The sequence below is a fragment of the Erigeron canadensis genome, chromosome 6, assembly GCF_010389155.1.
Source record: "Erigeron canadensis isolate Cc75 chromosome 6, C_canadensis_v1, whole genome shotgun sequence".
Taxonomy (NCBI): domain Eukaryota; kingdom Viridiplantae; phylum Streptophyta; class Magnoliopsida; order Asterales; family Asteraceae; genus Erigeron; species Erigeron canadensis.
The window spans coordinates 17577334-17649422 of NC_057766.1; the positions used below are offsets into that span (position 1 = coordinate 17577334).

A 72089-nucleotide genomic window follows, 5' to 3' on the forward strand; every position below is an offset into this window, starting at 1 on the left:
TTCATAACATGATCGTGAATGAAGTGATACCTGATATCAATATGCTTTGTCTTTGAGTGCATCACTGGGTTGTGAGATATAGAAATTGCACTGGTGTTGTCACAAAAGATTGGGGTTCTTGTGAATTTCATACCATAATCAAGTAACTGGTTTTTGATCCAGAGAATCTGGGCACAGCAACTGGCCGCAGAAATGTATTCTGCCTCAGCAGTAGACATTGAGACCGAAGTCTGCTTCTTACTGGTCCAACTCACCAGTTTTCCCCCTAGGAAGTGACATCCACCAATTGTGGATTTTCTATCAATCTTACAACCTGCATGATCTGAATCTGAATAACCCATTAGATCTAACCCTGAGCCTTTGGGATACCAAAGACCAAGGCTAGGGCACCCTTCAAGGTACCTGAAAATGCGTTTAACAGCATGCAAATGTGATTCTTTTGGATTTGCCTGAAATCTGGCACATAGACATGTTGCAAACATTATATCAGGTCGACTGGCAGTTAAGTACATCAGTGAACCAACCATTCCACGATATTCCTTGGTTAATAAAAATGGGTCAGAGTCCAAATTTAATGGAGCTGAAATAGGTGTGGTTTTTGATGGGATAGAATCATATTTGTATTTTCTTAACAAATCTCTAACATATTTTTCTTGGTTAATAAAAATACCGTCCATGGTTTGTTTGATTTATAAACCTAAGAGAAATGTTAATTCACCCATTAGACTCATCTCATATTCTTGAGACATAATTTTCGAAAACCTTTTACACATTCCATCATCAGTTGACCCGAATATAATGTCATCAACATAAATTTGTACCAGCAAGATATTACCTTTTTCTTTCAAGATAAACAAGGTATTATCTATTGCACCTCTTTGAAAACCATTTTTGAGAAGATGTTTAGTTAGAGTATCATACCAGGCTCTTGGGGCTTGTCGAAGACCATACAAAGCTTTGTTCAGTCTATATACCCAATGAGGATGCTTTTCATTTATGAAACCTGGAGTCTGCATAACATACACTTCTTCTTCCAACGTGCCATTCAGAAACGCACTTTTTACATCCATCTGGAAGACCTTGAATTGCAAGTGAGCAGCATAAGCCAAGAACATTCTAATGGCTTCAAGTCTTGCAACTGGAGCAAAAGTTTCATCGAAATCAACACCTTCTGCCTGACAATATCCCTTGGCAACCAATCTTGCTTTGTTCCTTACAACGTTGCCATCTTCATCCATCTTGTTTCGGTAGACCCACCTCGTTCCAATGGGTTCTCTCTTTAACCCTGGAAGACAAGGAACAAGCTCCCAAACATTGTTCCTCTCGAACTGGTTGAGTTCTTCTTGCATAGCTTCAACCCAGCTTGGATCTGCCATAGCCTCGTCACCAGATTCCTTTTAACTGGAGCTTTAGCCTTCTTGGCTCCAGTTTTGACCTCAACAGGGTTGGTCTTAGTGGATTCAGATTTGACAGTGTCAGAGGAATCATAAGGAGTTTCAACTCTAACAGATTCTGGCAATTGGTGAATTGTGGGTAAAACAGCTGCCATCTGAAGATCACCAGATTTCCAGGCAGTTTTTTGAGCATCAATGGTTTTTGAAAAAGCGTCATAATTTTTACCAGATGCTTGTACCCAAGAATTGATAACCATGTGTTCCTTTTCAAGATCAAATTTTAGTTTTTGGTTATCTCTTTCCAATGCCTCATTTTTCAAATCTGACACTTTGCAAATCATTTATTTGACCTTTCATGTTGTTAAATTCAACCAAAACTGTTTCCAAGTATCTTTCACAGTCAGTTCTCATGGTTTCAACAAATAACAAGTCATCATTCAATGATTCAGCAATATCCAGTTTCAATTCTGAATCTAACTCGACACCATAATCCCTTACCTTCTTTAAAATGATGTCAACCCATCTTCCAGAAACAACATCATTTTTCACCACTGGTTGTTGATTCTCCAATGCCATGAAACACACATCTCTAATCTCTTCTTCATCATCAGATGAGTCATCAGAGAGTTCCCAATTCCGTTTAGTTTGAGCCATCATGCACTTGTTCTTTTCTTTCTCTTTTTCTTGTTCAAGTGACATGAGAGCAATCTGGGCCTTAAGTTTCTTGTATTTGGCCTTATAATCATCAGTTTTAACAAAATTTGGGACAATAGGACCAGTTCGGTTGTTCATCTGACTAGATCTGCATTCCTTCATGAAATGACCTTTCTTACCACATTTGTAGCAGGTAAGATTAGCCTTATCCATAGAAATTGAACTGGAAGCATTATTGGACCCATTAAATCGATTAGATTTATGCTTGAACCTATTAAAGGTTTTAGCAATCATGGCTACCAGATCATCATCGTCAGTTTCCTCACAACCATCACTAAGATTTGTGGTTAGGCCAGAGTTCAGTAAGTTGTTTAACATTTCCTTCATAGAATGTGACTGGACATTCTTAGTAGACATTAAAGCAGCACAAGGTTGCCCAATAAAGTTGGCAGCCTTGGAACTCTGAGCATGGTTTAAAGCATCTTGCTCAGCCAGTAATCTTGCAGCATCATTATCTTCAATGAATCTGAAGGCTCCATAAAGGGAAGCAAGAGTATGGCTATGCAAGGTCTTTCCTTGTCTTAAGACAAGAACCATGTGTGCCCATTTGGATGGCAAAACATCACAGAATTTTTCAAGAAGAATATCCTTATCCTTCTCCACTCCCAAGCCTCTAAGTTGATTAATTAGGCCAGTAAATCTGGTATAAGTACCAGTTAAACTTTCATTGGGAAGAGCAAAGAAGGATTCATACTTCTTGTTAAGAGCAACCTTTCTGGTGACAATGGTGTCATTTCCTCCTTCAAACTGGAGAACTAATTCATCCCACATAGATTTTGCACTAGGAAATAGCACAAGGGTTGGAATTAGTTCCTCAGGAATAACAGCAAGGATCATGTTTTTCAGTCTGGTATCAAGATTAACCAGTCTGTGATCCTCATCTGACCAATGTTCCTCAGATTTTTCCCTGGTGCCTCTTCTCCCAGTAGGGTCGAGAAGAGGGCTAACACCACTGGACATGGGTATATATGGTCCATCCTTAAGGATTTTCAACATATACCTCTCTATCCCACCAAAATGCAAGAGCATTCTAGCCTTCCACGTACCAAAAGTCTCACCATTCCCATCGAATTTGGGAACAGGAGTGTTGGAGTAATGTACATGAACATGGTTAGCTCCAGGAATAGGAGGAGGAGGAGGAGGAGGGTTAGTATTTAAAGGAGTTGTAACATTAGGATTAGATTCATTTGGACCAGAACCATTCTCACTTTCAGCAGCCATCGAAGAAGACCTAGGTTATAGAATTGAAACAATTCAACCTGCCTGCTCTGATACCACTTAAAAGTCCCAACTATTACTAGATGGATGCTGAAGACACCTCTATGTCGATAGTGAGTGAACTTTGCAACACAATTAATTAATCTGGATATGACCAGTTTAGAATGATTGTGTACCAGGTTAACTGGAGTAAATGTATTAAGGTGACAGAATGTATAAGTCAATGCAATGCAATAATATAAATGACAAGTATATAAATTGGTCAGACAATATGTAATTTTCAAGTGTATTTTATTTATTGATTGTTTAAATAAAATACAAGGTTGTTGCGGAACCAAGATAATACAAGAATGTAAATATCCTAACAACCCATGATTGATCTAAACTTGGAAATTCTCCTAAACAATCGAAACACTTAAAGTTGTGAAATGTTCCTTTTTGCAATTGAGAGAATATTGCACAAGTTCACCAATATTGCAGAATGTATGTAATTGCAAAGTTGTGAAAATGCTTGTGCAAGGACCTCTATTTATAGTCGAAGATTGAGCATAGGGATCTCAACTTTGACGTACAAATATGGTTGACATCACACAAAAGTATTGTTAAATAATCCTTTGTGTGTGCTAAGTAAAGTAAGACAAAAGGTTACTTTATTCAATCACTCTACATCTTTGCACTTTTATCCAAAGACAATATTGTTGTCCGGTTAAAAGGATGTAGTGTAAAAGGTCCTCCTCATAATCAGTGTAAAGCTTTGTAAGAGCATTTACACTGGAGGATTCTCTAGTTGATTGATCTAGTAGATTGTCAACTGGGTTTCGCTGCCATTGCCAATCTCTGTCTTCCATTTGTTGTCTTTGACTTCAACTGGAAGGTCTTCAGATTCTAGTCTTCAGATCTCAACTGGAGGAAGTCATCAGTTGCTAAAACTGTACAATGCAACTGGACTTTTAATATTTCGGACAATTCTGCATGCTCTCCAGATGTCGCTGGAGAGCTCCAGTTTATAGCTTAAACTGGACCTAACATGAACCAACATAATTAGTTTAGAATTTTTTTTTCCTTGGTTTGTATCTTAGGTGGTGAAGGAGGCCGATAACAAAGTTCCATGGCACAGACTTCATTGTAGCAATAGCTCTATCATAGTCACCATAAAAAATAGCCTGAAGATGAGGAACTTGTACATTAACACATTTTACAGCTCTCTTAGAACCAATACACCATGACTCGGTTATATGCTTTATTTTCAAAAACTTTTCTTCATTAAAATGTTTTTGCAAAAGGACCTTATCACCAAGTATATTTAACCGTGATAATTTTTCATCATCAGTCAGATTGGAAAAAGAAATTACCCCAGGTTAAGCAGTCTGACTTGTAGATGCCTGATGAGCTGACTCAGATTGCTGTTACATCTTAGATAGATCTTCAAAAAACTTTTGAACAGCCTACTTGGTCATAAAACACTTGGCATCTTCATACAACTCATCATCAGATGAAGTTGCACTTTCAGCCCAATCTTTGGCTACTAGACTCTTTTCTTCTTTCTCAACTTTCTTACTCAACTCAGCCACTTGTGCTTTCAAGGCTTTGTATTTGGTCTTGAGCTTTGAGTATTTCTCACTTCTTCCTCCTTTGGTTGGTACAGCTTGCGAAAACTCTTTGGATCTACAATCACCAGCCATGTGTCCTGACTTGCCACATTTATAACAAGTGACTTTGGACATGTCAAATGGCTTCTTGGTCATATCAACTTGCCCAGATTTTCTTTTTCCTTTAAACTTTCCAAAGGATCTCCTTCTGATCCTTTTAGCCAACATAGCCACTTCATTAGGTATATCTTCATCATTAGATTCATCACATTCAGGTTCAGAACAAACAGAGTTAGTGTTAGAAATCACAGGAACAGACTCATTGGCACAAGGTATGATCTCATTAGATATTGAGCTAGGGTGTTCAGTCATAGATGCAACAAGTGCAGTAGCAGGCTGACCATAAGAATCACCCATAGCTATCAATATTTCAGCTTCTGAACATTCTTGGTTATGAAGTAAACCAAAGAGCCCAGGGAGATCAAGATCTTGGTACACAGAACTTAGTTTTTTAGAAGAGATATAATTGTTCCACTTTGGTGGTAATGAATCAAGAAATTTGCTTTTCAAAACTTCATTTTTCTTAGTTATCCCAACAACATGTAGATCATTAACCAAAGCATTAAAACAGGTATGAGTGTCAGTCAAGGATTCATTTCTTAAAGAGAAAAATCTCTCATACCTCATGGTTAGAGTAGTAATGGTGGATTCCATGGAGGTAGAGCAACCCTCAAACATGACAGTCAAAGTACCCCACATTTTCTTAGCAGTAGAACACATTTTATTTGAATGGTAAATGTCTTTAGGCACAGCTTGGACAATGAAGTTACGCGCCTTCACATCCAAGTTTGCAAGTCTCCTATCCTCATCCCCCCCAATCTGCCTTATCCTTAACAATGGTTTTAATTGTGGCAGGTATGGGTGGCTGACCATCTCTGACCACAACATCTATAACAAGGGTCTGTGTAGGAATGTAAGGACCTACTATCAGGATGTCAGGCATATTGTTATTGATGGATTCAAGGAACAAATACGACCTTTCCACCACTGACATCATCTTTATCAAACATAGGTGGTCGGGTAGAAGAACCATTATCAACATAGGATGACATTATGCTTTACTATAAAGGAAAATAAGCAAGGATCAAGTCAAGTTAGTACTTAAACCCTGCTCTGATACCACTTATTGTGTCCTAGAAGTGTATCAATATACCAAAGTATAAAGAATACAGACTGTTGTAGGGGGGGCGGGTGAATACAACTTTTCCTTAATTTTTAACAGATTTTTATCAAAATGGTTTTAACGACTCAAATATTAATATAAGCAATGTAGACAATATGAATCAATAAAATAGTAAAGCAGTAAATAAACATTCTTGAACACAGATTGTAGTTTTGAAATGTAATCCTTTATTAAGATAGTTTACAAATATCTAAACAACCCTTTGAAATGACAAACAACAATCCGAAAGTTCTCGCTTAAGAGAAGCAGCCCAAGCTAACTTCTCACAGACTAAGCTGTGTGTAAGAGCAGAAAAATTTTGTGTGAAGAATGATTTAAAGGAATGTCACACATATGCCTCCAAGGATTAGAGCTTTTATAGGCGAAAGCATCAATAACTCTTGGTGTCCAATTTAGCCACGTATTCTTCTATTGTTGGACGATCAAGGAATAATCAATCGTGCCTTTATCGTATTTGTGCCCCCCCACGTACAGCTGCACATTCTTCATCGTCCAATAAGAGTATGGACACGCATATGTAAATCCAACCACCAACCTGGATTCAGGAACCTTCCTAGTCACGTCATATGCCCTTATCAATAAATCCAGGTTGTAATCTTCACCTGATTGTCAGACACAGATTGCTCATTTGTTAAGAGCAAATCTGTCTAAGTATTTCCAAGCTGACTGCTAATCCCAAGCTGACTTCCACTATCAACTTGATCTTCTATCTTCAATCCTCCTCTTAGACTTGGACTAAATGCTATAACAATTTGATGCAGCTTGAACAACACTTGCTTCCATAAGATAAACAATTACAAAGTATGAAGCATGATCTGGGTCAGTAATAGATCGCAAGCTGTGTCAGCTTAGTTTGACCCAGATCAGATTACCAGAACCAAAAGATTTGTAAGTGTTTATATATCAAATTTGTCATCACCAAATTTACATCGAACATTGGGACTCAACAATAAGATTTGGAAATTATGATGAAATTAAAAGATATATTACCTTTAACTCATAATCAGAAGGATAATCAAAAGAATGATTAAAGATAACCTAAAACTGAAGTCAACAAATTTTCAGCCCACTGCCCTATAACTCGATTTCAAGACCTCTTGATACTAATTTAACGGTTGAAAACATTTGCATATATGTCAGGAAGCTACAGTCAATAAACCAAGATGATCTGACGGTTCAATCTCCGGGGATCAGATGTTTTCTGGGTTGTGGTATGTAAAAACGAGGTTTCTTGATCTTTTCGTTTCGAACTCATCTCAAACCCTCACGACCTGAAACTTTTGGATCACTTCAAGGCATCATTTAAAACTTAATTAACACCATGAAACCATTAATTGATCCTTGGATACTGTAGGGATAATTGAAGGATCAAAACCTAAGAGAAATCACCACCAAATTGCTTCTGAATCAGGTAGGAACAAAAGAGAGGCTAGGATTTTGTGTTTGAAATTTTGTAAGGGACTTGATCTGATTATTTGGCCTTATGGACATGATTTTGGTCCCATATATACTAGAACAACTTTCAAAAGTTAATATCTGCCCTTGTACTTCCTTATAAGTCGCTTCGTAACCTAATTGCCCGTTTAATGCATACGGGAACACTTAACGACTCTTAATTTCTTTCGGAAACCCTTTATGACTTACCAAGCACTCAAATTAATTTCATAATTTTACTTTAATTACTTTCTGTTTGATCAAAGAACCGCACGGTCCTCCGATCGAAATAAGGTGAGGGTTTTGACCAATTCGTTGGCGATTCCCTATTGGTGTAAAGCTTTGTGAAGCTTAACGCCACAAGATCGGGTGTGTTTGTGTCGGCGATGGACGACTCCGTAGAGAGTACGACCACCTTTGGTGTTCGGGTGAATGGCTTAGTATCTCGTAGAAAGAACTTATGCCTATTCGTGAGGGGATACCTCTATTTATAGGACTAACGTATCTTGGGGGATAAGTTAGGGTTTTAGGGGGATACCCTAATTATTTGGGTACAAGATATGGTAGACATGTTTATGGGATTTATATGCCATATAATATATATATTATAATAATAAAAGATAAGGAAACTTACCTTTTCTTTAGGAGGAAGAAAATAAGAGATTTCCTCTATATTTGGCGGAGCTCCATTCTGACGGATGAGCTCCGTTCCTGACGGAGGTGAGCTCCGTTCCTGACGGAGGTGAGCTCCGTTTTCCTGAGGTGACATCCGTTCTGACAGAGGTGAGCTCCGTAATTCTGGTAGATTTACCTCCGGAGATAGAGCTCCGGAGGGGTATATCATTACTTTCATTTAACATACTTTAATCATATTAAATACATAAGCATTTAATCACATAATCCCGTTTAGGGCACATAACTTCACGAAACCTAACGTTAACTAATATAATAGTCAAATAGTCAAACTTGAAAAGTTTGTGATGTTACAAAAAACAGAAAAACTAGTAGAATCCCAAAACCTGGAGGAAACACAAAAACTAGATATAATAATGGAAGAATCTGGTTAAAATAGTCCTTCTAATGAAAGATTCTTTTCTACCCATGGTGCTAATCTATATAACAATATTATCTAGATTCTTTTCTACCCATGGTTGTTTCTTCTTCCCCATCAACAAACCAGGGTCTTCGTTATATGTATTGTAATTGTGGGGAAAAGATGTATATCCTCACTTCTTGGACAACGAAAAATCCTGCAAAATATTTGGTCAATGCCCAAAAGTAGCGTTTTTTTTAATTTCCACTATCTTAATGATGAATTTGGTAAGATGAGATTTATTTGTTGATAACAAATTGCAAGTGAGAGGTGGTACTTGTACAAGTCTTAGGTATCTCGATGAAGAACTTCCTAGTGAATAAAACAAAGAGTAGTTGTTAACCTTCCTTCACAAGAAAAATATATTGAAGGGAAAACACCTACTGGACATTTTAAAGGAAAAACAATGACTCACATCCAGTGTGTTCCCAGAATAAGGGTGATGATAAGCTTGTGTCTTACCTCAATAAGGGCATAATTCCAACACTCACTGTAACCATTTTCCATAGCCTCACATCTAGTGTGTTCCCAGAATAAGGCTCTGGACCATGATTTTGGATATCTTTCCATTAAGTACTTGTAAGCAGTAGGGTTTGCTAACCAGATACCCTTTATTCCATTCATTCCTAAATTCTAGTCAAGTGTAAACCATTTTGAAGTTATCATATATGTGTCTCTGACACACTGTTTATGCTCAACCCTTAGCATTATATCTTTCAAGGCCTCAATTAGACCCTTAACAGATAACAAGTTTAGTTAATGGAGTAATATAAATGCATGAATATAGTATAAAAAGATAATGTGAAACTAACCTTGTGTTGGTCAGACATCAAAGCGAGTTGGTCACCATCAAGACAATCAAGACCATGACTTAGTAAGCATAAGAGCCAGGTCCATTTTATTGGGTACACCTAATTAGTCCCATTCCTCCCCACTGCACTTAGCATCTCCCCATTACATGAACCTTTAGAAAAAAAACAATCATCCAAAGCCACCATTTTTCTACAATTCACTTGCATCCTTCTTTCAACCCCTTTAAGCATACATAAAACCTTTGAAAGTAGCACTTCCCATCAGGATTGTTGCTCACACCTAGTTGGACTTTTGATCCTGGGTATGATTTCAGAAGTGCTTCGCCATATGATCTCAGAAGTGCTTCGCCATATGGTCTCAAAAATGCATAGTATTCTTCAAGTGTTTTTACATATTCTGTTAATGCCCGAGTCTTGGAATTTTTGACATGTTGGTGTGAGACTGCACACTTGTACTTCTTCATCACTAACTCTTGAAGTGTAAACAACTTGATATCTGGTTGAGACCTTATTTTTTCAGAAAAGTGTCTTCAAATCCACTTATAATTAATCAAAGACCCATATTTGAAGTTTCTCGCACAAGTATGTGTATCTACCAAAGTCTTAATCTGGAATGTCTTTTTTGTACCCATCCACCTAGCATAACACCTAAATGAACAACTTTTTGGAGTTATTTGGAAGTTGTAACCTCTTGTTCTTTCTTTGTTTTCCTTTATCTGGATCTTTCAGCTTTCTACCAGGCCTTGTACCACATCTAGCTATAATGCTTTCCTCGCAAGATTTTCCAAACCAAATTGAGTATCCATTTGACAAAACATAATAAATAAAGGCATTCCTTTAACTGATCATGTCTTTCAAATAGCTGCCCAACCTAACGTCTTATCATTCTTCAATAAGTTGGAGTGTTTTTCCTATTACCCTTTGTTATGTATGCCTAGTACAACGAGGACGTTGTACAATTTAAGTGTGGGGGGATAGAATAGGAAAAACCCTTGGTCTAAATTGTTTGATTTCAACAAGTTGTCTACTACTTATTTCATGCAACATTAAGTTTTTAAGTGTCTGAAAACTACTTTGAGAATATAAGCTTTGTAAGTAGACAAAAGATGACGATAATTAAGTAATATTAGCTTGGTAGGATGAACGTTTAGTTAGAATTGTAAGCTTAACTATAGATTTGTGGCTGTTCATGCTTCCAGCTGGATTAGAGCTTAGACTGGATCTGTAAGCGATTATGTTTGCCATAGCACACTTAACCGGACTTTAATATACCTAGCAATTTAGAGCTTTCTAGTCATTAGCATAGGTGTATTAATTGGACTTAATATACGTGCTTGTATAGGAACTAGTTTAGATGTATGGTTCACCTTAATTCTTACACTATTTAATGTGAACTAGTTGCATGCGGAGTAGGATTATGAGTCATCTGGGATCTCTAATAATGTCTATTGCATGAATAATGTAGTAAATCTAAAGAAAGGCAATCAGTAGATTAAATAAAAGTTTAAAGAACTAATAACGAGTAATATCTTTATAAATACACCAAGTTATGTCGCTCTGCGCATGGGGAACCACTGACCTGTCATTGCTGTCTTGATGTGAACTTTTAGTTGAGTTATGTCGCTCTGCGCGTGAGGAATCACCGACCTGTCACCGCTGTCTCAACTATTAAAAATGATAATATTGTATGACTCCCTTTGTATTTAGCAAGCAAACATGACTGTAGTGTAGGAGTATATCAAAGTAGTGACTCACAAGTAGACAAACTTTGAAATATAAATGCCTTGCTAGTACCTAGTAGTTCTGATTGCTATACAAACTTGAATTAAGTGCTTAACTAGTCAGCAGAAGGTAGTAAGATTGAGCTGTAAGACATGTGGAAGTATAGAACTGTTTTAGAGGTATTAACACAAATAAAAAGTTAGCTTTTAGTTTTGATTGACTGATTATCTAGCCTCTAGCTATAGTTTATTGATTTTGTCTAAAGTTTTCTCAAATCATTTTGCATGACTACGCTTTCAAATGAATTCAATATAGTAGATTACTTTAACACTTAAGGTGCCCACTCATCAATTGTTTTATTTTTCTCTGACTATTTGCTTGAGGACCAACAAAAGCTTAAGTGTGGGGGTATGTGATGAGCGTCCATTTTGTGATAAAAACCCCTAAGGAAAGTCTTCATTTCTGTGCTTAAATGAGTTATTATTCCAGAACTATTGGTACTTAATGAATGATGTGTTTATGCAGGTTCATGGAAGATGCGAGAGAGGGTAAATGACATCAAATGACTTAAGAAGGAAGACTATGAAGTTACAAGACACAATGAAGTGATTCGGGAGCCAAACGAAGACGCAAGAACAAGAACAGCAGCCAACAGTGCCGCTGGCTTCCACGCCAGCGCTGCTGGCCAACCACGAGCGCTGCTCCCTAGTCACCAGTGCCACTGGCCCAGAAAAGCCCAGGACCAGCGCCGCTGGTCAGCCCACCAGCGCCGTAGGTTGGCCCAGATCAGAAACCGGTTTTTCACACTATTTAAGTCGAACTAACCCTCAAAACCCTAAGAGAGGGTCGATTCAGCAGCCCTAGCCGCCCAGCAATACCCCTAGATCGACTTTGTAAATTCTAAGGAGGTTTTGGAGCTTCTAACACCTTCCGATCTTCATTCTTGGTCTAGATCTTTTATCTTTATCTACTTTATACTATCGAACAATGTCTTTCATCTTTTCAGACTTTGTTATTCCTTTAATAATGCTAGGCTAGTAGGCTGAATACTTGTTTGGATCGATGTGATCATATAGATGCTTATTGTTTTACTGTGTTTTTTTAGATTATGTTGGAATGTGTTTTACTGTTTATCGTAGATCCATGTTTATTAGTAATTCATGTTGCTATTGGTTTTATATCTGAACATATTAGTTTAATTCTGATGGTTGTCTATGATCATACACTAGGACTAATACGCTAGGACAGAAAACGACTAGTCGGTTTATAACTAGAAGTAAAAAGTGATTCACTTGTAACCGAGGGATCCATAACCATAGTAACAATGTCAGACGCGATCCTTTGACTTGTAACCGAGCACTGTGGTCACTGGAGGGAATTATATCTTTTCATGACTTAAGAGCCGGGTAACTAAAAGATGAATTAGTAACACTAACTTTAGGTCATTAATGCTTAAAACAATGAATCTAGCGAGAATTTGTTTTAAAGGGCAGTGTAAGTCTAGCGACAGCACTACTAATTAGGCAAAGTGAATCTAACGAGAATCTGAACCGTGATAAAGTTTCCAACAGACTAGCAAACCAGTAGGATAATATTTGGTCGCACCATGGGATCGGAGATGCCAAACAAGTATTTTAGTTTAATTACTATTATTTACTTTTTCCAAATATTTTTAGATTAGCCTCTCGCTGAAAAGCGGTTGTGGCTAGATTTTTATTTTACTGTTAAAAGTAGTATTTTATTAGGAGTTAGTGACAAACCCCCAAACAAACTAGAATTACACATACTACTAGATTAGGTAACGCAACGCGTCCCTGCGAACAATCCTGTAACTTACCACTTGGCTATACTACACTGACCAGGTTCTCTGCTCGTTAAGTTTGTTTAGGATAGATAGTTACTTGTACAACATAAATTTAAAAGACAACAAAATAAACAAGCTTCACATTTCTTTTTGGCGCCGTTGTCAGGGACGCGACACATTCTTAGTTTAGTAGTGTAATTCGACCCTGCTTTGTGTTTCGGCACGAAGTAGTTACTTTGCAGTATTTCATTTTAGGTCAAATTAGGTTAAGTAGTAAATTAGGTTAAAATTTGGGTTAGCTTAATTAGATTGCATTTTCATTTTTCTTTATAATCAAAAATCCAAAAATATTTTCATTTTCATTTCTAGTTTAAGTAGTTTAATTTAGCTTTTCATTTTTACCTTTATATTGGTGCGTTGATCTTGTTCTTGAGTTTTGCAGGATATTTAGGTAGTTGATGCGTTTGAGATCCGGAACAGTTTTGAGACGCGTTTCGACAAGCCTAAGTAGACTCAGACGTAGGAGAAGGCTCAACAGATCCAACTCAATCCCCGTAGGAAATTTAGAGTACCTTTTCAATTTAGAAGACCAGTAGGAACAACCGAAACCATGTCTCAAACCAACTCCCCTAGAGGTGTAGTTGACGATTTCGACCAACCGATGATGGAAAGGACGAGGGTCGTGGCACCAACGCCAGGATAGGCCATAGTCTTACCCAACTTAGGAGATTCGCTTTCAGTCAAAGGACACCACCTTAAGTTAATTCAGGATAACCAGTTTGACGGTCGAGCCAATTTGGACCCCCATAAGCATGTAAGCAAGTTCACCATTTTGTGCAAAATGTTCAAATACGGAGGAGATGTCACCGATGACAACGTGCAACTTAGCTTATTCCCATCGTCTCTCACCGGAAAGGCACGTGCTTGGTTCGATGAGCTCGATAAAGGTACCATCACTACATGGAATCAACTTCGCGAGGAGTTTGTTTCGCGATTCTTTCCCCCGAGTTTAGCTAGGAAAATGTTTCGAGACATCAAGGCTTTTAAGCAAGACGAAGGAGAATCACTAGTGATTGCATGGAAAAGGCTGAGGGAAATGATCAGAAACTGTCATAGGAATGGACTTAGTAAGGATGAAATCATGGAAATCTTCTTTTATGGTTTGACAAAGAGTTCCCAAAAGGATTTAGACCTAGCCGGCGGTGGTAACTTTTTGTACAAGACTACTAATGTCGCATACAAAATGATGGAGGATATGGTGCAAGCTAGCTTAGCTCGAGATATGGACGATAAGGATCGAGAAAGGAAGCCGAGAAGGACCGTGGCTAGCATCGAGAGTAGCTTCGACAATGATGTAATTCACGAACTTAAAGCTTTATCTAACCGTTTTTCTACTTTTGAAGATAGGTTGGACATTATGGACTGATGTGTCGTTTGTGTATAATTAAAAGCAGTCAAGTTTTAAATTTATAAGTCAAGGAAATACCAAACTTAACACACACTCACGGACAATGGATCCGTTCGTTTGTAATATAGCAAATAGGTAAGACCAGGTTCGTTCGCAGAGACTATATTTAAGAACTAGCAAGATTAAGTAATGCAGATGCAGATTCGTTGTAACAATCACAACATAGATTTGATTATTGTTTTATGTTTTAGGAAGTATGTTTGTAATCATTTGAATAAGAACTTGTGTTGGTATTTAATGATTACGTTTGAACTTCAATATTATATCTGTTTGTGTTTTATATCGTGTTTGTGTGTTATATATTGTTTTGCAGGTACAAAAACATAGAATCAAGGTTTATAAGTGTTGTAGAACACTTAAACGATGATTGGATGTTATGTACGAGCCAAACGAAGCCAAACAAATCACCAAGGGGTTGTAACAACACGATTTTATCACTCGAATTCACATCAACAATGGTGTTTGGTTAGTGTGCGTGTTCTTGGTGTTTGTGTGTGTGTTGAGAGAGAATTGGGATCAAGAGTGTGTTATTCAGGTGTAATGGTATGGAATGTATGTCAAGAGTTATGCTAATGTTATGTCTAGTTATGATTTCTAAGGAATTGAGGGCTATTTATAGTCTATACAAATCAACTATGCTAATTATCACAATTAGCCCCTCAACCTTATAAATCATCAACACATGTCTTAACAACAAGTAAGTCCATAACTTAAATTACAATGTATCACTATTTTTGGATTTCTTACAGGGGTCGAACCTCGTGCTGACGTCATCAGCATGTAGGACTGACCTCGTGCTGATGTCAGCATGAGGGAGATCGATTGGATGCTTATTTCGGGGCTAATCTTCAATTAAAACCTAAGCCCACACGAACCAAAACACTTCTAGTATAAATACAAGACCTAATCTACGGAATTAGGAGAATCCAAAAATCACATATTAATCAGTTACTTGTTCCTTCGTGTGACCTCCTACACGAACCACAAGTGCTGTGCATCTTCTTAGGTTGATTAATTACTCATTAATCAGCAAAAGGAAATAGCAATCTAGTTATCTCAAGAGGATTCCGCACTCTTGACATAACAAATCACGTCTTATTACGATCCACGCAACAATAGGGACCCTACATATAACACTAAGATTGGTTGGGGGTTTTGTGACCGAGTTGTAACATTGCCTAAACTAATAAAAATAAAAGACAGAGAATCCGGTATTACTAGGGCAGGTTGTGTCAGAAGACACAACGAAAAGATTTTGATTTAAAAACAATTTAATTAAAAGATCAACTACTTCGAATCAGATCCATGACATATTTCAGGTTGCACTACTTCAATACAATAGTTGGGATCTAAATAAGTCACTAGACTTGGTCACGTGAGTACCACCCTATCCGCTAACAAATCCGTGTGTCCTGCCCAAATCCCCTAACAGATTAGCTACAGGTGTGAGTACCACCCTATTCATCTATAGTTGTCTAACCAATTAGTTTGTTTAACTATATAAATAACAATTATGTCTACCGAATTACTAATCCGTTAATACGTTTAATCTTATTATTATTGAACTATTCTTTACCAGTCCATGACATAAAGCCGACTATCTAAACCTTAGACAATCAAGATCATGAAGACACACAAATAATACCATTACAAGCATGCATACATGACCAACAATTCAATAATATAGAACAAAGATTAAATATACTAAGAACAAATAATGCAACTGTCACATAATCATATCACTCCATCCTAGTAGATGATTAAATATCTAGTTACACATAGTAAAAGAACAATCAAAGTCAATAATATATGAAGACATAATGTACCGACAATGAAAGAGAGACTTAGATTGATGATGCTGCAGTACAGAATCGATGTATGATCTCCTGTGTGATATGTAGATCTGATGAAAATACCCTAGAACAGCCCCCAAAGACGTTTGGAATAGTAGACTGTCAAACGATGCCCAAAGGGGATTGTCAAACGAGTCCATGTTAGGGTTAAGGATTTAGAATTTTAGACTGAGTTTGTGGTGCTTGATATGGATAGTGAAGCAGTGACCCCTATACTTTTAGGCAAACCATTTTTGTGTTCGGCAGATGCCAATATCTATGTTCTAAAACGAGAAATAACTCTGTCTAATGGTCATATTAAAGTCAAATTGTCGGTGTTAGATTCTAAGGATGCTGATTATTGTGAAATGTGCTGCAACATTGAAATGGAGTGTAAAAAGGAACCCTTAAATGCCTATCGATGCCTTAAAAGTTTAAAAAGTCTCTTGTTCGGTGGAGGTTTAGATATGAAAAATAGGTATGAAAGAGGCTTAAGTAATTTGCATAGGGAAGTTGAAAGTAGTAATCTTGAAAAAGTTTTAGAGAAGGTAGAGAAAAGCATAAAGGAAGGTTATGGGATAATAGCTGAGGTAAATAGGATCCTAGACAACATAGGATGGAATGACATTAAAGAACAATCTTTAGCTTAATATAACCCATATCTCTCGACCGATGCCCTAGGAGACCCAACTGTCTTTAAAATTCGAATGGGAATACGGGGAAATTTAGGGTGTAGAGACTTTATCGATGTTGGAGCAGCCATGAACATACTTCCATTAGATTATCACAACAGATATGCTAGTAGTGAATTAGGAGAAGTTGAATGGAAGGATAAAATGATATATCTCTTTAGGAATTTAAGGATTAGAGTTCGTGGATTTGTGAAAAAGATGGTAATCAGCATAGGTGATATGCCTCATTTTATACTATTTTCCCACGTCGTATTTGGTCATTTATAAGTGATTAAGAGTCATTTTTATGTACATTGGGTGCGTTTATGGTATCCGTTATTGTTTTTAGGATATTAAGAGGCATTATGACATATTACTAAAGAAAACGACATTTGGAGACCGAAAGTGTGCTTACGAATGAGCTAGTGGAAGATTTGAGGAAGAAACGAACTCATTCAAGTTTTGGCAGATGGTCATGGCATGACCACATATGGTCATGTCGCATTTGAACCTCAAAAGAGTCTAAAGGGTCAGGTCGGCAGAAAAATCATGGCATGACCACATATGGTCATGTCGCATCTGGAAGTCAGAAGCTACTCAAACATTTGTATTCAAAGATGGTCATGGCATGACCATCTATGGTCATGTCGCATCAGGCTGTGCGACCAGAAAAAGGATTTTCCACCAAGTATAAATACCCTAGAAAACACAACCCTAAGACCTCTCTCGACTTTACAGAGGTTTTTAGGGATTTTGGATGCCATTTTCATCAGATCAAACACCTCTCAAGATCATAAAAACATCCGGATTTATTTCTTCAATTCTTTAACGATTCTAGCATTCTTTGGATTTATTTCTTCAATCGGTACATTATGTTTTCATTGTTTCTTGATTGTTTTAATTTCTTCATCATGATTGGCTAATCACTTTACCATCCATCTTGATGGAGTGAGACAATATGTAAGGATTGCACAATTTTTATTAATTCAATGTTGATTTAATTTAACGTTATATCGAGATCTTAGCGTATTTATTCCTTATCATTTATATTGAATTGGTTGGTGATTTATATGTATCTTTAATGGTAATTATTGTTCGCATATATTTTATTTCAATTGTTTGGGTACAAACGTGTTGAATCATTGACGGGTACGGTAGATAACCATTTTACGATAATAGGAGTAAATGTGTTAACGGTTGGGTACATTCAGTAGATGTAAGTGTTATCTTAATAACCAAAACCATTGTTGAATTAACAAAGTTATAAAAGGCGTCTCGGGATACCGGTCTTAATAATGGAACTAGTTTAAACAAGAGAGTCAAATGAAGTTGTTAACTTGACGGGTACGGGGTTGGCGATCAATTTGAGTCTCGGTTATTTAATTAACTAAATTGGATTTGAACTTCATTAAATCTGCAATCTTAACATGTTGTCAAGCGAAATCAAGATGGATGATCTTTAAATTATTGTTTGAATCAAATCCTCTCTCTTGCGATTAATCCTACGGGATTACTAACCAATTTTACTAACAATTGCAACGTGGCAATTCGGCCACAAAACCCCCTCTTTTTTGAATCAGTTTATTTACAAAATTGCTTTAAAAAGTCCTTGTGAACGATCTCGGATTTACCGGTTACTATACTGCATACGAACGGGTACACTGCCCGTAAGTGTGTTGTAGTCGGTTACCAATGATTCATGTTTTATAAATTTTATAACTAGATTTCACACATCAAGTTTTTGGCGCCGCTACCGGGGACTTAAGTTTAAGTAGTTGTTAAATTTAGTGGTTCGATCCTTTCTTGCATTCATTTGTGAGGAAGTTAATTGCTTTATTAGATAGATTTTATTTTTGTTTTTAATTTATTTCTTTTTGTCCGAGGTGCGGTTAACATTTTGTCTTGTGGTGATTGTGCAGGTCCCTTAGTAGTTTCTGAACACAAGAGCTTTTGGAAAACCTTTGATCTGTCCTCAGTCTAATTCAGGAAGAGCCAGACATCGCTTAGTGTCACTCAGCAACACGGAAACCTCTACGTCTAACAGGATAGAGCCAAAACTTGCAGAGCAAGTCCAAGAGGACATTGATTTGGATCAACATTATTCGAAGAAAGATTCACCGACAAGGATCCATTTCAGCACTGATTTCTTAGAATCAAGTGGTGTTTTAAAATCAGGTGATAGTTCAGAAGAGGAAGATAATAAGGACATGACTTCTATACCTGGTTCAGCAGTAATTCTTTGGGTAAATCAACCGGTTCAAGCAAGAAGAATGGGTGATCAAGAACAACCAGTCAACCCCAACAACCATCTTTACAGGGATCGAAGGAGAAACATACCGGCCAACCGTGGCAATGCTATTCGTTCTCCAGCCACCGGGGTGAATTTTAATCTTAAAGGAAATCATCTGAAGAGTGTTGAGGAAGAGAAGTTCGATGGAGTGACAAACAATGATCCTTATGGCCATTTGGAAAGGTTTGAAAAGATTTGTAGGTTTTACAATTATGGCGAAGGACAGAATGATATCGTGAAACTTGAGCTCTTTCCACTTACTCTTTGTGGAGAGGCAAAAGCTTGGCTCAAGGAACAACCGGATGATTTGTACTCCACGTGGGCTCAACTTCGAGAAGGATTCATTGATGAGTTCTATTCTGTGAGAACTCAAAGACAACTGGAAAATAAAATCAGGGCATTCCTTCAAGATGCAGGTGAAGATGTAGTTGATTCTTGGAAGCGTTACAAGGAAATGCTAAGAAACTGTCCAGGGCACAATTTGAACACTGAAGCAATAGTTGAGATATTCTATGATGGTTTACTCAGGAAAACAGAAAGGGATCTTGTAGGTGCATTCGGAGATAGTTTGAACAATGTGACTCCAAGTGAAGGTTATAAAATCCTGGATGACATGGCTAAGGAGTTCTCTGCCAGTGAAGAAACTCGAAGTAGGAGACCCGCGAGTAAAACTGTGGCTAAGGTGGAGAGTGGTGAAGAGTCAAGGTTAGTTGTTGAAGTTAAGGCACTCTCGAAGCAAATGAATGAGAGGTTTGATAGCCAAGACGTAAGGTTCAAGAGCATTTAAAGAGATGTGATGGTCATAGCGGATGGGTCACTATTGTGAAGATATGCATTACTCGGAAGATTGCCCGGACAAGCCGGCTCAGCAAGTTAGTTATGTTCAAAATCAACAACCGGGATCTTACAGTCAGAACACCGGTTATCAGAACTGGCAATCAGGTACTTCTTATCCCTCATCTTCTTTTAACACTAACGATTCTGGGTTTGGTGGCAACAGGTTCAGCAGGTTTAGCAATTAGCAAAACGTGAATGTTGAATTGAGAGACATAATAAAGGACTTGATAAGTGCTCAGAAAGCAACTAATGAGAAAGTGGAAGAACAATGCAAGAAGATGAGTTCTGCTTGGGATTCTATGACTACTCGACCGGACGGTTTGCCTCATAAGCTGGAACAAGTTACAAAGAGCACTCAAGCTACGTTCCAGGATATAGAAGTTAAGCTCGAAAGGCTAGGAAATTCGAATAGGCAGCCCGGTACTCTACCGAGCAATACTCAACCGAATCCTAAACCTCAACAAAATAATCAAGGATCGGAATCGAAGTACAACCCACCCAATGCTCGAAATGAGCATGTCTATGCCGTCACAACTCGATCAGGTAATACATATAATTCTGCAAATCCTTTGCCTAATGAATCTACGCCGCTTGTGCAAGTACATGAAGAAGAGGAGAAGGTTGCAGAAGAAGTAGAGATGGAGTCGAACTCAGCCATGCAGACACCGGTCATTCCATCAAAACAGGCTGACAAACCTGAAGTAAAGCCATATCAGCCCAAATTCCCATTTCCTTAGAGATTGGTGAAACATAAACTAAAGCAGATAAATTTGTGAGTCACCTCAGTAAATTGCATATTAACATTCCATTTTTAGATGCAATTGTGCAGATTCCAGGTTATGCAAAGTGTTTGAGGCAAATCTTGATGAATAAGAAAAATCTGGCGGGGGTGACAACTACAGTGCTTGAGGATGTTTATTCAGCAACAGTGACAGGTAAGTTGCCCGAGAAACGCGGGGATCCAGGTAGTTTACCATACCTTGTAAGATTGGTAATTTATCTGTAAAAAGAGCCTTAAACGATCCAGGAGCAAGTATTAATCTAATGCCTACATCGATTTATTCTAAACTGGATTTAGGAGAACCGAAACTAATTGAAGTCTGCTGTCTCTCATGGGAATGTTAAGTTGTCTGAAGAGTTGTGCTCGAATTTATCAACAAGTGAGAAAGAGGAGCTAATGATGGTTGTTGATATTTCTGGTCAAGCAAATGATTGGAATTCTGAAAAGGTGAAAGGTAATTGTTTTTCACTGTTTAAGGGTAGACCGCCCAACACTTTAAGTGTGGGGGCGTTAGAGACACTACCATGGTAAGTCTTTGGGGTAGGAGTCTAGCTAAAGACTCGTTAATAAATTAAACGCTTCTCGGGAGGCAACCCGTGTCTTATATTTTGTTATTTATATTTTACTTTTGCATTTTTCTTTTTGTGTGTGTTTGTTTGAATAAACTCTTGATGATGGTTGGGGTTATGCTATTTGATTAGTTTTCCTGTTATGCGTTAATCGTGTGTTCATGTTGATAGCAAGTGATAGTCATGTGCATATGCTGGCAGTTAGTTCTACGACATATTTTGTTGGCATCATTCAAGCATGGAACACCATCATACCCGACAAGTTTTTTATGTTTTTTATGTTCTTTATTTTCCTTTTTGTTTACTTTTCCCTATTTCCCGTAGTTTGTCTTAGTTTATTGGACATTAGGGGCATTGTCCAACTCAAGTGTGGGGGGGTGTTAAATAGGAAAAAGTCAGGTATTTTTAGAGGATTTTGAAACTTTTGCATGCTTGTCCTTGTAGTTAATTGTTTTTGTCACTTAATTATAGATATTAATAAGCAATGTATAACTACATCCTTGGTACAATTTTTAATATGTGGAATGTGATTTGACTGATTAATTAGGCAATCCATTCTGGATTAATATTTTGACTAGCACGCTCAAAGCACCTAAACACCAAAATTGTGAGATTATTGATCCATTGCTAGTTCTGATAGGTGTTTCGGTTTTGAATTATTAGCCTTGTAAATTTGTCTTTCTCTTAGACTTTTGGATTTATCCGGGAGTAAGGGTCTCTTTTAGAGCTCTGATGCAAGTTTGAGGTTGATTTTCCATTTCTGAGTTATTTCATTTGCTATGAGTGTGTCGGTGATTGCATTGATTCTAGAACTTGTCCTGGTTGATCGTTTCGTGTTTTTCTAGATGATGAAGAGGCAAATTAGGATTAAAACCCTTGTTCTTTGTATGTTCACCCCTTTATTCATAAAAATTTGTTATGTGCATGTTTTGTAATGTGCTTAGTAGATAACTACACTGGTTAGTGAACCACCTGTTAAAACCCTTATGTTGCACTCAATTTTAGTGCAAGAAACAAGCCTGTTCTTTGTTATTAAATCCACTTAAATATTCACATTTCCTAGCCAAACCGCTAGTCGAAGTCCTGGTGGGTCATTGGTTGCCTATGCTAATGGATGGTTTGGGTTTGGTTTTGTTATGTCGGATTGGGATATTCTCATCTAATTGGCAGTTAATGGCGAGCTATACTTTACTTGCAAGGAAGCATGTGATGCTCTTGGACAACTTGATGATGACAAGGAGTATATGGAGTGCATAGTTGAGGCAAACAAATGGGCTAGCTAAGTGCTGAATTTTGTAGAAAACTGTTTGTTTCCTTTGTATAAAACTTTATCATCAGCCATTAGGGGGATATCGTTCTGAATGTAGCATCAAGTGTCATAGCTGCTCTTTTGCTTAAAGGGGGTCGAACACCTCATTCACGTTTCAAGATTCTTATTAATCTAACTGAGGAATCATTTTGTTCTATAACTCCTGATAGCCCTACAACAGATTTGTTAATAAAAACACATCTCATTTTTATGGGATGAGGCACCAATTATGCATGGGCTTTGTTTTGAAGCATTTGATAGAACTTTGCGTGATATCATGTCAACGACCTTTTTATCTTGTGCAGACAATCCATTCGGTGGCAAGGTTATCGCCTTTGGAGGTGATTTTCGTTAAGTGCTTCCCGTTATTCCAAAGAGGCACCCGACAAGAAGTTGTAAACGTATCATTAAATTCATCTTATATATGAGTTTAAGATTCTACGCTTAACAGTGAACATGCGTTTACAGTTTGGATGCCCCCACCAAACATTGCATGAAGTCAAAATATATATTGCATGAAGTCAAAATATATATATATATATATTCTAACTTTATATGGTTTGGTTAGATTGTTTGACTATTGTTCTGTTTTATTTATTGTTTGATGAATCTTCGAATGACACACAAAGCTATTGATTATTCATTATAGTTTATATTAAAAGATATAAGTGGTTGGCAAAATAATTTTTTTTTCTTTCGTATTTTGCTACTCATGCCCGGGTAAATTGATTAGCTAGGAGCTTATAATTCTGAATAATGAATGATACCACAAAATTCCTGACTATATGTATGGATCGAAGATTTCAAAGAGAGAACTGTATAATTTTTAAATATGTACTATTAGATACAAATACATTACTATAATCAAATACTACATGACGATTTTCGTATTTATATAAATATAATCGGAAAAAAAGAACAAATTTTATTTACGATATTAATATAGTTAGAATTGAATAGTAGACTCTAAAATTATTTCAATTTTACACTAAGCTTTTTATTAATGAACTTTAACTCTAGGTTATTTTATGTATATGTTGACATGTTGTATATTAGAATAATAGTTAGATTTTGGATTTATTTCAATGTTTCACAAGGCCTTTAATTAATAAACTTTTAACACCAAGTTATTTTATGTATGTGTTGCAAGTTGGAAAAATAGTTAGCTTTTGGATTTATTTCAATGTTACACATGGCTTTTGATTAAAGAACTTTTTACATCAAGTTATTTTATGTATGTGCTGTCTGTTGGAAAAATAAAATTGCAGGTTAGGCCGTAAAACAAGAATCTTTTAAAGGTTATTGTGATTATGTCTTTAAAAAATATATATATTTAATATAACAAACTTTTAAAATATATCATTGAGTAGTTTTCAGTAAAGCTCTTATGGATCCCACCTTAACAAACTATCATTACGGACTGTATAAGTTTTGTTCTTGTTATACAGCGGATCAGGTTAAGGGTTTGGAGGTGTTTGATGGGTTGGACGGCGATTCCATATTGGTAAGAGTTTTTTTCCCTTGTACGCCGGTTTAGATGTGTCCAGATCTCTTAGGGTTTTTTCCCAGAGATCTAGTGTGTGTTTTAGGGTTTTTCTCGTAATGAGTATATTGATAATGATTTAGGGTTTTCCCCCTTTTATAGTAGTTTTTCGTGGAGAATAAGTCTCCTACGCGTTTCTTATCTTTGGCAATGATCTCCCTTAATTAAGAAAGTGATATGATCGTATCTTTTCATTTTTATCCTCTTTAACCCGGGTTATGTGATACCCTGGGTGACCTCTTAGCCTTTCTAGGGTGAGGCTTTATCCTGGGTGATGGTGGGTACACCATCAGTTCTAAATCTTCACTTAGGATTTATATTTTGTTGTGACTTTGAACATTTCTGAATCTTTGTTTAGGATATTTGTATTTATTTTTACTAGCACGATATACGTATATTGTGGAGATTTGATGGTAGCGACGGATGGTAATTGTAATGGTGATGGTGGTGGTGACATCAAATGGTGTAGATCATTAAAAATGTTTGATCTAAAAAGTGTAGTAGAGATTTTTATAATGGTATAGATATAGATAAATGGTGGTTTTTAAACATTTCCAACTTCATAATAATGTTTTCTAAGAAAATCCAACATGATATATATATATATATATATATACTAGCATGGTAGTCGCGCAATGCGGTGGTGTTGTGGCGTCAATAGTGTAGTGGTTGGGGCCACTTTTGGTGGTGGAGGCGTTGTCGAGTGGTGTATATAAAGGTAATTGATAATAAAATGTTAATGAAGATATTTTGGATAAATGACTGATATTGTAATTTAAGCATTAATGGTATATTAGATAATTTCTCCATAACTTTTAAAGAGAGAGTTGTTTTATTAATTAAATAGTATAAATGTATAGATTAGGTGTATAGGAAATTAGGATTAAGAAATAAGGGTATTTTGGGTATAAAAAAGTGTTGATTTTCCTAAAATAGAAAAAGTCAATATGCTTTATAAGGGTTTATATATGTATATATTTTTTACAAGAACCATGAGAATTCAAGTTGTCTATTGGATCATATGTTTTCTTTGTTCATTCATGTGTGAAATAATATAAAAATGTATAAAGATGTATGTTGTCTGTTAGACAACTATGAAGCCATGTGCCTAAGACCCATTAAATGGGGTTGGCAACGATCTTCTACATGGCAACGATCCTCTACAGAGCCATACTGCGAGACCATGAAAGCTCGGTTAATCACACTCTAACAATAATGGTCGTGGTTCATCAACCATATATGGGTTAATGTTTTGATAGGAATCAAGGATACAAAGTACGAGCCTATAGAATAGATCCTATTGTAAAAAAATATTTTTTAAGAACATTCAAAGTAGGCTTTTGTGAACTTCTGAATAAACTTGTTTTCGTTCACATGTGAAGACGTTGTTATACATAAAAAAAAAAAAATTTTAAATTTCTTCTTGCAACATATATTTTTTTATAACATTTCAAATGTGAAGGAACAGAAAAAACATATGATCTAATACATAATTTAGGTATTCTCATGGTTCTCACAAAAGAATGAATTCGGAAAATAAAGGCCCCCATATTATATATATATGGGAAAAGTGAATATGTGGCTATCTTGTACCCAAGATTGGGTATAGAGCTACTCACATATCAATTTTTTAATATTTGTTGCAAAGTAAATATATCACATGGCCCCTATGAATTTTATGGTTTAAAAAATTAGCATTTGAGGGTATTTATAACAGCTTAGGTACAAGATAGCCATTGCCTTCCCTCTGTGTGTATATATATAGGAGTTAGGTATTGTAAAACAAGTAATAAAGTAAAACAAATATGACAAGATTTTGACCCTTAAATCATGGTTAAATTAATGCACGAAGATTCCCAAAACAATTGATGCACGGTCAGTGGCGGATCCAGGAATTTTAAGTGTCGGGGGCTTAAAAAAATTTAGTTGCAAAGTTGTTCATTCTCCGGTGCGAGTTGGTCGAAAATATGCCCTATGTCAAAAATTTTAATTATACAATACAAATATTTGTAAAGGTTTAATAAAGAAATAATGTCTGGTTGACTATTTCGCTTCTTTTGATATATGATAAGTGACTCTTTCGCTTCTTTTGATATATGATAAGTGACGATTATAAAGAGGAAAAATTATAATTACATATTTTAAGATGCTTACAAGCTACAAACCTACAACACTCCGAAAACTAAAACATGAATTACACTAATTTCTCTATAATCATAAAATCCATTCAACTATATACAATGAAATTGTTATACTAGACTATGTTAGTAACATACCATACAGATACATATTCTACACTATAATAACATATTATACATATTTTATATATTGTACTAATAACATATTATACATATATTACGCAATATACGAACTAGACATATAAATCGTAACGGCATTAAGGAAGATATGGATAATTTGTTTACTAGACTTCGTAACGGCATTAATGAAGACATGGATAATTTGTTTACTAGACTTTTATTTGGGCTGGAGTGGGCTGGGGTCATATTTGTTTTTGGGCTGGGTTCAATTTACTTCATGTATCAAAATCCTAGAGCTTGGGCTACTTTTGGTTGGGGTCTATCTCCCCCACCCTTATAAGGTTGCATCCGCCCGCCCCTATGCACGGTGATTTTTATGATGCACGATGATGTTCAGTAAAGATAAATTTATTATTATTATTTTTTTTTTTACTTTAATACTTGTTTTATTTTACCTAAAACCTATATAAGTGTTGGTTTTGTAAACAAGTGTTAAAGTAAAACAAATAAGACAAGATCTTGATCATTGTATTATGAGAAAATTGATGCACGAAAATTCATGAAGCACAAGCATATATATATATATATATATATTAATGCACGACGACTTTCATGATACACGGTGATTATCAATGAAAAAACTTATTATTTTATTTGTTTACTTTAATATTATTTTATTTTACCTATAAGTTTATAATGAATATAAAATCTTAATTTCGTCTTAATATATATTATAAGACAGTTGAACTAATAACTTATTAACCAATCACATCACTCATTTTCATCAAATTACCCTCACTTATGTCATCATTTAGTTTAATAACTGGACATTTAATGCCTTTTATGTCTTTCAGTCAAATGTTGGTCACGGGTTCGAAACCTTTAAAATGCATATTGGGAAGTCCTTATCAATTAGTAAGGTGGGGCATGAGGTTTTTTTAAGCATTTAGCTGCTTTCCTCTAAATTGTAGTGGGACTTCCACCGCCAGTCATGCCTTCGAATTGAATGTGCTGGTGACGTGGTCGATCTCTACAGAACGATAAAGAGGCAATGCCGCTGAGTCCAATCATCACTGTTGTTAAAAAAAATTATAATAATCATTATCCAAATATATTATTATATTAATATTTGTAGAAAAAGTTTCTCTAATTTATACTCTCTTTTTTTCTATCAATGATTTATACTTTTTAGCCCTAAATACTTAATTTATATTTATTACAATTTTAGACATCAACTTGAGAAGTTTTTTTTAACTTTTTCATCATTTAATTAATTAAAAATATAACACATAAAAAAATGTCAATAGAAAAGTATTTCAAAAGATGAAATACAAGCCCATATTAGTAAATCTTTTACGCAGCTAAATGAACTATTTTTAAAGCAAATTATATACTTTCACGTGAATGTGTGTATACAACCAGTAACATATCAACAATTGTGATTTAATTAATATTAAAGTATAATAATTCTAATATTATATTAACATTAACAATCTTTAATTGATTATACATAGATAGTATTTTTTTTTTTAATAAGGAACTTTCAGATTGTCTACAATTGTAATACTATAAGATTACATTTATCACCTGCTTAAAAAAAACACCATCAAACAATCTTCTTCTATCACGATTCATAATTTGTCAAACTTAAAATTCAACATCCATATTTACACAAACTCATTAACAACATGAATAACAATTCAAGAAATCTTAATGGAAAACAGAAATCCAAAAAACAAAAAATTAAGTAGCATATAATAGATGTACCATAAGGTAACCTAAAAAACGTGTAATAAAACGGAATATCGAGAGGTACACATCTAATTTATTTCACTACTAAATAAAAAATACATTATCATAATGTTTTTCTGTAACATAATGGATTGACATGGACAACCCAACTTATATTTGTAACTCATGTCATAAGTCTGTATCCAGTATTGAATATGAGTCTAAAATCTATCTATCTAGTATGTACTAAAAGACAACTGTCAAGATTTCAATTGACCAATCATAACTCTTAATTTCTCTAAATTATCAAATTAAACATGCGACTTTATTTAATTTATTCAAATTAAGATATGTTATCTAAAACTAAAATTAAATGTCGAAAAAAAATAAAATCCTTATAGATACACATACACAGATTAAGATAAAATACAGATAATTACTAAAGAAACGTATAACAATTAATGCTAAAGTTTATTTACTTAAATATGTGGCCAAGTTGAATATAATGATTCGGTTCAGTTTATATGACTAAGAGAGGCATTTAGAGTAATTTGTCTACAAGATATCGCATTTTAGGTTTTTATGTAAGCTACATGTAAATCAACAATCAAGCTGGCCTAAGTTTCTTGTTAGGACTTTCTGATTAAGCATAACTTGTTCTTATCTAAAGTCTAAACTAAGCAAGCATTGGAATTAACAAATCAATCGTCAACGCTTCATACTTACAAAGTCATACTCTTGATTATGATGTTTGAAAATGTTTCAAGAACCAAAGTATTAAAACGTCAACTTTGATGCATTTGGCCTAATTGTATGGCGAGGCCAATGTCCATTAACAAAAAAGGCCAAATATAGTTGATGACAAAGACACTAGCATAGTATAAGAGTTGCGGTCAGTCGGTCACTAGTGTTTAAGTCTTGTTATTTGTTAAGAGCGTCACAACTCACAAGGCAGTAGAATAGTAGAATAAAATTTGTCAGTTCATAAGTATAATTTGAAACCTTAGCTCCACAAAATGAACATGAGGAAACAGACCCCAAGTTTTGTTTCTTAAAGCTTAAGGAAATGAAAAGGATGGGTCTTTGCAAGTTTGCCAAATATGTTCTATGTATTTGTAAAGTTCCCAAAAAAGAACAAAAAACAGCAAAAGAAAAAAAAAAAAAAAGGAGGAAAAAGAAAAAGGTAAAGTTCTCTAACACTTGAGTCTCTTTGTCATGGTTTACTCAATCAAAAGGTTCTTTGGGTATTTTGTTTGTTCAAAGACCATTAAAATGAAATTCAATGATCCACTAAAGTCCAAATATGGCTACTAATTCGAATCACATAAACTATTTTTTAGTCTTTGGACCATCAAACGTATTTTATAAGATGTTGTAGTGAAAAGTAATTGGTAATGTACGACAAACAAAAGATAACAAATCAGATAACTCATACAACAACTTTTTCACATGAAGACACAAGATTAAATTTTCCATATAACACAAATGAGTTGACATGGCTTTCAAAAGCTCTTTGGTCTAACAGTAACCAAGCTAACCATATATTCAGTACAAGTCAGACGACGACTAAAAATGAATTACAAAAGTGACCCAAATGCAGTGGACTCAGGCTATGACCCAGCCCATTAGTAGCACCATATGTCAGCCTGATTTAGGGATAATTGGTCAAATCTATACTCATGTAATGCACTTCTTCAAAGGGGGGCATGCAACACACTTCACGTACCATTTGATACTCTCTGCTCTGAATCCTTCATATTCTTTTCATTTCAATCTTTTTCTTGCATTTTTAGATTTTCTTTTGTTTTTTTCTTCCTAAAAATGAAATAAAAAAAAAATAAATTAAAACATTACTTTTAAAAGTTGCAACTTTAGAAAACCCTTTAATCTTAATCATGTGATCAATCACTTTCCTTATGAATCTTTCAGGAAAATCTTGATTTTATAAGCCATCCATTTTGCCAACACATCAATATATCAATATATATACACTTTATGTGTGCTAAGTTGAATATATTAGATTAAATTGGGATTTTTTGATATACAATTGGAAAGATTGTAAATTTTTCATTTTGGGTTGGTGGGTGTTTTTACTTTTGGTTGAAATTTAAGCAAGTTGTTGAATTTTAGGGTTTTGAATATATTTTTAATTTGAAAAATGGGGGGAATGTCATCTGATAATATACATGGGCTGATATTAGCATTATCTTCAAGTGTGTTTATTGGATCTAGTTTTATTATTAAGAAAAAAGGTCTCATGAAAGCTGGTGCTACAGGAATCAGAGCAGGTTTTTCAGCCATCCCTCCCTTTATTCTTTCTCTTCTTAATATATTTTTCTTGTTCTTGTTTCATAAAAAAAAAAGGTGTATGTATACTATATAAATGCTGTACTGGTCTTAGCGAGGTGGTTATTAAATGGGTAGTCGTATATATGGACTGTGACTGTCATGTGTATGCACTTAGTTTTCGTTAGCGCCTTTATACGGTTTTTCACATCCTTGTAATTTATCCCCTTCATCAAAAAAGAGAAAATTGTATGTTGAAAAATGTTACGAATTATTTAAAAGCCAAAACGATACTGATTTTCTTGAACAAGGTGGAGGTATTACTTATTAAGACACTCTTGAAGCCACAAGCACTTAAAAGTATGCAATCACAAAACGCTACTTAGTTTCTGTGTTATGGTGCTCTTTCAAGGTCGAGTATCATCTTCCCGCCAAACGTCTTGCTGTGCCTTTCTAGCAATCTGAATTTTTGTTCTATATGAGGAAACTTGTTAAGAACGCGTGTATGTTTGTAATTTGTATTAATATGAAATGTCTTAAATACTATAATGTCATTTAAGATATGTTAAGTACCATGGGGGTGTTTAGGATTGCTAAATTTTCTACTTATCTGCTTACACATCGTTTATTAAGCAGATAATAACAGGCGAGTAGCTGCTTATTTTTTCCAACAGATTAGCAATCCCAAATATGAAATACTCCTTATAAGATAATCAAACTTTGTATATATGTGTATCTATGTTAAATGTGCCAATTTATCGATTGAGATGATTCAACATCTTTTTACTGAACCGTCTAGATAATGTTGCATATGAATTTGTAATTAAACAATTTTTTTTTGTTGTTATATGTTTCTTAGGTTCAGGAGGCTATTCATACTTGAAAGAACCCTGGTGGTGGGCTGGGATGGTCAGCAGTAAGTTCTAACTGCACAACAAATTCATACAATTTCTCTTGTATATGTTATGTTTTCATAAAGACTTTACTAGCAGTTGTTTTAATGTTTTTCTCAAGCTTTCATAAAGCTGATAAATATATATCTTTACCAGTATTTTGGAGAGTACCTGAAGAACTGGTGAACCGTAGTTTCTGTTATCATAGGTACCCATCCAGAACTGTTTTGACCCATTTTAACCAGTTACCCAAGTACAAGAGGTGGCAATTTTGATCTGTTCACTATGAATGGCTTGATTTGGGTTGTCTGTTATATCAAACGGGTCAAACGGAACCCTGAATTTTGTGACTCTTTCAACCCATTAAGATGCAATAGCTAGTCCAGTTTTTCTTATTTAATCTCGGAATCATTTGTTACAAATTCTAATGGGATCCAGTGCTTCTGTTTTGATATGAGTGCGCCTACAAATCTTTTATCATTTTGAAATTCTCAATATTGCAGTGATCATAGGCGAGGTAGCAAATTTTGCTGCTTATGCATATGCTCCGGCAATTCTTGTAACCCCGTTAGGAGCTCTAAGTATGATAATTAGGTAACGTACCATATTATTACATATTCTTGTTATGAAGGCAACATTCTTTTGCGTTTTACTTACGTGAAATCTTTTTATCTGGTACCAAAAAATCTTGTGCAGTGCAGTTTTAGCCCATTATTTTTTGGATGAGAGGTTACATATTTTTGGTGTAATCGGGTGTGCACTCTGTTTGGTGGGTTCGACCACAATTGTCTTGCATGCTCCACAAGAGACCCAAGTTACTTCAGTTAAAGAAGTTTGGTACTTTGCGACCAAGCCAGGTACGTGATATTGTTCAACTACAAATGTATTTGCGCAGATATTATGTCATATTTATAGGATATAAGTAGATCAGAAAGTTGAAAAAAGGATTATTTCCCTTGGTGTCTACTCTAACACAAATTTTTAGGGTCTTAACAGGATTTCTCGTCTATGCATGCATCGTTTTGGTTGTTGTTGGGATACTTATTTATCGTTATGTGCCACTCTATGGTGGAACTCATCTGGTTATATATGTCGGAATTTGCTCTCTCATGGGCTCCCTCACGGTTTGTGTTGTCTCCTTTCTGATATAGGTGGTAATATCGACCCTTTTACTATAAATGGGTTAATTTGGGTTTCGCTTTAACTCAAAAATAATCAAATATAAAAAGTTAGCTAAAAAGCGAATGGGTCAAAGTTACCCCAAAAGTGTATTTTCAATGCATACAACCTCTTAACGCATGTTATTCAAATATTTTCTATTATTTGTATTAATTCTCTTTCAAAGTCATATTGACATATATTTAGAGAAAATCAAAATTTGACAGAAGTATTTTATTGGTAAATCCAACTTTACCCATTTCGACCCTTGCTAAAAGTCGTCCAGTTTTGACATGTTACTTGAGATCCCCATCTTACCACCTCAACCTATCTTTCCCATTCTTTATGTGGTGGTTGTCCTCTATCCCTCTTAAACTTTTGTCAAAATGTAGGTTATGTGTGTGAAAGCAGTGGGAATTGCCATGAAACTATCATTTTCAGGTAGTAATCAGTTTATATATCTCCAAACATGGGTTTTCACCGTGCTACTTTGTGGTTTCATTCTTCTGCAACTCAACTATTTGAACAAGGTATGAAAGAAAGTATAACATTTTAATGGTGGAAAGAACCCCTTTACTGATTATTCTTTACTGACAATATGTTTCTGCAGGCACTAGACACCTTCAATACAGCAGTGATTTCGCCAGTTTATTATGTCATGTTTACAAGCCTCACCATCTTGGCTAGTATGATCATGTTTAAGGTAATTCATAACCATAATACTTCCATCGATGTTTAGAGAAAAAAATGTTCGAAGTTTTTAACATAATCTAAAAGTTAAGTTATTTTGATTCTTGCAGAACTGGAAGCATCAAAATGCGTCACAGATTGTTACAGAACTTTCAGGTTTTGTGACCATTTTCTCGGGGACTTTTCTTCTTCACAAAACAAAAGATATGGGAACTCCAGCTACTACAGAGTCTCCTAAACAGTCAAATTTATCAAACGGAAGTCAGAATGAAAGCCCTAGAAGGATGGAACAGTGACTATTAGTTTTGTGCTAGATTAGAGGATTTTGACAAAATGGTTACTGGTGGTGAATTGGTTATATGTCTAGATGCTGCTGACAAACATCAAACATGAGGATTAGTTTCAGACTTTTAGCATTATTGTTATTTATATTAGTTAATCTAATTATACTGCGTTATGGTGTCCATATTAGGACAAACTTGTTAAAAAGATTTTGATTGTCATTAACTATTAGTTCTAACTTTCAAAAATTTTTATGTTTTGCTCTTCATATATCAACATTAAAGCTTTTAGACTAATAATTTTCAAAAGTTATATATGTTACTAACTTCATCTATTACAATGGAAATGAAGCTTGCTAGCCACCATCAAAGGTTAGCCTGTAGCAGGACATAGAAGAGAGCGAAACTTTGTAAACTTCACCACTAGTTAACTTTAGCCCTTGTTATATAGAAATTCTATCGTATAGTCGCAAATCACGGATCAGGACATCCACCCTGAACGTTGATTCCCATCAGAATCCAATCTAGAGTGCACGAAAATTATCAATCAGTTTCTATTTACGAGACTTGTGAGGATATCACTAGTTTACCCTTGATAAATGCCTGTGAGATTCTAGCTTGGAAGGCCTAGAGCAGCAGCGAAACCATAATTGAAATGGACGCGTAGCACAACGTCTTTAACACTAGCTATGTATCTGTGTAAAGTTACGATAATGACTAGGTTTCTTTACGTTTTTGGCCATTTTTGCTATTTTCTACAAATGTGGAGGCGACGGTCAGTATGGTTGAGACCAAGGGCAATGCCACATTGGGGTTTTGACCGATCAACTTTTTGTAAGCCCGTTTGATTGTTTGAAGAGGAAATTTTTAAAGGAATGTTAGATCCTAAAACAGTATACAAAGAGATGGTTAAAAACACAAGTGAAATAATATGTGGGCCACTCAACAAAAGGAAAGAAAGAAAATAAATAAAAAATGTTTTGATTAGCAAAAATAACTTTAAGAATCGCCATAAAATTTGAAGACATGTTTTTATCTATTTTCTTTCTCTTGATTCATATTCTATGTCACATGTGTTTGTATATTGTTTTTCTAACTTAGCATTCCGTAAGACTTTTTCTTTTTGTTCGTAACATCATCGTATATTTTTACTTTTATCCTTTTAATATAGTATTATACTACCTTTTAAATACTTTTTCTCTAAGTCAAAGCTATAAAATCTTAAAAATCATTCATTTTGTTACCAAGCGGATGAAATTTGAAAGGAGATAACAAAAATTCGATGGCATGGCATGAGGGACAAAATAAAGTAAAAACGTAGATAAAATTTCTAGAAAATCTGAAACTGAACCCCTTGGGTTTATTCAACACGCGGTCGTATGCATTTCTCACTCATTTCTTTCTTCTTCAACCTCTAATTTCAGTTCAAGAAAGACAATAATTAATAAATATTCTCTGTTTTGCCAAATCGAATACACTTCAAGAAAGAGACACACACACACACTCACAAAATCTTTTCAAATACCAAATCTTGGAAACCCACCAATTGCATCTTTCAAGGTTAGTAATTTCACTTTCAAAGCTTTACAATATATATATATATATATGTATACATGTTAAAACCCATTTGGGTTTTTTTTATAAATCAATAAATTGGAACAAAAATCCAATCTTTATTGTTGCTAGATGATTAAAAATTGAATCTTTTTTATTATATATATATATATATATGGGTCCCCCAAGAAGAAAGAAATGGACTGAAGCAGAAGAAAGAACCCTAATTGATAAGTATGGAGAAATGGTTTGTGATGGGAGTTTAGTGAAAATGAAAACTAGAGAAAAGAAATATAAGCCCATTGCTTTACATGTTAATATGATTCATCATCTTAGTGATCCGGTTGTGTATCCATGGGAATGGAGTTGGAAAGATGTGTCGAATAAGGTGCAAAACATGAGGCATCAATATTCTTTGGTGAAACAAAAGATTAAGCAGACGACTACTGAATGTGGTGGAGAGGGGTTTGAGTGGGTAGAAGGGTTGACCCATTGGTCGAATTTTATTCGGTATAAAGAGGTGTTTGGTGATGTTACGCTTCCGTTTGGTAATGGATTTGATGAGAATAGTCATGGGAATGATGGGATTGAAGTTTTGGACTTTGGGAATATTGGGAATTCGGGTGATGGTGAGTATGTTGGTGGGATTGGTGGGGGTCATAACGGGGTAATGGGTTTGGAGTTTGAGTATGATGGAGCGGAAGGCGAGGAGAATTATGATGGTGGGAATGAGAATGAGAATGGGAATGGGAATGGAAATGAGAATCATGTTTTTGGAGAAATTGAGACAATGGGATCGGAAACTAAGAAGAAGAAGAAAGTTGTGAAGAATCTTGAGAAGAAAGCTTGGGGGTTTGTGGCAAACCAATTGGCGCAATTAAGGGAAATGGAAGCTCGTTTTGAACAACGTGAGGAGGAAAGAGAAAGAGAGAGACAGAGGAGAGAGAGTATACGGGCTAAAAATGAAGAAGAACACAAGAAACAACATGTAAAACTTATGGAAAGATTGAAGGAGCAGAGGAATCGGGAATGGGAAAGTATGGAGAACGAAAGGGAAGAAAGAAGAAGGCGAAGAGATGAGGAATTGATTCAAGATAGAAAATGGGAGGAAAGGATGAGTAGACGGAGATTGGAATGGAAGGGGAGAATCGATGAGATGTTGAGTGAACATAGAGCAGAAATGACACAAATTCAGGGTCGGATACTTCATGAACAACAGAATCTTACAAGTCAGTTGCTTGGGATTGTGTCCCAGTGGAGTGGTCATCCAGGTGGAATAGCAGATAACACCACTGCTAGCGGCCACTATCTTTCCCAAATGATGCAGAATCTGCAACATGTCGGGGGTATGGTTGATGGGGATACTCGAGTTGAGGGACATAATCAAGAGGATCAGTTTATTGTGGATGGATGAAACTAACATAGTTCAATCAATGTTGAACCAGTGTTGAACTTTGGTTGTATATGTTGATATGTGTAATCAATCCATTCTTTTTCTGTATCAATAAATGTTTCTGTTTTGCTAAATATGACTAAACAGAGATATTTTATTCGTTATATTAATTGATTGATCCATTATCATCCCATATGGTTTTCTACTTCTGTTGTGAAAAGCATACTAGTACAGTCTTCTTCATGGTTGTTTCTGGTTCAAAGTGTTACTTATAATGGTGTTTGTTGGCCTTCAGAAAGTTTTCATGGAATAGTTAATATCAGCTTAAAAATGATGTAAAAGTTGTTTATTTGCAGTTTAGCAAAAGAGCAGACTTGATCAGTTGAAGCGTCAAACGTCACGCAAGATCTTATGGATTGAACATGCCGTTTTTGTCATAGATGACAACCTTGGTGCAAACTGCATATTAAGCTTCATGTTGGCAATGGAACAGTGGGGTGCCCATGAGTCACGAACTTAACATATATCATCCATGATGGAAACTTGGGAGATGTCTTAGCACTCCAAACAGTCCTGTTTTTTTCCTTATGTTTCAACATCCGTACACACATGGCTAGATTGTGAATTGTCATTGCATATATGCAAAAGACAGGCTAATGCGGTGGTAGAGGTGCCCGGCTGTATGGAAAAATATGAATAGACCCGACCAACAATGAATGAGAGCATCAAATTCCCATACTTTTATATCATAAATATGGCAAGCAGTTTGGGGCTAATGATTGTAACAGGTAATGGTTTGTTGACATGAACTTTCTCATAAACATAGAAACAAATTTCATTTGAATTGACAAAACATCCAAACGGTTGTAACCAGGTTGAAATGGCTATGTGCCCTGTGGCATTCGACCCAAGTCCAATAAATTTTATGATAACTAAAGATGAGCATCAAAACCTGAATCTATAGTCCATTGCATCATTTTCTCCATTAATTCATTTTTTAAGAAAAACACATTACAACTTGCTCAATTACTCTGTAGCACTGTGCAAAGATCAACATTATTATAATCAAGTTGAGTATATATTGGTTACATATTGATCTGAATGAGACAGGAAACAAAAGAAAAACAAAATTAAAAAGTTGAACTTTATGGAAAGTAAAGGAACAAACCCCCAAACAAAGAAAACCTTAATGGGATCATGGCGTGCCTTTTACGCCATCATATTAAAAGTATTATTTGACACGTTCAAAGTAGCCATGTTCACTATGAGCTTATTCAAATCTGATCCTGCTATAAGGCTGTCTATCGGATATCCAACTCGATGATCAATGACTTTGCTGCTTGCAGTATGAAGTGAACAGATCTGATGCAGCACATCAACAAGATGAATCTGTAAAAACCATCAAACCAACTTCATATCGTCATCTTGACAACAGCAAAAAATATTGCAATTAACACATTAGATGTCTCGTAATGGTTTAATATCTTGACCATATTAAAATTCTTTAATGGTTAAACAGGAAGCTGTGATCACTGATCAGAAGTATCCAAAAAGCTTACCAGGGCCAATCATGCGAGTAAAACCCATGTTTAGAAACCGGGCATCTCATATCAAATATCTATCTATATCTATATAACTCTATAGTATCTGAAAAGCTTACCAGGGCAAATCATATGAGTAAAATCCATGTTTAGGAACCGGGCATCTCATATCAAATATCTATCTATATCTATATAACTATATATACAGAATCTTCAAAACTTTTTGGGATGATGAGACCCATGATTTTACTTTAGAAAACCAAGTGAATTAATAAATATACAGAAACTAACAATATATGAATTCACTCGAATAGTTGTTACTATCGGATAACTGAATAGAACCATTAGTTATAAAACTAGGAATTAAACATTAATTTCTTAAACATATGCAGAAAGAAGATTAGTAAAAAAAATTACTTGTTACTGAACATTTAAAGGTGGGTGCAGGGGAAGAACAGCCTCTGGAAAATCCGTTCTTTGTCCAGCAAGCGAGTAATATGCAAGCAAAGATGGTGGTTGCTGCTGCTCTGGATTCTGGGGTACATCTTCATGCCTTTCGGTTTTAGAACTAATTAACTCCATATTCCAAAATGGACGAGCCATGTCCATTAAACCACTACAATTTTCACTGGCATGGTAACCCTGAATCCACAAGTACCTCAAAGAAGCTACATTTAGCACAAAAGTAGCAAGTGCTTGCTCACTGAAACCACAGCCTCTCATTTCAAGTTTCTGCAATTTTGGACACCCTTTTGATAACTCTATGAACCCTGCATCAGTTTCCCCAGTAAAACCAAGAAGCATATATTCCACATTTTCAGCATATTGTCCAATATAGCCCAAACCGACATCAGTCAATCCCCCAGGCCTAAGATAAACACCTAACCTTTCTATCTTGCTACACCCACTCAACAAAGCCCGAATTCCATTATCTAGTGGTAATTCTGTAATTGTAACTTCTTTATCAAGTAAAATCATACGAAAATCATACAGGTTTTTCAAGTGAGTTCCTACACAATACAAAGCTTCATTTGTAATATCAGTGAGATTTACATGTAAGCATTCTAACTCGACACATCCTTGTGCCAGATCAATCAGCCCTCTTTGCGAAACAAACCCCTCTTCATCATCACCTCTTTCAATCTTAATCCTTCGCAATTTCTTGCAAAAGTGACCAAGAACTTGTAATCCCACATCCCCAATCGCATCCCTTGTATCAAGTACTACCAAATTAGGACACCTTTGAACCAAAAAGCAATGACCATCTGTATCAATCATTGCATAAAGAAGATCAAGTTCTGTTATTCGAGAAGCAATAGGCAGCACAACTGGAATTTCGGGTTGACTAATGTAATTCAACGCCATGCTTCTCAAACGCGGGGGAAACTTCATCCCAATATATTTCTCTGCTTGGTTACCAAACGCCCCGCCACCAAACTTTTCTAAGTTAACAGCATAGCTAAAGAAATCCACAAGATCCGTAACATCACAATCACTAATCTTAACAGACACCAAACTCTGACAACAATTTTTCGCAATAAGCTTTAAATCTTTATAATCAAACTTAACAAGTTCAGTCATATAAAAATTCAAAGACTCCAAAACCATATTACGCATAGCTAATTCATGTAACCAATCCCCATCTTTCTCCACAATCAAACTTTCTTGCAAATACAATTCCCTCAAATTACTACACACCCTACCAATATGCAACAACCCATCCGTCGAAAACCCAGAACACAGATCGAGCTTCAAAACCCGAAGCTCATTTCCCCGACTCCTAGTCAACAATTCGAGATCAGAATCTTTAACAATCATCCGTCTAAAATGAACACTTCTCAGACAAGTCAAAGACCTACTAATTTCTAACACCCATGGAGTAACAAACCCGCCCCAATTCTCGGGTATAAGGTCAAACATAGCAGCACGAGGTTTGCCTTTAATAGTCAACGATTCTAACAAAGGAAAACGATGTACTAAACGAGACGGGGTTGTCGAGTAACACATACCAATAGTCACATGTTTCCGTGTTGCTCCGTCTAGCTCGCACCATTTCCGACAGACCAACGACACGGAGCTCCGGTCACGGCTGTCGTGAATGTACGGAACAACACAGTTGAACACCGTGTCGGTGAACTCCGTATCGGATCGGGATGATTTGACCTCTTCCTCTTGCTGCATATTCATTTGCTTCCCAAAAATTACTGTAAAATAAAAAGATTATTAATATAATTTCTTTATATATATATATAAAAGCTAAGAAAAAAAATATAGTACGAAAACGCAAAATCGTACAGTTTATCCGTACGATTATAAAGAAATATGGATTAATTTTATTTATTTGGGGAGGAAATATAGGGATTGTATAAACATACGTACGGATGAGTAAAAGTAGGGGAATTAGGTTCAGTTTTTTCCTTTGAGATGAGATAGGGAAAGGGAAGATATATGATAATAAAAATATAAATGTAAATAACGAGTATTATTGATTAGGCCGGCAATTAAAACAAAAGGAAGTGAGGTATTGTCCCATTATCCATCTAGTTGTTTACTCGTTTGTTTTTTTCCTTTATATTGATTTTTAACGTTAATTAATGATTCGAACCCTAGCAGTGACATTACAAGATTGTTACGGAACCTAGGTATTATCAAAGTAAGTATTTAAACAATCTTATAAATTACAAGATATTTATACTTGTTAAATATCTCCTTTGATCGAAATATTTAAAGTTGTGAAGTATCACTGTTTAGATCGAGAGTATTTAAACAAGTTCACCAAATTGCAAAAGTGATTTGAACGAGGAAAATGACTTAGTATTTATAGGCAAAATATTCATGAACAGTGAATATTTTGCCGTACAAATGTGATTGGGTGCATTTAAGGAATTTAGGTATTTTCTTTAAATGCAATACTAAAAGTACAAGGATAAAGTCACATTGATAGTGACTTGTCACCTTTTAGCCAACCATCTTTACATGCGTGTACAACCTTTTACATGGGACAATAGAGATATCCGGGTAAAGGCGTGCAAAGATAATAAAGTCATTCCTCGTAATCAGTGTTCAGACTTGTAAGGTCTAGAACACTGACAAGGACTCCAGTCGTTAATCTGATAAGTCTGAGTGGGCCCCGCCACATGTCAGTCTTCTTCTTCAGACTTCAGTCTTTGACTTGGGTGAGAAGGTCTTCAGGAAAGTAGATCTGGACTGGAGTGAAGTCCAATGAGCAAATCTGGAAGGCTGCAGATTTCTTGTACAAGTAAAAGCTGCACTGGTCTTCAATAATGTAACATCCCGAACTTTTTAATTAACGGCTAACTTGAGTCGTTAAGTCAACATTACGTGTCCGTTAAGTCTTTTGATGATTTGATGCTTATATGTATTTAATGTGCTAAATGTGTAAGGCTTTAGTGCCTTAATGATTAATGTGCTAAAGTGTTTAAGATACGTTTTATATGCCTTTTGATGTGTTTGAAGTGTTTAATGTGTTGTAAGTATTCCCCATAAGTGTTTTGAGCTAAATATGAGCCATAAGGAAGTCTAGGGACTAGTTTTGATATAGCTGGAAACTAAAAAACGGGATTAGGGTCTTGGAGCAGGTCATTAGACTCTAATTACTCATATTATCCTTTTCTCTTTGAGCCCTAACCATTCCCCATTGCCATAATCAATTCCCTATTCGATTACATCGTCGTTTGGGTGATACGAGGGCGTTTGATCAAGTTTTGCATCCCCTTTTTCTATCTCCAGGTAATTGATGATTAACCTCATTGATTTTATGCATAATAAGTGTAACACCCCGACAGTGGCGGAAAACTCGGGATGTAAGATAAAGCACACGCGCACATGGATGTTACATAGGAATACTAAATGAGTGCATACATTAAGCAAAATAGTCAATTTCTTAACCAAACAAGCATAATAGTAGTCATCACACACCGGTTAAAACAAGCATTCAAATAGAGATGAGATAAGTTCCCACGCAGGGGAAAAGGTTAGGCATATTGCCATCAAGCATAAACAAGAGCATGCAAACTTCAAAACCTAGCCTGCAGTCTGCTAAAAGTCCCATGCTACCAATCCTAGCCACGATTTGCTTGATTACCTGAAAAGAATACTTAAACGTGTCAACACAAAGGTTGGTGAGTTCGTAGGTTTGAGTACATAGATAATTTGTATAAATGTGTTTTATGCCGTCAATCGAATTTGAGAAATAAGTAGTATAATGTGGCTAGAGACCAACTTTGCACATAAATATGTGTTTGTGTATAATCGTGCACTAATGGTACCTGGCTAGCATAAATCAATCGTGCACACACAGTCATCAACATGACCGGATAATATGTATCAATCGAGCACTCACAGTCATCCACATGACCGGCTAATATGTATCAATCGAGCACTCACAGTCATCCACATGACCGACTAATATGTCACAAAGTAGTCAAACAGCCATAGCATAATGAAACAGTTACGGCATACATAAAAGCATATGTAGTATTCCTTTCACCTCAAAACATATATAATAGAAAAAGGTGCTATGAAGACTCACAGTGATCCGGTACAAGCGTAGTTTACAAGCACAGATATAAGTAGGATATATCTATTTGAGTCCAAGTATGTCTTGATGTCAACCTAATCACAAGTCATTGAGCATAGATGAATACATGTATTAGTTCTTGTGATTAATTATTCACTGAGTTGTCCTTGATAAACTGATGATTTGGTCCCTTAAAGGTCTTTGAACATTTTGACTCAAAAGTGTTTGAATGAACTTTAAGTACATGAACTGGACTCGAACTGAACGTCTTGGAACTCACACATAAGTACTTATTGTGTTAATGAGTTGAACATGTCTTTAATAATGAATTTTAGCCTTAAGAACTTGTTTTAGTTGTTTATGGAACTCATACTTTAATGATCAAGATAGAACATTTCCTTAATGTACTCAATTAGGGTTTGCATTATAATTGTTGTTCTAGATTGATTCATGAATTAGCTTGATGTTAATAAGTAGCCCTTAAAGTGTTTAATCGAATGATAATGATGTTTTGAAGTTTGTTTGGTGTTAAATGATCAAGTGTAGTATGTTAGAGAACCAGTTCGTGTTGTTTTTGAATTTCACAAAGTCATTTGAGGGTTAGGGTTTCAAGATCGTCCCTTTGGATGAGCTTCAAGATCGTCCTATAGTTTCTGGTGCAAGATCGTCCTAGCCTTGAGCTACAAGATCGTCCTAGCAGACCCTAGTTCAAGACCGTCCTACTGACCCTAGGCTAGGTCAAGATCGTCTCATTGTTTTGATGTACAAGATCGTCCTAGGTGTCTCTAAGTCTAGATCGTTTCAAGTGTATGAAGGATCCATGATCGTTTTAGGGCTTAAGAACTCAAGGTCGTCCTAGTATCAACCTAGCCAAGACCGTCCTAGCTTCCAAGTATGAGGACAAGTATACAAGATCGTTTTATGAACAAGTGTTTGAGCTAAACCAATCCAAAGGATCGATTACTCATTAAACGTTCCAATACATCACAACACCACACAAGATTGATCAAACAAGCTCAAGTGCCAAATAAGTTGTCCAGGACGATCTTGAGGACCAAGATCGTCCTTTAGAGATTGTCCCTCCTCCACCACGAGCTGAAACAAGGACTTAATTAACATACGAAAATCTAGATCGATTCCGGGACTTGTTAGAACATCAAACTAGTACATATATACATAATAACACTAACCATTAATACTTTTAACGATTTCAAGACCCTTTATAACATGAACAAGGTGTGGCACATCAAGAACAAGTTTTCCCTTATTTTCAAAAATGGGTTTTGTAGATTAAAGCATGTTATGACCCAAATTTGTTCACAAAAAGGTTACTAAACACATTTAGACACAAACCCATTAGCTATTAACACGTTTTTCATTCAAAAATTGGACCAAATCATCAAGAACATAAACTTGAAAAAGTACACTTTTATTTAGATCAAAAACTCAAAATTTGTTGTTGTTACCTGAAATTTGATGCTGGAAATATGTTTTGATTATCACAAGGAAGCTAAAAGTACAAGAAATTTTGGTTTAACAACCCAAAATCAAGAGATGGATTTTGTGTGTGAAAATGGTGGTTGCAAGAGTGTTTTAGAGAGAGAGAGGTGAGATAAAGAAGATGGGAGATATGTTTAAGTGTATTTTATGTTCATCAATTAAAAGTCAAAAAGGAAGATGTAGCCAAGACAGCTTTTCGTACACGTTATGGGCACTACGAGTTCCTTGTCATGCCGTTTGGGTTGACAAATGCTCTTGCCGCTTTTATGGATCTAATGAATCGGGTATGTCGTCCATTCTTAGATCATTTTGTGATTGTCTTCACTGACGATATTCTTATCTATTCAAAGTCTGAAGCTGAGCACCGTGAGCACTTAAGAGCCGTTCTTGAGGTCCTTAGGGAGAAAAAGTTATTTACAAAGTTCTCAAAGTGTGAATTCTGGCTTCGAGAAGTTCAATTTCTCGGGCATGTCATCTCATCTGAAGGTATTAAAGTTGATCCCACAAAGATTGAAGTTGTCTCCAAATGGGAACAGCCAAAGACACCCACGGAAATCAAGAGTTTTCTTGGTTTAGCGGGCTACTATCGAAGGTACATTCAAGATTTCTCTCGTATAGCTAAGCCTATGACTGAATTGTCAAAGAAAGGAGTGAAGTATGTGTGGACTGAAGCACAAGAAAAAGGCCTTCCAAATGTTAAAGAAAAAGTTATGTGAAGCTCCTGTCCTCGCCTTACCTGAAGGTACCGATGATCTTGTTGTCTATAGTGATGCGTCTATTTCAGGTTTGGGTTGTGTTCTTATGCAAAGGGACAAAGTCATTGCTTATGCTTCACGTCAATTGAAGCCTCATGAAAAGAACTACCCGACACATGATTTAGAGTTAGCTGTTGTGGTCTTTGCATTGAAGTTGTGGGGACACTACTTATATGGCACTAAGTGCACTTTATTCACTGATTATAAGAGCTTACATTATGTGCTTTCTTAGATGTATATGAATGTGAAATCAAGCACCATACGGGTAAAGCTAACGTTGTGGCGGATGCTTTGAGTCGAAAAGGCGAGCTATTAGTATGATATGTTATGCATCAAAGGTTATGGCAAGTCGACTCTTTGTTTAATGAATCATGCGAGTCATAGTAGCAAGTTAATAAGGATATGTGTCGGAAGGTCTTATCCGCCAAATGATTAGTCTTTGCTGAATGTAAGGTGTGTACTACTTATGAAGGTTGAAGAAATGAGGTGATTACTTGGTTTGATTTAAAGGTTGCACCAAAGAAATGACGAAATAGATGAAATGTTAAGTGAAAGTAGAAAAGACTATGTAAGAAGTTCAACGAGTTTGGCTATGCTAATTTGATAAGACCATATGTCTTGATATTATATTCACTAAGGTGGTACAAAGGTGTATGCTGATTTAAAGCCCATTTTATGATGACCAAATATCAAGGTGGGTAGAGACATTAAAGACGATAGCATTTATGTTCTTAATGCTTAAACTACCCTTAGCCTTTTGTTTGGCCACTTCATTTATGATATTATGATTAAAGACTATATAATAATGCTTGGCATATATATTGGTGCCAACACTTGGATTTTCTTTTATTATTTCGATGATTCATTTAGTAACACCAAATGTTTTATAAAAGTTTCATCCGGTTACGGATGTGCAGATTTATATGTGATCCTTTTCCGCTATTATTAAACGCCGTTAGGCGAAAGTTTTTTGAAAATTCAGGTTTTTAAATGACGGGTGTTACAAATAATTTCTGAACAAATCTTCAGGAGTGCTCCAGTCTTCAAGTCTGGAGCAAGTCCAGTAAAACTGGACCTAACAAATTCCCCCTATTTGTTTGGAAATTATGCAAGTTTTTTCAAGCTTCTATCTATACAATTATATGCTTGAAAAACACTTCAAATTTGACTAAGTCTAAATTATGTTACTAGAAAACACTTTATAGATCATCAGTGTTCCAGTTTCATCTTTTTGTTCCAGTTTCATTTTTTGGTTCTATCTTAGACTTAATCTGGTTATATACTTGTGAAAATAAATTGCAACTCTATTTACATTACATCATCTGTAGCAAGTTACAATTTTCAACATTAAAATAAAACAAGTACATAAAACAAAGATTCAGGCCCTTCTCTTTGAAGCATTTTCACCAGCATCTTCAGTGGCCTTTCTCTTCTAGACTGGAGAATCATCTGGACTTCACATTCCTAGAGTAATTTCCATCGTCTTCTTCCTATTGAACTCCCTTTCAATCCTCTTCATAAAATATCTGACATCAATAGATATGAGCTGAGGTTTGTCTTTAAAATACAAGCCAATCTCTCTGAGTTCAGACCATCCAATTGCCTGGACTGAAGTGCTCTTCCTTTCATCTCTGAAGCTTCCATTCCTGACAAGTTTAACATGAAATTTGGAATGGGCTTCATGATCTTCAGCAAGCCTTATCTCAGCAGAGATGATTGTTGTAGCATTGGCTCTGAAGTGCATCCTTTCTTCATATTCAGATCTGACCTTTGCTATTCTGATCAACTCTTTAGTATCCGTGGAGATAATTGTGCTCGATTGATGCTTTTCGAAACATCCAAGGGAATGAAATTACTAAGATCAACCTCACTTTCAGCTCTTGTTCTTCTGGGAGGCTTGGGCACACCAGTCATCTTTTTCCTGTATTCATTCTCCAGAGCAGTGGCATTCAACTTCACTTTCTTTTGGAGTTCAACCAACGCATTCTTCCTCTGGGCAATCAACTCCAGTATACTCACTCCATAAATTTTTGAATCATAAATTTGCTCATCATGAGCATACATGGAGCGCAAGTATACATCATCCAGCACATCTAAACATTGAGTAACCCTGGGATCGTCCTTCATAAATCTGTAGATATCAATATGAACACCAAGACATCCAACATTAAAGTTGTCCAGAGTTCCTCTTCTCATCATCTCCATTTTATGTGCAGCCCAATCATCTTTCACCTCTTCACCAGATACTACATTTGTTCTTCTTTGTCTTTTGTATGTTGCCAGATCTGGGAATTCTTCAAACTGAGGTTCAGGCTCAACAGCATCAGTAGTAGTAGCCTCTTCTTCAACATTCTGGACAATGGCATCAGTACCAAGTGCCCTTTGAGCCATCTGCGCACTGGCATCAGTACCAACCGCCAATTCAACAGTTCTGGTGGCATCTCTTTTCCATGCCTTAGTCATTTCATCAGCAAGAACGGATATAGCAGTGCCCACATCACCAACCTTGTGAACACCCATGGGAATATCAGAAGACTTTTCCCCCTTGGAAGGACCACCAGTCCCAGACTAGAGGGCATTCCACACATCTTCCAGAATCTTTCTATCAGAGGACTCGAACGTTTTACATTCTGGGGTCATGATAGCAACAGATGTCTTCAGTTGCTCAACCTCTTTCTTAAGTAATTGCACTTTAGAAGGCAAGTTCTTTGGCAATTCTTTTTCGATCAAACCAACAACTTGAGGCAGCAAAATATCCTGAATTGATCTCAACACTGACCCAGACATTTTTTCAATTATTTCCTACAACATGTCAGTTCTGAATTTCCTGGCAACTTCATCACTAATATTGCTAACAACTGAGGTCTGGTCAAGTGTTGGTTTATTCTCCACATTCTCAACTCTGGTGGTCAACTTCTGGACCTCTTCAGTCAGACTGGACAAAGGTTGAGAAACACTTGTCTGAACAGCAGTCTGCACTGAATTTACTAACCTTTCTTCCAAGCCCTGGACTGCCACTTTGATTCTTTCAGTGTTGTTGTTGGTGGCCAGTACCAGGTCATCCAGCTTCTCAAATACAATCTTCTCATTTCTAGCAAACAAGATCATCTCTGACTTAAGATTATTTGAAATTGTTGATTTAAATTCAGAGACAATTTGAGAAGAAGTCTGGAGGGATCTTTCCAGGTCTGCCACCTTATTAAAAAGGCCTTGGACCTCGGTAGTGAAATTGGTGGAAAGATCACCTGGAGGAGTTACTTGTCTGGTAGTAAGAAAAACTGGAACCTCAACCCTTGGAATTATTTCTTGTTGGTCGACGGTTTCCAGTTCTACAAGTGGTTCAGAAGTTGATTGAGGTATTTGAGGTGGAGGAAATGGAACATTTTCATAAGTCTCTTGCGGATTTGTATAAGGAGGTGGCGGTGGTCGCATATCTGAGGTTTCTTGCGGTTGATTTGATGATTCTGGTTGATTTACTATATTTCTGGGAGAAAGAGGTGGTGGCATTTTTGATGATTGTAATTCTTGAACAATTGAGGTTACAATTTGATTTGGGGATTGAACAACTTCCATTTCATCATCACCCAAGAAGTCCATATTTGCATTAAATTCTGCATCAGAAATGGGAGATTCCATATTGAATTCTGGCAAATTCCCTCCCAACATCTCACCTGCTTCAACATTCAAGTTAATCTGGGCCTCCTGCCCGATCACATTCACCTGCTCAGTATTCATAACCTGCTCAACATTCTCATTTTTCTTGGCTTCTGGTAAAACTCCAGCAGTCATGAAAGCTCCAGGGGGTCCCGCATTGTTATGCGGCCCACCTTGAGTTTCTTCTGGTAAAATTTTGAAGCATTGCTTCTGGGATATTAACCTCATTACTATTTGACACCAAATGATTGAGATCCCCCAAGTATTCAGCCATAGAGAAATGACTGGTATCAGAATCATACCCTTGACCCAATTCTCTTTTAAAAAATAATAGACAAAAACCTGATAAAAGGAACATTTGCTTTTCTTTGTGTGTTCTCAATCTATCAGCTAAGTCATTAAACAAAATTTGAGCAAAATTAACTCGAAGACCATACCAAAAACAATAAGCAATTAACAACTGAGTTTGATTTATCTGGTCAAGCCCTCCAGATCCATTTCCCAGACATGAAACAATATGTGTGAAGAAAAATGTCCACAAATCAGACAGCCTGCTCATATAAATTGTACCTTTTCTTTTCAGAGCACCATGTTCATCAACAACATCTATGTGTCCCATTTCTCTACACACTTATGACACCAGAAGGAGGAGTGTAGCACTTTGTGAGGAGATCTTTATCGGTGTTTGGTTGTCGAGGAGCCATTTTAGTATATGAAATTGAAATTGAGAAAATTAGGGTTTGATGAAGATTTTCTGGAAATTGAAGGATTTATGAAGAATTTGAAGTAAATATGAGAGAGATTGATGATTGGAATTGAATGAAGAAGAGTAAATGAAGGAATGTAAAAGTTTTGGGAGTAAATGATTTTCGAAGTAAATGTGAAAAATGAAGTGAATGGGGTATTTATAGATGAGAGAGAAAGTAAAAATGGATTTCAAAAGTTTATTTTGAATTTATCAAAAACAATTTTTGATCGGCTTTTGACATCCGCATTTAATTCACCCATCAAAAATGACATTTGACAACCCACAAAACCCATTTTTCAACCTTTTATTTTCCCAAGGTAACAAACCATCATTTTATTCAAAAATATCTATGCCATGTAGTTTCCTACTCAAAAAGTGTTGCGTACGTGGCATTGCACAGACCATGTATCAAAAGTTGTTATGACTGACGTACCAAGACTCAATTCAATGCATCTGGAGGATGACTGGTCACTCAAGTGTCACTGGTGGATTAGTCCAGTGAGATATGCACTGATGGGATACTGGAGGCTTAAACCTGCACTTCAACTGATACAAGTACCAGTGAGAGGGACATATTTACAAGACACCAGTAACATTTTTTGAAAATTGTTTCAGTGGAAATAAATTCCCCCTGAGGTCAATAAACAAATAGAAAATTTGGTCGAGTCTTTCCCCCCTGGAAAGGTGATCAGTAAGTCTATAGTGCAAGGATAGTACACAAAGGCGTTCGATAGCCCAACTAGCATAGACTTACAAATCTGGAAGTCAAAGAACCCTGCCAGTGTCACAAAGGCGTTCATAACAAGGTTCCAGATTTATGGGTTCAACATTCCCAACTCACCGACAAGATAACGAAAAGTTTTCTCATCCAAAGGTTTAGTAAATATGTCAGCGAGTTGTTTGTCAGTGGGGATAAAATGGATTTCCACGTCACCTTTCAAAACATGATCATGAATAAAATGATACCTGAGATCAATGTGCTTGGTTTTGGAGTGCATGACTGGATTGTTTGAGATAGCAATGGCACTGGTATTATCACAAAATATTGGAGACTTTGTATATCGAATACCATAATCAAGCAACTGGTTCTTCATCCAGAGGATCTGAGCACAACAAATGGCTGCAGACACATACTCAGCTTCAGCAGTGGAGAGTGAAACTAAAGTTTGCTTCTTACTGGTCTAGCTGACCAGTTTGCCACCAAGGAAATGACATCCACCAGTAGTGGATTTCCTGTCTATCTTACAACCTGCATGATCTGAATCTGAATAACCCATTAAATCTAAGCCTGAACATTTGGGGTACCAAAGGCCCAAACTGGGAACACCCTTAAGGTATTTCAGTATGCACTTTACAGCAAGCATACGAGATTTTTTTGGATTAGCCTGATATCTGGCACATAAACATGTTGCAAACATTATATTTGGTCTACTGGCAGTTAGGTACATCAGTGAACCAATCATACCTTTATAGGTAGTGATGTTCACTGGTTTACCATCAGGATCTGAATTTAACTTCAGTGGTGCAAAAATTGGAGTGGGTTTAGTTTGTGAAGAGTTCATATCAAATTTCTTTAATATATCTCTAAAATATGTCTCTTGATTAATAAAAATACCATCACTGGTTTGTTTAATCTGAAGACCTAAGAAATATGTTAACTTACCCATTAAACTCATTTCGTATTCTTTTGACATTATTTTTGAAAATTTCTTGAACATATTTTCATCAGTAGAGCCAAATATAATATCATCAACATAAATTTGTACCAGCAGAAGATTACCTTTTTCTCAAAGAATGAATAAGGTATTGTCAATTGCACCTCATTTAAAACCATGTGCGAGTAAGTGTTTAGTCAAGAGTGTCATACCAAGCTCGTGGTACTTGTCTGAGACCATAAAGTGCCTTGTCCAGACAATACACCCAGTGAGGATGCTTTTCATCGATGAAGCCTGGTGGTTACTTGACATAAACTTCTTCTTCAAGAGTTCCATTCAAAAATGCACTCTTAATAATCATCTGGTAGACTCTAAATTTGTGATGAGCAGCAAATGCTAAGAACATTCTGATAGCTTTAAGTCTAGCCACTGGAGCGAATGATTCATCAAAATCTTCTCCAGATTGGACATACCCCTGGGCAACCAATCTGGCTTTGTTTCTGATTACATGACCATCTTCATCAACCTTATTTCGGAAGACCCATCTGGTGCCAATTGGTTCTTTTTTTTCCAGTAGGAAAAAGGCACCAAATTCCAAACTATATTTCGTTCGAACTGGTTAAGCTCTTCTTGCATAGCAATAACTGTGAAGTCCCTCACCGATGGTTTAACCCACAAGTGTAAAATACAACAAGTCAAGTATGCACTAGATATGGACTAGTATTTACGTAAATATAAATGCAAAAATAAAAATAAGTAAATACAAGACTTAATCAATAAATAAACAAGTATGTAAGGTGGAACACAAATGTAATTTTCAATGGGTTTTTTATTTATTGATGTATAAACAAAATACAAGGTTGTTGCGGAACCTAGATAATACCAAAGTAAGTATTTAAACAACCTTATGAATTACAAGTGCTATATACTTGCTAAATATCTTCTTGATCGAAATACTTAAAGTTGTGAAGTATAACCTTTTTGATCGAGAGTATTATAGCAAGTTCACCAAATTGCAAAAGTAATTTGAACGAGGGAAATGACTTGGTATTTATAGGCAAAATAATCTCTACAGTGATTATTTTGCCGTACAAATGTGGTTGGGAGCATTTAAGGAACTTAGGTATTTTACTTTAATGCAATACTAAAAGTACAAGGATAAAGTCACATTGATAGTGACTTGTCACCTTTTAGCCAACCACCTTTACACGCGTGTACAACCTTTTACATGGGACAACAAAGATATCCGGGTAAAGGCGTGTAAAGGTAATAAAGTCAATTCCTCGTAATCAGTATTCAGACTTGTAAGGTCTAGAACTCTAACAAGGACTCCAGTCGTTGATCTGGTAAGTCTGCCAGTGGGCCCCGCCACATGTCAGTCTTCTTCTTCAAACTTCAGTCTTTGACTTCAGTGAGAACGTTCTTCAGTAGAGTAGATCTGGACTGGAGTGAAGTTCAGTAAGCAAATCTGGAAGGCTCCAGATTTCCTGTACAAGTAAACGCTTATTGGACTTCCATAATTTCTGGACAAATCTTCAGGATTGCTCCAGTCTTCAAGTCTGGAGCTAGTCCAGTAAAACTGGACCTAACAAATTCCCCCTATTTGTTTAAAAATTATGCAAGGTTTTTGAAGCTTCTACCTATACAATTATATGCTTGAAAAACACTTGAAATTTTGACTAAGTCTAAATTTTTGTTACTGGAAAACACTTTATAGATCATCAGTGTTTCCAGTTTCATCTTTTCGTTCTATCTTAGACTTAATCTGGTTATATACTTATGAAAATAGATTGCAACTATATTTACATTACATCATTCGGTAGCAAGTTACAATTTTTAACATTCAAAAATAAAAACAAGTACATAAACAAAGATTCAGGCTTGTCTCTTTGAAGCACTTCTACCAGCCTCTTCTGTAGCCTTCCTCTTAAAGACTGGTGAGTCATCCGATCTTCTCATTCCCAGAGTGACTTCCATCATTGAAATCCTATCATGCTCCTTCTGGATCCTCTTCATAAAGTATCTCACATCAACATAAATTAGCTGAGTATTTTCTTTGAAGTATAAGCCAATTTCTTTGAGTTCAGACCATCAAAAAGCCCTCACTGATGTGCTCCTTCTTTTATCAGTGAAATTTCCTTCTCATGTCAGTTTCACATAAAATTTGGAGTAGGCTTCATGGTCTGTAGCCAATCTGATCTCAGCAGCAGTGATTTTCCTTGCATCAGCTCTGAAGTGCATTTTTTCATTATACTCTTGTCACACCTTTGCCAGTCTGACCTCTTCTTCAGTATCTCTGGAAATGCCTTGTGGAATTACAACTCTTTGCACTTGTGTCTTGCTTATGCTTCTAGATACATCCAGAGGTATGAAGTTGCTAAGATTAGCATCTGTCAGCCTTTGATCTTCTTGGTGGCTTAGGCACACCCTTGATCTTTTTCCTATACTCGTTTTCCAGAGCAGCAACATTTTTCTTCACCTTTCTCTGGAGTTCAACTAACTCCTCTTTCCTTTGAGAGATAAGTTCCAGTAAGCTTACCTCATAAGTTTCAGCATCGAACATCTGTTCATCTTGAGCATACACGGAACGATGGCGAACATCATCCATTACATCCAAACATTAGGCAACTTTGGGGTTGTTTTTCATAAACCGGTAAATATCAATATGTACGCCCAGACGACCAACATTAAAGTTGTCCAGAGTTCCTCTTCTCATCATTTCTTGCAAGTGTGATGCCTAGTCATCCTTCTGATTCTTTTTCCAGATTTCAATCAATATGCTTTGTTGTTCAAGTCTTTTCGACCTTGCTTCATCTGGAGTAGGCATGGCAATATCATCTTCCACTTCTTCTTCACCAGAAACCACATGTGGCTTCCTTGTACGTTTGTAAGTGGCAAGATCTGGAAACTCTTCGAATTGGGGTTCTGACTCACCAACTTCAGTACTGGTAGCCTCATCTTCCTCAACATTGTTGCACACTGGCATCAGTACCAACTGCTTTTTCTTCATTAATCTGAGCAATGGCTTCAGTGCCAAGTGCTCTTTGAGCCATTTCAGCCTTCTTTGCCTGAACAATTGGATCTTCTTTCCATACCTTGTTTATTTGTTAAGCAACCAATTTTATGGCATCGGACACATTACCAGCTTTGTTCAAACTTTCCCCCTTGGAAGGACCACCAGTCCCAGACTGGAGGGCATTCCACAAATCATCCAACTTTCTTCTATCAGAGGACCCATATGTTTTGCATTCGGGGGTCATGATAGCCACTGATGTTCTCAACTCCTCAACTTCTTTCTTAAGTGTTTGAACTTCAGAGGCCAAGTCCTTTAGCATTTCATCATTAAACAACTTCACAACCTGTGGTTGCAAGCCATGTTGAATAGACCGCAACACTGACTCAGAAATTTCACTTGTGATTTCCTTCAGCATGTCAGCCCGAACTTTTTAGCAACCTCATCACTGATGTTGCTGACAACTGAAGTCTGATCAAGTGTTGGTCTTCCTTCAACACCACTGACTTTTGTGGTCAACTTCTGAACCTCTTCAGTAAAACTGGACAACGGCTGAGTCACGCTTGTCTAAACAGCAGCCTTCACTGAAGTGACCAATTTCTCTTCCAATCCCTGGACTGCCACTTTGATTTTATCAGTGTTATTGTTTGTGTCCAGTACCAGTTCATCCAGTTTTTCAAACACAACCTTGTCATTATTAGCGAACATGATCATCTCTAACTTGAGATTATTAGAAATTGAGGCTTTAAAGTTAGAGACAACCTGAGAAGATGACTGGAGGGATCTTTCCAAGTTCACCACCTTATCAAAAAGGTCTTGAACCTCGGTAGTTAAACTGGTGGAAAGATCACCTGGAGGAGTTGTTTGTCTAGTGGCAAGAGAGACTGGAGCTTCGACCCTTTGAATTATTGCTTGTTGGTTGACAGTTGCCAGTTCTACCACTGGTTCAGATGATGATTAGAGAATATGTGGTGAAGGAGATGGAATATTTGAAGTGTTTAGTGGATTTGGATATGGAGGAGGTGGTGGTGGCATTTCTGAAGTTATTGTTTCTGGTGGAGCTTGATTTTCATTATGAACTAGAGAGGGAGGTGGTGGTGACACTGCAGCATTCAGTTCTTCAACAACTGTATTGGTGATTTGACTGGGAGATCTTTCAGTATACATGTCATCATCACCAAGAAAATCCATATTTTCATTGAAGTCTCTATCAGAAATAGAAGACTCTATTTCCAAATCTGGCATTCCCCCTGCCATCTGTTCACCTACACTTACATTCAAATCAATCTGGGCCTCCTGCCCTTCTACATCCACCTGCTCATCAACCTGCTCAACTATTAAAGTACCATCTGGATTCATAATATCACCAGCCGAAGAATGTGGGACTGGAATCACTAGAGGTGAGGCTCCAGTGACGCCAGTCCGTGCAAGAGATGTGTCAGAAATATGGCTATCAAAGTGTTGTGCAGAAACGGACTCTAACAAAGGTTGGGATGACCTTTTAGATACTTCACCACTTCCTCCTACTAGAATGTTGGAAGTGGTTGCTTGTAAGTTTTCCCTTATGACATCTTCATGTCCCTATTGGGAGGAACCTGAATGGCTAGCATCGGTACTACTAGGGGTGACCAAATCTCCCAATCTCTTAAAACGTCTATTTCCAGTTCTTGGTCTAGTGGTGGTTGGTGGAATTAAATCTGAAGACTGCTCAGGGTTAGGGACAACTTGGGTTTCAGGTGGTGCCATTTCAGCAGTGAGGACTCCAGAGGGTCCCTCATTGTTTTGAGGCCCGCCTGAAGCCTCTTCTGTGCCAATTGGTCTTGTTGCAACAATTTGTAAATTTTCAACATTTTCATTATTTTCCTCAAGATCACGAATGGCTAACCTGAGCATACTGTTTGGAATTGGAACTTCATCTGCCTTTGACTTTAAGTTAGTCTGTTCCCTCATATACTCAGGCACAGTGAAGTGAGTTGTCTGAAAATCATACTCGTTGGCCAGTGCACTCTTAAACACCAGAGAAAGAAATCGAATTAAAGGGACATGAGCTTTTCTGTTTTTTGTTTTCAGTCTATCCAACAGATCTGCAAATATAATCTTTGCAAAGTCCACTCTATAACCAAACCATAAACAATAGGACATCTGGAGGGTGGTTTGATTCACCTGATCCAACCCTCCAGAACTTCCACCCAAACACTCTATCAAGTGGGTATAGAAATACTTCCACGAATCTGTAAACTTACTCAAGTAAATGGTACCTTTCCTGGCTGTCTGGCCATTCTCATCAACACTATCTTTATGGCCCATCGATCTGCACACTTCCTTTAAATTTAAGCCATTTGGAAGTGTGATGGCCATTTCATTTTCATCATGGTAGTCCATCTGGAGCACCAACTTCAGAATATCAACACTAAGAACAAGGGGTTTTGTCCCTTTCTTCAAGGTGTACTTTATGGCCGGCAAATCATCATCAACAAATTTTGTCGTATACCAGAACTCACATAAATAATCGTGATACATACGATTAGGATTTAGAGTAAAAGCACCATACAGAGGACAACTTAGAAAGAAAGTGTTTAGTCGTCCAATTTGAGATTGAGGAGCATGGCTGCTTGTGAGTTTTGCCATCCAGTTATTCATATTTATTCTAATATCTTTATCTTCTAGAGAGATATGTTGTGGCCTTTTTAACAGGAGCTACAACATGATATTCAGCATTTAGAAGATTTTTCGGAGAGTTTGTTTGTCTATGAGCCATTTATGAACTATGAAACTGAAACTTTAGGGTTTTATGATAAAGATTTTCTGAGAATATGAAGAGATTAATGAAAATTTTTGATTAAATATGAGAGAAATTGATGATTGAAATTTATTGAAGAAGTAAATGAAGGAATTTGAAGATTTGGGAGTTGAGATTTTTCGAAGTAAGTGTGAAAATAATGAGAATTGGGTATTTATAGAAGAGAGAGAAAGTAAAATTTGGATTTCAAAAGTTGATTTTTGAATTTATTCAAAACAATTTTGATCGGCTTTTGACATCCGCATTAAATTCACCCATCAATTGTGACTATTTTCAACCTTTTTATCTTCCCAAGGTAACAAATCATCATTTCTTTTGAAAATATCTATGCCACATAGGATAAAGATAGTTTTCCACTCAAAAAGTGTTGCTTACGTGGCATCACACAGACCAATTATTAAAGTTGTTATGACTGACGAACCAACACTCAATTCAATGCATCTGGAGGATGACTAGTTACTCCAATGTCACTGGTGGATTAGTCCAGTGAGATATGCATTGATGGGATACTGGAGTCTATAACCTGCAGAGATAGTACACAAAGGAGTTCGATATCCCTACTGGCATCAAGACACCAGTAACATTTTCTGGATATTGTTTCAGTGAAAATATATTTAAAGAACTGGACCCTTCAATCTGTAAGGATAGGACACAAAGGCGTTCAATATCCAGACTTTCATACAAGGTTCCAGTAAAACAAATGAATTCCCCCTGAGGTCAATGAAAGGATAGAAAATTTGGTCGAGTCCTTTCCCCCTGGAATGGTGATCAGTAAGTCTATAGTGCAAGAATAGTACACGAAGGCGTTCGATAGCCAAGCTGGCATAGACTTACAAATCTGGAATCAAGAACCCTGACAGTATCATAAAGGCGTTCATAACAAGGTTCGAGATTTATGGGTTCAACATTCCCAATGTTACACCCCGACTAAGGCGGAAACACGAAGTGCTACAGAACGACATGGTACAAAAGATTTAAAGATAAAACATCAACATTAAGTTTCAAATATCATTCGAAATCAAATTGTTTTCGAAATACCATAATCCATAATGAAAAACAAATTGTCCGCATTACAAGTCCATTGAATAACAAGCAACATAATCCAAGAGGCGGTCCAAGCTACGAACCTAATGCTTTAAACCTGAAAAGCATGAAGAAAAAGTGTCAACTACAAGAGTTGAGTGAGTTCATAGGTTTATACTAGCAACACATTTATATTCCATCAACATTCAGGGATAATATGCCATAAAACTTTCGAGAGTTCATTCATAACACTCATACCCAAACCGTATGTTCAAAACACAATATCCAACCATAATTGATTTCAATAACATTCCGCCAAGGCATAACTTGATGAGTAAATGCTTGAGCCACTACTAAGACACTTTCACGTCCAAAATAATGATAATTATAACTTGCCCCAAAAAACTATGATGTAAAGGCACATGCTGCCAATCATGTGCAATAATTAATAATTAAGAAGTCGTGCCATAGAGACGACTAAATATAAAGTAGATTAGAGCACCCCACAACCGACACCGTTGAAGGCGGCCACGTAGGCGGCCAAACAACCTGTCGCCGCTGATGTGAGTGAGGGGACGAATCCTAGTTGCGCAACCCTCTAACTACAGGCCTCAATGAGTTAATAGTAGTGTAACGGGGACTAGACTTTGACAGTACTCAAGCTTATCATATAACATATATCACATTGAACATACATCATAAATTCCATTTCATAAACATTCTTTTAAAGTATTATTTCGTAAAAGATAACAATTTTAATTATCAAGCTTTTCAGCCCGAAAGTAAAACACATAAAAGAGTTGAAAGGGGGCTATGACTCACTTGTTTCAAGAGTGATATAGAGCTATTCAAATGCGTGAAGAGTGCCTAGTGGTGTCGCCCCTTAAGCAAGCCTAAACCATGGTATTCAAATATACACAACGTGAGTGTGTGTTGCATGAACTAGTAAACTAGATCATGAGATGTACGCTAGTAGACTTGCCCATCTTTGGTTGTTGTTTAATTATGGAATTCAAGTGCATTATATTGTTCACATCATTTGGTTGGAAGATGTTTGGTGGTGAAGATCATTTGTACGATTTTATACGTTTATTGGAAATTCGGTAGTTTGACTTTGTTTTATATATAATTTCCATTGCATACTTTGCTTAATAATAATATTTGATATTTGTGTTCTCATAATATGGATGTTGATATATTTTTACTGATTTATTTTTATTCATTTAATTTAATATTATTTTATTAATTATTCATTTATTTTATGGATTTATTAATTAAATAATTCCTTATAATTACTCTTAAGTTCTTAAATTATCTTTAAAATTCATGGATAATTATATATGGATTATTTACTGATTTTTGTACTTCTTGATTTATAATATTATGATTTATACTTATATTTATGCATTTTTATTTAATTATTTAATAATAGTGATTAATTAGTGGTTTTACTTAATAATTTACTTTTAAATTGTATAGTTCTTGTTCCTTTACTTATAATGATTTTTCCCCAGTAGGTTTGGTCACTTTCAACATTGATTATGTAATTTTGATCAGATTCATACTTTATACAATTTATTAAATAATTTATATATATTTTAATTACCATTTTAATTCATTAAATCATAGAAATTCTTACAAAGCACCACAAAAGCTTTTGTCCAAAAATCCCAGGCCTTTTTGGCAACTTATATCAATAAAAATTTATATCAATTCAACCTCTCTTGTGTCTTTGTAATTTGAGGACTTTTAAGCATAAAAGTCGTTTATCGAAATAACGTTTTAAGCCTCATTTCTTAAGCAATTTAGGTATTTCAAAAAGGATTTTAGCTCTTGTTTCATTTTGTCCAGAAAGTGCATCATATTTTGATAGTTCAAGTCGTGAGAGTGGTGGTGGTGTGATATATGTAATTTTGTGCTTTCGGTTATTATTATTTGACCCGAAAAGGTGATTTTTGAGCTTGTTATTGCCATGCATCAAGTGACCTGAGTTCTATACTTTGGATACATCATATTTCCAGTACGTTTATCATATTTTTATGTTCAAAAGATTATGGTGCATGTGTGTGCTCAAAATGCATTTTTGCAAGCTTTCGGTTTACGATTTCAAGCATATTTTAACAAGTTTTGATTTAAGCTTTATATCCTTGATATTTTGTAAATTTTTCGAGAATATTTAACATCAAGATTAACATATTTTTCACTTATGACAAGCCTAGCTTCATCTCATAACCCAACAAAAGATTCAACTTTCTTAAATCTAACAAAAATGCAATTATCTCAACTTTTTAACAATAAATCTTTATCCATCTATAACCCATCAACATAAAAACATACTTTTATGAAAAATTCCAGAAAATTTCCAGAAATATGGACATAAAAATTATATAAAACATGTCCATCATTTCATGCAAAAAGATTATCTTATAACTATCCACAAAGGACCCTGCCTGTGTTAACTAACCACAAAGGACCCGTCTTCAAGTGGGTACCTAAAGTCGGTTAAATTTCTTTGATTGCAGGAAATAACCATCTGTGTTTGGATACTCGATTCCAGGTGTTCAAAACACATGACTGGAAATAAAGCTTTGTTCATGAATTTTGTTGAACGATTCATGGGAACTGTTCGCTTTGGAAACAACAATTTCGCTCCTATCTTAGGTTATCGAGACATTGAACGCAATGGAATTGTCATCAAGAACGTTCACTATGTTGAAGGGTTAAGTCATAACTTGTTCAGTGTTGGACAATTCTGTGACAACAATCTTCAAGTTCTTTTTCGACAATCTTTTTGCAAAGTTCAAACTCTAGATGGAGTTGACATTCTTTGTGGTGACCGCGATGATAATCTTTTTACCGTCAATCTTGATGATAACCAACCAACCGATAATATTTGTCTCATTTCAAAGGCTACATCAAAGAATTCTTGGTTATGGCATAGAAGGCTTTCTCATCTGAATTTCCAAACAATCAATACTTTGGTCAACAAGCATCTTGTTGAAGGCTTGCCGGACTATAAGTATGAAAGTGAGCATGTTTGTCCTTCTTGTGCTGTTGGAAAGATTAAGCGAGCTTCTCATAAACCGAAGAAATCTCCAAATTCGTTAGCACCTCTTCATTTGCTTCACATGGATCTTTGTGGGCCGATGAAAGTACAAAGCCGAAATGGGAAAAGATACATCTTGGTTATTGTTGATGATTATTCAAGATATACTTGGGTCAAGTTTCTTGCATTCAAAGATGAAACAACTTAGATTTTGATTGATTTCATCACTTCTACTCAAGTAAATCTTCAACTTCCAGTTCGTTACATCCGTTCGGATAACGGAACTAAGTTTAAAAATGTCGTTTTTGATGAGTTTTGTAAATCCAAGGGCATTACTCACCAATTTTCAGCAGTTCGTACCCTACAACAAAACGGTGTCGTTGAAAGAAGAAATCGAATGCTAGTGGAAGCTGCAAGGACAATGCTTGCTTATTCCAAGTTGCCATCCAATATGTGGGCTGAAGCTGTTGACACTGCTTGTCACACTCAGAATCGGTCCATCGTTAATCAGCGTTTCAAAAAGACTCCTTATGAGGTTGTTAACAAATGAAAACCCAACATCAACTATTTTCATATATTTGGGTGTGTTTGTTATACTTTGAATGATCGGCAGAATCTTGGAAAATTCGAGAAGAAAGGTGATAAAGGTTACTTTGTTGGTTATTCCAAGACATCGATTGCCTATCGAATCTACAATCGCCGAAGAAACACAATTCAAGAAACAATGAATGTTTGGTTTGATGAGATGTCGGGCATGATTTTTGAGCAAGAAAGTTTGCTACCAACAAGTAATGATCCAAGTGCTTCAAGTACTTCAACAAGGACTTCTACTTTAGCATCTAAATTCAAGAAGTTTCCAACTCCAACAAGTGATGAATTAGATATTCTTTTTGAAGAATTCTACAATTCCAAACCGATTCATGATGAAGAACCTCAAGTCATCGTTGAACCAATTCCAAACAAACAATCATGAATCATCATCAAGTTCTTCTGAGCAAGGTGCTACATCTTCTAGTAGTAGTTCTTCATCCTGTTCTAATGATTCTTTTTCACCATCCTCTCCTGATAATTCTTCTTAAGTGAATGTTCAAGAACAACCTACCCGCTTTACTCAGACAACAAATCCATTGAACATTCCAAATGTGTATGTGCCACTTGATTTTGATCATCCATCCTGTGAGGAAGCAGTTCTACCAAGCTATGATTCCATCTCTCAACAAAACTCAGGTTTTAATGATGATGATGTTGATATTCAACAACAAGATCCTCTTCCTCATGATTGCAAATGGTCACGTATGCTGAAAGATCATCCTACTGATCAAATTATTAGAGATCCACAAGCCGGAGTAACTACTCGTACTTCAGTAAACGAGTGTCTTGTTGCACTTTCTCTCAGCAACATCGAAACCAAAACTGTCTCTGAAGCTCTTCGTGATACAGAGTGGGTTAAGGCAATGCAAGAAGAACTCGCTCAATTTGAAAAACTAAAAGTATGGAGATTAGTACCAAATCTGAGAAAAGATGAACCAATTGGAACAAAGTGGATTTTCAAGAACAAAAAGGATGAAAATGGAGTGGTAGTAAGGAATAAAGCTCGACTTGTAGCTAAGGGTTATTGCCAACAACCTGGTGTTGACTTCGACGAAACTTTTGCTCTAGTTGCAAGAATGGAGGCCATTCGAATTTTCTTAGCTTATGCCGCATTCCGAAACTTCACTGTGTTTCAAATGGATGTGAAGACTGCTTTCTTGAATGGTGACCTCAAAGAAGAAGTTTACGTTGAACAACCGGAAGGTTTTGTTGATTCGAAAAGGCCAAACCATGTCTACAGGTTAGATAAGGCTCTCTATGGTCTTAAGCAAGCACCCCGCGCATGGTATGATTCCTTAACTATTTTCTTGCTAAGAGGTGGCTTTACCAAAGGCATAATTGACCCTACCCTGTTCATTCGCAAACAAGGTAAGCATGTTCTTCTTGTCCAAATATATGTTGATGACATTATCTTTGGGTCAACCAGTCAAACATTTTGTCGAAACTTTTCATCTCTTATGGTAAATCATTTTGAAATGAGTATGATTGGGGAAATGAACTACTTTTTAGGTCTTCAAATCAAACAAGTACCAAATGGTATTTTTATATCACAAGGTAAATACATAAATGACATGTTGAAAAAGTTTGATATGACTTCATGTTCTTCAATTTCTACCCCAATGGCTGCTCGAACAAACATAAATGTTAAAAAAATGGGAAACCATTTGACCAAAAGAGATATAGAAGTATGATTGGTTCATTGTTGTATCTTACAGCATCTCGCCCATATATAATGTTTGCAACATGTATGTGTGCTAGGTATCAAGCTGCTCCAACTGATTTAAATTTTCAAGCTGTGAAACGAATCTTTCGTTATCTGAAGGGTACACCCAATTTAGGTCTCTGGTATCCAAGGGATACTGGATTCAATCTAACTACTTATTCAGATGCAGATCATGCAGGTTGTAAGCTTGATCGCAAGAGCACTTCCAATACTTTACAATTTTTAGGTGATAAAATTGTGAGTTGGTCTTTCAAGAAACAGAATTGTGTGTCTCTATCAACAGCTGAAGCTGAATATGTGGCTGCGGCTAGTTGTTGTGCTCAAGTTTTATGGATGAAGACACAACTAACTGATTATGGTCTGAAATATGATCATATCCCTATCTATTGTGACTCAGTAAACCACTCTCGATCAAAGCATATTGATGTGAGATATCATTTTCTCAAAGATCATGTTGAGAAAGGTGACATCGAGCTCTACTTTGTGGGAACTGACTATCAACTTGCAGATTTGTTCACCAAACCATTGGATGAAAAGGGGTTTAACTTTCTTATCTCCAAGCTTGGCATGTTAAATCTTGACCCTTAAATTATTTTGTTCTTGATACATTCTAGAAAAACAAAATACAAAATTTTAAAAAAAAAATAAAAAAATATAAATAAAATTTGAAAATAACAAAAAGATTTTCTTTATTTCTTTTTCAAAGTGGTTTACATATACTATGTATGTAACCCGGGCTTCATAGTTTTATTTATCTCAAAGAGGCTTACATATACTCTGTATGTAACCCGCTCTTAAATGTTTTATTTATGTTGAAATGTTTATACATTTTAAGATTGTGTTGTTATACATATAGATTGATATAAGAAAACAAGGAATCGAACGCCTTTGTGTACTTCCAAGTGATCTTATATCAAGATGTATGTGTCATAACAGTTGATTGATTCCAAATCAAATTTGCTTAAATGTTTTACTGCATCCAACTTGTTGATGTGAGATGCGACGAATTGAACGCCTTTGTGTACTCCCTAGCAGTCTTACTATTGACATTGTTGTTGATGCAAAACTTTGTGTTTCTTAATTGAAAAATATTGTTCACAATAGACTCTCAAGTTTTTCGAAAATATCACAACAAAGATTTTACTCATTTTGATTTCACAAAACCAATTTTTGCTTTACCTTTCTATGGAAAACATTTTGATCTATTATTGCATAGATTAAGGGGGATTGTGATTTCAAAACTTTCAAAACCTCAAATGTGTTTTTAAATCTTTTTATTCACACGTTTGATGATTTTCAAATGATTTTCTTTCAATTGAAGTTCGGTGATTAGTTTGCACATTAGCGATTCGTTCACTCCATGAACTTTATCATCGCCGATGAGTTCTACCCCCGGAGTATTCAATTCTTTCATTAGATTGTAAGGATATTTTGAGTGATGATGGTTTCGTGCAAATAGGATGGAGGGAGTAAAGTCGAAAAGTGAGAGGTTAAGGTGATATGTTGTGAGAAAAGGGTTAAAAGAAATGATACCCTTCCTTAAATTCTCAAATCGCCGGGTTAAACACGTTTCTATAGGATGTCATTTGTTGATATCTTGATAAAGACTTCATGGACCCAGTGAAGCGATGCACATCTTTACCTAACCACTCAAGTGTTTCTTAACAAATACTTGTTTCAATTCTCACGGAGATTTTCACATTTCTATTGATTCTTCACTTGGAAGATGTTGATATTGAATAAGGGCGACATTCTGCTCCAGTCCCCGACTTCATTTGATCATGTTGTGTCTAGAGCTATCTTGATTGATCATTAATTTGATCATTATTCATTTATTTAGGACACATTCGAGTCATATCTTTGTGATATAATTGCTTATCTTTGTGATATAGCCGAAACATTTGTAGTGATATCTTTTGATATTCCACGATGATCAAGTGGAAATCCTACCAATGCTAACATCTTTTCCAACGTTGAACGTAGGTCTCATAATTACATTTATGTGATTATTGAGTGAACGAGAAGTCTAACAGTGACCTCGGATTTTACCTAAAAGTCTTTAAGGATAATAGATTGTGGTTATCGAACGCTTTGGCTATACTAACCATGATTTATATTCTTTGAAGCAATATCGTGGTTGAAAAGCCGCAGACCGAACTATGTTAGAATATTGCTTTGTGCATGTCTCAATGATACATAGGAAATCCGAAAGATGTTATACATTTCTATCGGTCGTTTCATTAATCATTTTGATTTTTGAACATGTTAACGGATCATTCTTATCCGGTTTCATTTCTCATCTCACAAACACAAAAAACACCAACACCATACTCTAACGTTTGTACCAACAACTTCAACCTTACATTTTAGTCACCTTTAGGATTCTTTAGGGTGGGCTAATGGTTTGGGTTGCTGTTTTGATGGTCGACATTTCTCCATGTGCAATACATCTAGTTTCGGATTGTGTTATATCTTTAAGCATTTTATCAATCAATGTTTGCATAATGACATTGGTTCCCAACTTTGTCATTATGAGGGGGAGAAAAAGATTATGATTGATTGGGGAAGAAATAAGAATAACTGATGGAGAAAAGTTATGGAGAAAAGTTTGTGTTTGAAACTGAAGTGAAAGAATTAAAATTGAAATTTGGAAATTTTGTACTTCAGGTCTCTTCAAGTTTCCTCCAAATTTTTGCCGACGAAATATGTTTTCATGAAAATCGAGCTATGGATTGTTCAGATTAACTTGTCAAAGATTTTCAAAACACAAAACATTTCAGTCAATTGAGCTCAAATTTTTACTAGATTTTAGTTGATTGAGTTCTTGATTTTAGTTGATTGATTCCAAAGATAACATTGAGACTGAATATGAAAGGATATTCTCTCAAGATGGAACAAATGTTTAAAGATGCTCCAATATGGTTATATTCATGTATTGAGGAGGAGCATGATTACTTCATAAGAGACTTATCCAAACTTCATTCAAATGTTTACTCTCCAAAGTGTTCATGTCAATGTGACAAAGATCAAAGCTACAAAAAGTTGAAAGATTGGTTAGAAGATTCATGACAAAGAAGTAAAGCTTCAAAAGAGTCTTCATCAACATGTTTCATTCAAGATCTTCAAGTCATACAATAACACTTGTTCAAGAAGCTCCAATGCATACATCAAGGGGGAGAGTACAAGTTCATGATACTTCATGTCAAAAGTTTAAATTCGCTCAAGAATCAAAGATTGAAGAATCAAAGCCATGTTTATACCTTCCGCATTTCAAAAGACAACTCTGATTCATGATTCAACAATCTTCAAAGATTCAAGACACATACACACTCTTTATTCTCTGTTCAAAAAGTACATTGAGAATCGCCTCATGATTTAACTTCAAGAAGTCCAAGATCAAGAATTGTTTCAACATACTCATTGTCTTCACCACCGGGATCATCAAATACATTCCTACAAGACAAGATAACACGTACTTCATTCATTACAATATATCACTAAGGGGGAGAATGTTAGAAATCTAAAAATAGTGATAAATTGTAATTTAAGTTAGTGGACTTACTTGTTGTTAAGTCATAGATTAATAATCACTAATGTTGAGGGACTAGATGTGATAAGTTGCATATGTATAGGGATAGACTATAAATACCCTCATACCTTAGAGATTATTAAGCCTAGAACAACATTTCATTCATTGATGTAACCATTTTTCACACTCACTTAATTCCAATCATTCCACTTTCTCTCTCTCTTTCTAAAACACACACTAAAACACCAAGAACACACACACATCCAATCCATCATTGAATCTGTGAATTTGGTGCTAAAATCGTGTTATCACACCCATTGTTCGCTTGATTCCCTCCATTTACTCGGTTCACTTGATTCCCATTGTTGCCTCGGTTTGCTTGGTTCCCACGATTTCCAACAATCCTAAAGTTGCCACGGTTGCCATTTCCATTCCCACAGTTGCCTTGTGCTCTCCCCAACCTAGGACATGTATTCCTCCAATGGTCCATGGCTCTACATTAATGACATCCTCCATTGTTTCCTCCAATTCTTGCCCCACTCCGGCAATAAGTGGCGAGATGCCCCATCCGGTTACAAGTCGTGCAATGCCTACACTCACCAAGATGGTTGTATCCACAACGATTGCACTTTGGAGGTTGCCCACGGTTCGGGTTGGGGTTAGCTTCGGCAACACTATAGTTTCTCACGATCTTTTGCCTTTTGTCAGGCCCATTCCCTTTACGATCACTGAATCGGCTTCCTCCTACTTGTCTTGATCTTGACTCGCCTCGCGAGTATTTCCCGGTTCTAACCAAATCATTAACTAACCTTGTTGATAAACTCATTGCTTCTTCGAGTGTGGTGGGGTTCGCTGCTGTGACCATTAATCTTACTTCCGGTACCAATCCATAAATAAACCTCCCAACCTTCTTTGCTTCGGTGTTCACCATGTCGGGTACTAACACACACAACACGTGGAAACGAATTGCATATGTTTCCAGCTCCATTCCTTTCATAGCATGGTTCCAAAACTCAATCTCCAACTTTTGTACGGCTGGCCTAGGACAATACTCCCGCTTCATTTCTTCCTTGAGTTGCTCCCAAGTCAAGGCATTCATCACGGCTTGACCCCTCGTAGTGTCTTGGAGGTTCCACCAAGCGAGTGCCCTTCCTTGGAGCTTGCTAGCAGCAAACTTGACACGGTCGGCCGGTGCACAATCAATGATGTTCAAGATGGCCTCCATGCTTTGGAACCATGTGAGCAAACCAACAGGACCTTCCGTCCCATAGAATTCCTTGGGGTTGCACGAGGTGAAAGTCTTGTAGGCATTTCTATCATTCATATTACCTCCTCCATCTTGCCTTCGGGCCGTGTTAAGTGTGGCGGTCACACTCTCCTCAATTTGAGTAGCAATGGCTGGCATAACGGAGTTGATTTGTTGAGAAATGAGGTCGGCTAGCTCGGTCCTCCTTCGGGCCTCTTCCTCTTGGCGCCTAGCCTCAGCACTTGTTTCCTCGCCGGACCTTCGTGGTACCATGTCCCTATAAAGGAGAACATAGTTTAGTCATTCGCATATAGGATTATATGGCATAGACCTAACTCACAACTTTCGATCTCACACGTGTTCATTTAAGTTACTTAGTGTAATAAAGCCTCGTTTATATGCATAGGTATACATATATTTCTAAATTCATATTCCTTCCTTTAATCACAACCTACTTATCACTATGAATTACAAATGGTTGGGTAAACTTAAAACATATCAATCTTGTTTTTGGGCTGCTAGACAGATTTTTCCAGAATCTGTGTACGAACTTGGAGCACGAAAATGTGTCTCAAGATGGACGAACTGGGAAAAACTCATAAAATATAAAATGTAGGCCCATGAGTTAAATTTTACCTCCAACTGGAATCATGTCAAAAGACCAAACAGAACTCCAGATATGGCCGTTCTACCAAAAGTGGTCAGAACTGATTTCCTGCTGTAACTATCACTTTGCAATAGGCATAACTATAACACATAGAGATTAACACATCGTATAATCATAAAAAGGCATCAATCTCACATTCAAATAATCCAATATCAGTTTACAAAATTTCCATATGCCAACAACCATGTGATCATAGTCACACAACCACAAATAATCAGTTTACAAACATTTGTCTATCGAATAAGTTCATGGATAAAACATCCTTAGGGTCATTTCCTAAGCACAAGAGCTACCACAGTGGAGCACACTGCTGCAAGTACACATCCCATCATGAATATCACCTCATAAATCCGGCACACTCCATCTATTGCCATGCCCGTATCGTCTCCCATTTGTCTCATTTCTCCCAAGGCTCTTTCCATCACGACTTCTTGATGTCGAACTCTCACTCTTGCATCCCTCAATCCGCCGAATATGTCCCATACCCGCTCCCTTTCCTCCCGAGTCATGCCAACGGGAGGTGGAGGAGGTACTCCATAAACGGGGTGGTGGAAGATCTCTTCTTGTCTTGGGCCGAAATGGTAAGGATGATTGCGAGGGAGGCGTGGATGGAAGTTTGGGTCATGAGTTGGGAAGCATCCATCACTCACATTCATAGCCGCATTTTGTCTCGGCGGTGGAGGAGAGGGCGAGCGGCGTACCGGTTGGCTAGAAGCAACGCTCCTAGCATCACCACCGTTTGACGGGTCCTCCATCGGCTCGGACTCCTCCTCTTGTTGTGAGGGCTATTGGGAGTCCATCAAGGGCTCCGTTTCCTCGCTCTCTTGTCTTTCTTTTCTTTCACGGACCATGTCTACAAACGCATAAATGTCTCTTGCCTGTCCGGAAGATCTTGATGCTCCGCTTCTTTGCGACATATCGTTTCCTACACAAGTTACATAAAACATAAGATGACGGCTCCACTTGACGCTTAGACGACCATTGACGACCGACTTGACCATTTAAGGACAGCAAGACAACTTGACGGACCATGAGACGACCTTAACCATTCGACGACATCCAACCCATCCGACCAACGACTCCCAAGCTTGACAACCGAGCAACACCATTCACAACCGACGTATACCAAAACAACTAACGACCAACTCGACACTCACGACTCACATAATCATTTAGAATCAACGAAATGACTAGAATTCGACTTGTGCATAGCTCTTGTGTATTATATCTAAATAGACAAGGTGATACTAGCCAAGTGGGGGTATTAACTAAGGGTTCTAATAAGTAATGCAAACATTGGATTTGGTTATGTATCTTTTGCACCAAGAATCGTTTTAAAGCTTCATTTTCAAAAGACTCATTTTGAATATTCCTTAGACAATCATTTCGATCATTCCATATTAAATTTTTAATTAGGCATAGTTGATCAGGCTCTACATAAGTAAAACAAGAATACTTTATGGTCGACTCAATTGTTTAAGAAATATTCGACTCGTTTTGAAAATACGTAGGTTATAGCAAAATTTCTCTATAACCTTGGCTCTTGATACCATTTTTCTGTAACACCCCGACTAAGGCGGAAACACGAAGTGCCACAGAACGATATGGTACAAAAGATTTAAAGATAAAACATCAACATTAAGTTTCAAATATCATTCGAAATCAAAAGATAATAAGTTCAAGATGACGTTTTAGAATCCATTACATAACCATAATCCATAATGAAAAACAAATTGTCCGCATTACAAGTCCACTGAATAACAAGCAACATAATCTAAGAGGCGGTCCAAGCTACGAACCTAATGCTCTAAACCTGAAAAGCATGAAGAAAAAGTGTCAACTACAAGAGTTGAGTGAATTCATAGGTTTATACTAGCAACACATTTATATTCCATAAACATTCAGGGATAATATGCCATAAAACTTTCAAGAGTTCATTCATAACACTCATACCCAAACCGTATGTTCAAAACACAATATCCAACCATAACTGATTTCAATAACATTCCGCCAAGGCATAATTTGATGAGTAAATGCTTGAGCCACTACTAAGACCCTTTCACGTCCAAAATAATGATAATATTAACTTGCCCCGAAAAATTATGATGTAAAGGCACATGCTGTCAATCATGTGCAATAATTAATAATTAAGAAGTCGTGCCATGGAGACGACTAAATATAAAGTAGATTAGAGCACCCCACGACCGACACCGTTGAAGGTGGCCACGTAGGCGGCCAAAGAACCTGTCGCCGCTGATGTGAGTGAGGGGACGAATCCTAGTTGCGCAACCCTCTAACTACAGGCCTCAATGAGTTAATAGTAGTGTAACAGAGACTAGACTTTGACAGTACTCAAGCTCATCGCATAACATATATCACATTGAACATACATCATAAATTCCATTTCATAAACATTCTTTCAAAGTATTATTTCGTAAAAGATAACACTTTTAATTATCATGTTTTTCACCCCGAAAGTAAAAAACATAAAAGAGTTGAAAGGGGGCTATGACTCACTTTCAACTCTTTTATGTTTCGAGAGTGATATAGAGCTGTTCAAATGCGTGAAGAGTGCCTAGTGGTGTCGCCCCTTAAGCAAGCCTAAACCATGGTATTCAAACATACACAACGTAAGTGTGTGTTGCACGAACTAGTAAACTAGATCATGAGATGTACGCTAGTAGACTTGCCCATCTTTGGTTATTGTTTAGTTATGGAATTCAAGTGCATTATATTGTTCACATCATTTGGTTGGTAGATGTTTGGTGGTGATGGTCATTTGTACGATTTTATACGTTTATTGGAAATTCGGTAGTTTGACTTTATTTCATATATAATTTCCATTGCATACTTTGCTTAATAATAATATTTGACATTTGTGTTCTCATAATATGGATGTTGATATATTTTTACTGATTTATTTTTATTCATTTAATTTAATATTATTTAATTATTTATTTATTTATTTTATGGATTTATTAATTAAATAATTTCTTATAATTACTCTTAAGTTTTTAAATTATCTTTAAAATTCATGGATAATTATATATGAATTATTTACTGATTTTTATACTTCTAGATTTATAATATTATGATTTATACTTATATTTATGCATTTCTATTTAATTATTTAATAATAGTGATTAGTTAGTGGTTTTACTTAATAATTTACCTTTAAATTGTATAGTTCTTGTTCCTTTACTTATAATTATTTTTCCCCAATAATTTTTGGTCACTTTCAACATTGGTTATGTAATTTTGATCAGATTCATACTTTATACAATTTATTAATTAATTTATATATCTTTTAATTACCATTTTAATTCATTAAATCATATAAATTTTTACAAATCTCCACAAAAGCTTTTGTCCAAAAATACCAGGCCTTTTTGGCAACTTATATCAATTCAACCTCTCTTGTGTCTTTGTAATTTGAGGACTTTTAAGCATAAAAATCGTTTACCGAGATAACGTTTTAAGCCTCATTTCTT

At 36.2% G+C, this 72089-nt stretch overlaps 3 protein-coding genes across 5 annotated transcripts; 2 read left to right on the forward strand and 1 right to left on the reverse strand.

Moving 5' to 3' along the window:
* The first annotated feature begins 30285 nt into the window (after nucleotides 1-30285).
* Nucleotides 30286-33889, forward strand: LOC122605155 (probable magnesium transporter NIPA1). Of its 2 annotated transcripts, XM_043778044.1 has the most exons (8): nucleotides 30286-30600; nucleotides 31458-31514; nucleotides 31995-32085; nucleotides 32188-32348; nucleotides 32488-32615; nucleotides 33042-33179; nucleotides 33260-33352; nucleotides 33450-33889. In XM_043778044.1, the coding sequence occupies exons 1-8, from the start codon at nucleotides 30471-30473 to the stop codon at nucleotides 33633-33635; spliced, it is 984 nt and encodes a 327-aa protein (XP_043633979.1). In that variant the 5' UTR covers nucleotides 30286-30470; the 3' UTR covers nucleotides 33636-33889. The 2 variants fall into 2 exon arrangements, with proteins under 2 accessions (XP_043633979.1, XP_043633980.1); XM_043778045.1 differs by lacking the exon at nucleotides 31458-31514.
* A 1087-nt stretch (nucleotides 33890-34976) lies between these two features.
* Nucleotides 34977-36758, forward strand: LOC122605092 (stress response protein NST1-like). Its single transcript, XM_043777968.1, has 2 exons — nucleotides 34977-35180; nucleotides 35364-36758. The coding sequence occupies exon 2, from the start codon at nucleotides 35419-35421 to the stop codon at nucleotides 36586-36588; it is 1170 nt and encodes a 389-aa protein (XP_043633903.1). The 5' UTR covers nucleotides 34977-35180; nucleotides 35364-35418; the 3' UTR covers nucleotides 36589-36758.
* An 849-nt stretch (nucleotides 36759-37607) lies between these two features.
* Nucleotides 37608-40550, reverse strand: LOC122605217 (coronatine-insensitive protein 1-like). Of its 2 annotated transcripts, none has more exons than XM_043778121.1 (3): nucleotides 40488-40550; nucleotides 38526-40312; nucleotides 37608-37956 (listed from the first exon to the last, which is right to left on the reverse strand). In XM_043778121.1, the coding sequence occupies exon 2, from the start codon at nucleotides 40293-40295 to the stop codon at nucleotides 38529-38531; it is 1767 nt and encodes a 588-aa protein (XP_043634056.1). In that variant the 5' UTR covers nucleotides 40296-40312; nucleotides 40488-40550; the 3' UTR covers nucleotides 37608-37956; nucleotides 38526-38528. The 2 variants fall into 2 exon arrangements, with proteins under 2 accessions (XP_043634056.1, XP_043634057.1); XM_043778122.1 differs by having other exon boundaries at nucleotides 40484-40541.
* Between the last annotated feature and the right edge of the window lie 31539 nt (nucleotides 40551-72089).

What these genes read in the sequence shown, in the direction of transcription:
- LOC122605155 (XM_043778044.1), top strand. Translation starts at nt 30,471, where the DNA reads ATGGGGGGAATGTCATCTGATAATATACATGGGCTGATATTAGCATTA. An exon ending in GTACTTTGCGACCAAGCCAG is followed by an intron (nt 32,349 to 32,487) that starts GTACGTGATATT and finishes GGGTCTTAACAG; the next exon opens with GATTTCTCGTCTATGCATGC. An exon ending in CTCTCATGGGCTCCCTCACG is followed by an intron (nt 32,616 to 33,041) that starts GTTTGTGTTGTC and finishes GTCAAAATGTAG; the next exon opens with GTTATGTGTGTGAAAGCAGT.
- LOC122605092 (XM_043777968.1), top strand. Translation starts at nt 35,419, where the DNA reads ATGGTTTGTGATGGGAGTTTAGTGAAAATGAAAACTAGAGAAAAGAAA.
- LOC122605217 (XM_043778121.1), bottom strand. Translation starts at nt 40,295, where the DNA reads ATGAATATGCAGCAAGAGGAAGAGGTCAAATCATCCCGATCCGATACG.